Raw genomic sequence first — 72,089 nt, 5'->3', positions numbered from 1 at the left:
GTCCTTTACACAGTTTGTTGTGTGACATAATATGCACTCTCTAAGGTCAATTCAAGGAAATAATTATATTGATACTTATAAAAATAAATTCTGACCAAAAGAAATAACAATTTCACTAATTACATGCTGCAAACTACAGAAAACTTCCCATGGATGTAAGTAATTCTTAACAGCTGCAGGGGATAATTCGAGGACTCCCTAAACACAAACAAGGTATATTGTCCTTGTCTCATGATTGAAATCTGAATATCGATGTATATGACGGTTAGCCTACTGGAAAGTCTGGTCTTTTAGAGTGGAGAAAATTGATCAAGTTTATCATCATAAAAAGTATGCAAAGATTTAAAAGCCACGAACAATAAATATATGAGATCCCTCTGCAATTGGTACAGCATATCCCATGATTGTATTATCTTTATGTGTTCTTTAAAATTTTAATAATTTTCCTTCTTATCTTTTTTCCTGTGATTTACTCTTCATGAAATATTTGAGTTCTTTTGAACAGCAGGCGATTATATTTAACAGTCAAATCCAACATTGTCGCTAACCGACCACTTCATTTTTATATTTCAAAATGGACAATGCATGACTAGGCTAGGGACCAAAAGAAACCTGCAAATGCAGTTTGAGAATGATCTATCAGTGATAACAAACATAGGAGGCTTACATATATAATTTGAGAAATAGCGATTACAAACTTTCATCGCCAACATCCATGTTTTTCTGAGTAGTCGCAATATTAAAGGGGCATTACTGGAGACAAAAAAATATATATGAAAAGTGAGGACGGTCCAAACAGCACCTTTCAGACAATAACCATGACAAAGCACTGTAGCCACATTTAAAGATGGCAGCCTGCATTTTTCCTGGCCAGTACCAAAATAAAAAGGCACAACTAGTAACCAAAGATAATTTGCATTAGAAATTTAAGAGATGCCCATCCAGTCTTTCTCAAGAAATATCAATAACAAACTTTTATGGTCAAGATTTAAACCACCTGCCAGCAATTTCATCACCTGATGACGGTGGACTGAAAATACCGCCCTGCCAATAAAATCTTAATACAATTTGATAAAACGACGTCAAAATATGCACAAAAGTGAAATTGTCATTGAGACCCTAAAATATCAACAAAATAAAGATTTACACGCAGATCCCTAACAATGTAAGGAAAATAAGATCATGTGTACCGAAATGATAATCCTTTTCATTGACAACTGACGCGTAAATCTTGGTAAATCCAAGTAAATTATGTCACGTTCCCAATTGCGAGCATGGTATAGAAGATTGTACCACACACAAGTGAATAGCATCTTTTAATACAAATTCAGAGTGAGGAACAGCAGAGCCAAACAATGGATTAAACTGCATCATACAGGGAAAAATAACCACCAAACATACTGACGAGCTTCAATTCAAACACGTCCAAATTCATATACGTGATAATGGAACGAGTCCGTGAGTATCAAATCAACGGCGAAACGTAATCACTAGGATTGGGGAAGCATGGCTGTCACTATCTGGGTATGGAATATTCACAATAATGAAATCGGAAAGATCACGTTTATCTTACAGATTGATGAAAAGCTGTCCTTGTTTTGTTTTGATTTATAGAAATGATGGGGGTAAGTAGCTGATAAAGAAGAGTTTGTTGTGACCTTGATTTATTGTCCTTGTGACCTCGATTTATTGTCCTTGTGACCTTGATTTAATGTGCTACTGAGTATACGACGGATATGAACTTCAAATAATTTTTAAATACATTACATTATCAATATTTTGTCATTTTTATGCGACATATTTCAAATAATGATAGCTACACAATTTAACTTTAGTTATTTACCCACTCCAATCCAGAAACCTACTTATTTGTCAATATCAGTGTTTAACATGACTCTGTAAACACCATTGTTTTCAATAGCCTTTGTATGTGTGGGTTATTAGTAAGACAGATATCTAAAAATTATAACTAATACCATCAAGCATAATAATGCCAAGACATGTAGTCTTTACAATGCGGTTTTCAATACGCAATCTGTTTCTAATGATCAAATTAAGTTCATATGAAACAAAATCAAAAGTCAAAACTCTGTAAAGAAACCGCTGGTTGATATTTCTCTATATTGAAGTCAAGATCTTAAACAACAACTTGGAGAATTGATAAGTGGACGTTTTAGAGAAACGGAAGCGAGCCTACGCCATCCTGATTCCACACCATTATCATTATTTAGCTGGCCAGTAGTTTACATAAACACATTTCCGACTTGTTTATCTTTATGATTTGTGAACTATTGAACTATTCAACGTTAAACATGAAAACTAACAATTTAGGCAAAGATAAATGTCAAGATATTCCAAAATATTTCAACAAGGCAACAAGCCATATGCTCCTTTCGTGACTGCCCAGTGTTTGGTTATAGGCTGAATAGATTGAAAGATTTATCAGAAGAGACAATAAAGACATTTCCAAGTCGTCCTTCTATCTCATTTATACAATGTATGTTCTTGAAAGATAATTGTATAAAAAGAAATGTATTGACTATGTTGATCTGGAGGAAATACCCAATGCCTAACAAGGTCAGAAATTAAGGACATCATGATATTCTACATCATCCTTTAAAAATGGCTATTCTCGACAGGAATTTCCCTGTAGAAGCTGGTGTCTATCTCACTGAACATCATTCGGAAAGCCTGGCGCGTCTGTGTGAATAATGTTGCACAAGGACACAGCTTCAAAAGCTCAGGATAGCTCTTGATATCAGCTTCCCGAGAAATGAAACACAAACTGATTTGGGTAGGGTTCGAACCATACACCTCACCCAAGATTGCATAGTCTAATGTTCTACCTACCGATCTGTTGCCGCTCCCGGTCGATTAAAAATACATGATATTTTAATGGTAATTAGTATAACTCAGACAAATGTGCGTATTGCCAGTACAATATTGTCTTTGGCGTTTCCATTACATTGTGATTCCATTCTCACTACCTCCCAACTAAATAAGAAAACGGGACATAATCCTGGTTTTCGCTATAATATAGTGTTAAGTATTGTCGAGTAAGCAGAAGTCACTTACCCTCCCGGAACATCTGGTCTTATCATGTCCTTGTATATTTTGAAGGAGTTTCATGCCGGTGTTAATTTCGTGCATATTTTTTAACGTTATCGAATCTTTCTTACAATATAGATAGATATTATTAACGTGGATTGTTATTGATGGTACAGCGCTGTAATATCACCTGGTAGATCAGTGCTGATAGTCTGATTAACTGTTGTCATTAGAATAAAACTGAAGGACTGTTAATGCTGATGGATACACGCTGATAGTATTCAATAACGGTTTGTTACTAACACCTACATGAGGAAGACTAATCGTTAGTTATTGTAACATTGCTTTGGTATCAAAAATCCGAGGTTCACAAAGCTCGCGACTTCCAATGAAGCTCAAACTCAGCTGGGTTTTCCCGTCAGTCACGCTCAAACCCACCTGAGCTGCAGAAAAGAATTGTTGTCACAAGCCAAGCTCTTGCCTGTACTTTGATTGGAGAGGGAGATAGCATGCGGGGTAGAGCAGGGGATGGTGGTGGGGTGGGGTGAAGAGTTAACGGATTCCCCCCTTCCCCCCCCCCCCTCCCTTTTTTTTTTTTTTTTTTTGTGGTATTGAGTAAATAAGGAAGAAAAACAACTATTATCATATGTATGATGTTGGCGATAGAGATTTCTGAAGTAAAATCTCTATACAAATCATTTTGTTATTATTATTACTATTCACAAAAATAGCTGTCTTCAATCATACTTTAATGATTTGGTTTCAAAAGGTTTTTTCTTACATAACGAATGGAGTGTTCTGTTATGCGCATGCGTTTTGTTTTTGATGCATGTTTCGTTAAAAACTTGTGATATGTTTTGGGAACCTATTTAACCTTACGAACGTTATAAGACCTTCACTGACATAACACGGGTAGCTTAGTCTGTATTGTTCCGATGATAGTAAACATCAATTTTTAGATAGCTTTTGGGACCTTCCCCATATGTTAACGACATCGTCCGGTCATCGTATCTAAGGAAGTAGCGGACATTTTAATCCAATCCTCGCTTGGATACGTATAGCAACATCCCGGGATGTAACCTGTCAGACTCATTATCATTATTTCAATGAGAGTGCAACGCGACTCATCTAAATATAATTTTTTTTTCTTCTTGACAAAAAGACAAATATTATCCAAATAACAGAAATAACCATTTATTTACACAACCAAATTTAGCAGTAAAAATTACAGGGGAAAAACCAAGAGATCAACAAAAAAGTCATATCAACATAAACCCTACCTTGTTCTTCCAGATAAATGAAGTAAGTTCCTGTGTAATTAGCTCAATTATTTCCAGTTATTTTTTTCACCGGAGAAACAGTTTCTGGTAAAATAGGTCATCACTATTCACGTGTTTTACCTACCAAGCATTTACACGATCAAGATTGAGATTTTTTTCAAACGTTTCAGTGACTCGTGTTTAGTGCACGTGTATGTGAATTGTAGGATGTTTGCTATGTTTTCAGTTTTACTATTTTTATTGTATTCTATTTCTTGGACATCATTTTGGATATGAGAAGTACAGACTGTCTTCACGCCAGGTCAACGTCATCAGGTAAGTGCATTCTGTTGTTATGATAATATAGTTTCGTTTTCCTTCGGTCAATGTTGAAATGATAACCGGTCTGACAGGTTCATACTCTGGGTTGTCTGTACTAGTTTCCAAACAAGGCTTGAACTGAAATGCTGGATATTCATCTCCAAAACACGTAGGAAACGGATTTTTTATTATCTCAATATATGAACTTTTTAACCTGTTTTGTCAGCGTTAAACTTGCAATATTTCAGTCCACACTATTGCCATACAAGTTAAATAGCTAAACCGAGGTTGGTTGAGAGTTCATTTTTCTAACATTTACAGTTAAACCATTTTAACACATTTACATTAAATTCCCCAAATAAACAATTACTCGTCGTGCTGTAATGTAACATCGGCATGAATGTTCAATGCATATATTTACTATCAACGCCACTGTTATTGTGCCTTTTATTATACTTCAGTTAAATATGCTGTTTACTAAACATTTAACATTTACTGGCTAAATCTGCTGAAATGAAATTGTGTATGCGATGACTGAAAGGAAGCCAACTACACTAAGAGATCTATGTCAGAACTCACCCGCATGAGATTTTATCCAGGTTTTAGAAACACCTTACCAGAGACTGCACGACAATGACAAGATACATGTTCTTGTTAGCCGATAATTTTCATGTGTGAGAAATCAATTGACATCGTTTTAATATTTTGTGAAAATTTCTCAGCACATCTGAGTAATATATCGTTCACGGAACTGGACAGACATCTTATCAAAAGGTGAATCAACCTGAAGAACTGATTTTATCGTGATGGTTGAACAGGATGATACTGAGTTGTATATTACACGGAAAAAGTTACAAAGTTCTATACGGACTAAGACAGACTCTCAAAAATACAAATTTCCTGTTCCATTTTCTTAACGTTATGTCTACGTGTTCTTTTTATCTAAATCAAATCAAAAAATTTTAAATGATATCTCTGAGCGTAGGCTAGGTCAGCTGGGGTTAGAACTTAAGTCTGATAGTGGGCAGTCTCTGCTTTTTGGCCCGAACTTAATGTATTGAGCCTAGTATCGCGTTTATGATATCGAGTTATTGACGCTGAGCTTCAGTTTTTGTGTTAATGATATCGATCTATTGACGCTGAGCTTCAGTTTTTGTGTTTATGACATCGATCTATTGACGCTGTGATTGAGTTTTTGTGTTTATGATATCGAGTTATTGACGCTGAGCTTCAGTTTTTGTGTTAATGATATCGATCTATTGACGCTGAGCTCCAGTTTTTGTGTTTATGATATCGAGTTATTGACGCTGAGCTTCAGTTTTTGTGTTTATCATATCGAGTTATTGACGCTGAGCTTCAGTTTTTGTATTTATGATATCGATCTATTGACATGTGATTGAGTTTTTGTGTTTATAATATCGATCTATTGACGCTGTCATTGAGTTTTTGTGTTTATGATATCGATCTATTGACGCTGAGCTTCAGTTTTGGTGTTAATGATATCGAGTTATTGACGCTGAACTTCAGTTTTTGTGTTTATGATATCGATCTATTGACGCTGTGATTGGGTTTTTGTGTTTATTTCTGTGTTTATGATATCGATCTATTGACGCTGTGATTGAGTTTCTGTGTTTATGATATCGAGTTATTGACGCTAAGCTTCAGTTTTTGTGTTTATGATATCGATCTATTGACCTTAGTTTCTGTTTTTATGCTTATGATATCGAGTTATTGACTTGAGAGTTTTTTTGTGTTCATACTCCGAGCTAAGCTTGAGTAGGTCTTGTTTGTAATACCGAGTCTGATGACTTGGTATCGATGGTATCAACTGACAGATCGATACTGAAAGCATAACGTTATTGCTTGTTATGGTTGCCTTAGATAGCTTGGAACATCCGAAGGTCAATTCTGCAGGTCAATAGTAAAATTAGTGTTGATAACGCATGCTCAATCAGTGTATTTGAGGCGGGGTCCCCTTCAAGTAACAAGCGGTTTTCTCACTGAATCAATGACGGGGGATTTGTCGCATACCATCCGGGGCAGTCAGGGTGTCCTGTCCATGGACAAACCGTAACAGGACGATGCGTTTCCCAAGAATGACCCGCTGTCCCAAGATTGTCAACATCCTTCTCTCTCCCCTATCTCTATCTGTGTTTGCGAAGTCCGGCGCTCTGCATACTGAACAAATACGATTTCGATCTTCTGTTTATGTCATCATACTCAAACTTAATCATATAAATAATTGTCTGAATGGACATGCTTAGCTTCCTTGGGTTACCATGTTCCATGTTTTCAAGTTTTTTTTCTCTCACCAAAATAATGATATTCAGATTTACTTTGGTTATCTTATAAACCACGTATACAAGTTCAGACGTACAAACATCACCTGTTACATCTAAGAAGCTGGTACTATGTCAGTTTCTACTGTGTGGTGTCTTTCGATTAACACAAACGTTTGTGACTTTCTTTTGTCCTCAAATGTGAACTCATTTTTTTCTATACGTTTTTTTAAGTCACTTTAGGATATACAGCAGAAACATCTGTGGAAATCTCCAAACAGGTGAGATTTCTCCGACTAATGACAACTTTTCTTTTTTCAAAAATGTTTGTTCAAAAACGATTATCTTTCCGTATCAAAATTTTGTCGCTTCCTGTAGTGTTTCTTCTCGCTTCGTATTCAATATGTAAGGGCTGTTTACAAAATGACGCTTAATATGATCTATGCCAACAGCTAAAACCTGAAATTTCGACACAGGGTTTCGAGAGATGCAGGTTGATGAAGACTTTAGAAAAGTTTTATATGTCATCGTGATCTGCGAATTGGAAGTACTAGAACAAGTTCTATTGCCCTGTGAAATAATACGTGATCAATATTCGTTAGTATGTGTGAAGTTTTGGTCGTTGTTAACACGGTTCTCATTTAAAGAACGTGTCATTACTCTGATCGATCTAGATGAAGCAAAATACGCTTACCGTTCCGGAAGGGTTAGCGTCTTCTGCTTAATCGACGACACCTTCCGCCATATAAACTTGTTCAGTCCAAATAAGTAATGGCATGTTTCCAATCGAGAACTGAGAGTTTACCAAGAGGAATGCTAAGTAAATAGAGGTTCCCAAGAGAACTATTATGCCAGGTGTCATATATTCCCTCGAAATTGGAGAGAATCTATTAAATTGATGTTAAATCACCTGCGACTTGTACTTGTGAAGAAAGGGAAATTTGGCTGTCACCATAGAGTAATTGGAACCATCTCGCGTATCATAAATCCAAGTGGAAAGATGCCCTTGTTCGTTTCCTAGTACTTAAATATGGAGGTAAGCCTCTAATGTGTAGGTGCCTGTCATTCTTTGATTTCTAAATGTGGAGGGTATATTTGATAGGCATGTTCAATATGTTTCCTGTTATCTAAAGACGAAACGTCATCAATCTAAAAGTGAAACTGAAGGTCTTGGCAAGGTCACTTCTAGTTTCATTTGTTACGAGAAGCTCTTCGAAAAGTCAGCCTCGTATGAAGTCAAGAGGCAGGCACAATTTCCCCTTATGAATATTGCAAAAGTCAGCTCGGATATCATTTCACGAAACTCAACGATGACTTTATCTACCAGAACTACGACCATTTTTACGCTTATACACTCGATATATTTTATCATGTCTGCAGACATAACTTTCACAAAGTACTGCGTGTACCTTCATCTACCATTGATAGAAACACTCACAAAACCAGACAATGGAAGCATATTCCACATTCCATTAGTTTCGTTTCCGGTGTATACAGTATTATTATACGTTTGTAGAATTGATCTCATTGTACTGGCAGTCGTAGAAATATGCGTAAACAAATATTAGATCGGACGAATCGAAGAGATAGAAATAAAGCTTTATTTTTATATAGTCAACGAATACAATATAAACGAAGAAGGTCCGTACAAGTGTTTATATAGAAATTTCTTATCAGATCATAGCAATCGCACACTCGGACATAATTGTTATAGGTATTGGTGTCTCAGTCACAGAACAAATACTTAAAACACCTTACTTAAGCGGAATCTCAACCTCAACCGCCGGACTGGAACAGTGTTATTAGCGACTTTGGTAGAACATCGTTGTTTCAGAGGAGAGAAATGGTAAATAACCAAATTTTGGTAAACTGCAATAAGCATGCCATGCAGTACAGTCCTTACGTTTAATGCACACTAGGTATTCTTGTTGGGTTCAAGAGAAGGAATCAACCTTCTTATGAAAAGTCATAGAAATGAATTACCTAATACCCTTTCTAGAATTGACCTATCGCAATGTCACCCTGTAGTTAACATAAACATTTAGTTCCGCGTATGAAACAACATATTCACAGATCTTCAATATACAAAATACCTGTTCGTCAATTTCTCTTACCGTTTTTAATCTTGTGTGATGATATAACAATGTGTGTTTCACCGGTTGATGGCCCTAATGACGTTTTATGTATTGACGGGCCGTTAGAACTGTAAACATTATAATAATAATTCACACATGCATTCGATTGATAAACACAAAAACCAGAAAATATCCAAGGACAGGAAAAAGCTCAATCTAACAAAAGGACAACAAAATATGATAAAGGAATGTTTACTTTGAAAGATCAGGAAAATGAGACCAGATGTTGCAAAAGAGAAAGTGTCATCCATCATGTTATTCTTGTTCAAGGTAAGGACATTAATTTGGAGCCATGACCTGATTGATGATACCGAAACCAGAAAACACACTATACGGTATTAAAATTGCTGATCACAATCATAGGAAATTTATAGGATAATTTCAAGAATGACATTGTAATGGTGACCATAAAACTTGCCACAGTTTTGAATATGTCAATGCAATATCTTGTCAGTTAATCTGTTAGCAGTAGACAGCTACCACAATAACTATGTTACCATTAGCAAGCCGTGTAATAGGGAATCAAAAGCAATGCATATTAATGGAGAAAGCAGGTGTGTTACTGACATAAAAGTAAAGTTCAAGAATGATCAATCACAATTGCCATCTTACATCACAGTTTCATAGTAATCCTATGATCTTATTGGAAGTCAAGATCGAGAAAAGTGGTTCTGTAGAAAAAAAATATATATACGTGCATTTATTCTTTCAAATGCAATGAGTATATATAGATGGTAAGTCTTTACAAGTATTATAGAGAAAGGTGAAAAAAAAGCTTATCGAGATCTTCGAAAGATAACTTCAAACTCATAACAACAAAACATCACAACATATGCACTTAATCTCACTATAGTCTAGATTTTCTACGAATTGATCCTGCAGCGAGAGTGAAACTGTGCCCCAAGCCATAATTGAATGAGGCGACCAAAAGATCAAACTTTGTTATCGTCAGAGAGTTCACCTCTTCCTGATGTCTCTCTTCACAGTACCTCATTTTTGACCTGTAGGTTCAAGAGAGGAATGATATTGGTTTTCTTCCAAAGCAGCTATGGCATACTTCAATCTTTAAAATGTTTTTGATGTTATCGGAAGGGTGTCATTTCGCAGTGTCGAGGCTATGACATTTTAGTGGTCATGCCACAGTGTCCAGGTTATGACATTTCAATGTGATGGTACTCTCTGTTGTCAGTGTAACATGACCGAGTGTCGTGCTGTTGTGTCTAGGTTATGACATTTTAGTGTGATGTCATAATAAAAGTATCCCAGAAATCAGTATAACATGACCATATGTCGCGTTACTGTGTCCAGGCTATAACATTTCTATGGGATGGCACTACAAAATAGTCTCTGTTGTCAGTATAACATGACCGAGTGTCGTGTTGCTGTGTCCAGGCTATAACATTCCAATATGATGGCACTATAAAAGAATATCTGTTGTCAGTATAACATGACCGAGTACCGTGCTGCTGTGTCCAGGTTATGACATTTCTATGGGATGGCACTATAAAAGTGTCTCTGTTGTCCGTATAACATGGCCGAGTGTCGTGCTGTTGTGTCCTGGCTATAACATTTCAGTGTGATGGCACTATAAAAGTGTCTCTGTTGTCAGTATTACATGGCCGAGTGTAGTGCTGTTGTGTCCAGGTTATAACATTTCAAGGTGATGGCACTATAAAAGTGTCTCTGTTTACAGTATAACATGGCCGAGTGTAGTGCTGTTGTGTCAAGGCTATGACTTTTCAGTGTGATGGCACTATATAAGTGTCTCTATATTACCAGTGACTTGCTTGTCAGGCTGTAACATTTAGTGTGATGGCACTATATAAGTGTCTCTGTTGTCAGTATAACATGGCCGAGTGTCGTGCTGTTGTGTCCTGGCTATAACATTTCAGTGTGATGGCACTATAAAAGTGTCTCTGTTGTCAGTATAACATGACCAAATGTCGTGCTGCTATGTCCAGGCTATAACATTTCTATGTGATGGCACTATAAAAGTGTCTCTGTTTTCAGTATAACATGGCCGAGTGTAGTGCTGTTGTGTCAAGGCTATGACTTTTCAGTGTGATGGCACTATATAAGTGTCTCTGTTGTCAGTATAACATGGCCGAGTGTAGTGATGTTCTGTCAAGGCTATGACTTTTCAGTGTGATGGTACTATATAAGTGTCTCTATATTACCAGTTAAACATGGCCGAGTGTCGTGCTGCTGTGTCCAGGCTGTAACATTTCAGTGTGGTGACACTATAAAAGTGTCTCTGTTGTCAGTATAACATGGCCGAGTGTCGTGCTGCTGTGTCCAGGCTATAACATTTCAGTGTGATGGCACTATAAAAGTGTCTCTGTTGTCAGTATAACATGGCCGAGTGTCGTGCTGCGGTGTCCAGGCTATGATATTTCTATGTGATGGTACTATAAAAGTATCCCAGAAATCAGTTTAACATGACCGAATGTCGCGTTGCTGTGTCCAGGTTATGACATTTCTATGGAATGGCACTATAAAAGTGTCTCTGTTGTCAGTATAACATGGCCGAGTATCGTGCTGTTGTGTCCTGGCTATAACATTTCAGTGTGATGGCACTATTAAAGTGTCTCTGTTGTCAGTATAACATGGCCGAGTGTCGTGCTGCTGTGTCCAGGCTATAACATTTCAGTGTGATGGCACTATAAAAGTGTCTCTGTTGTCCGTATAACATGACCGAGTTTCGTGCTGCTGTGTCCAGGCTATAACATTTCAGTGTAATGGCACTATAAAAGTGTCTCTGTTGTCAGTATTACATGGCCGAGTGTAGTGCTGTTGTGTCCAGGCTATAACATTTCAAGGTGATAGCACTATAAAAGTGTCTCTGTTGTCAGTATAACATGGCCGAGTGTAGTGATGTTCTGTCAAGGCTATGACTTTTCAGTGTGATGGTACTAAATAAGTGTCTCTATTTTGCCAGTTAAACATGGTCGAGTGTCGTGCTGCTGTGTCCAGGCTATAACATTTCTATGTGATGGCACTATAAAAGTGTCTCTGTTGTCAGTATAACATGGCCGAGTGTCGTGCTGTTCTGTCAAGGCTATAACATTTCAGTGTAATGGCACTATAAAAGTGTCTCTGTTGTCAGACACCACAAAATGTCTCCGCTGTAATACTGTTGAATGATGATGATGAATGGCGCTGTCCACTGTCCAGGAAAAGGAGCGAAAGAGATGTTCGATGATTTAAATAATAGCCAGGCCAACATAAACTGGTTCTGAGTTAAATATCATATAAATGTTACTGTTTATATGTTATTATATAATATATATTACATATTATATTATATCGTTTGTATCATTCATCCGAATAGCTCGATAATGAGGATAGTTTGCCTTTGTATGATAAATACCTGTTGTTCCAGGACTGGCCTTCATCTTGACATTGACCTTGCCCTTGGTCTTGACCATCATGACAATTTAAGCAAAGTAGGACAGTATTAAACATTATGTCCTTCACATTTGACCTCTCGAATATATCACTTGTCTTTTTTCTATCTTCAACTACTAATAACTTTTTAAAGTTATATATTGTGACAAACGACTTCGTCTAAGTATCGAAAGGATGTGCAGATAACCTGCTACTAGTTGGTATATGGTTACGTGTATTTGACCTTTGAACTTTGAACTTTGACCATGAACTTGTGAATACGGTACCAATATCATAAGAAACGGGTAAAATTGAAATACCTTGGCACACAACTATTGAACATTACACAGGCCAGGAAACGAAACTTATTAACAATCAAAGAAATCTGTTTTCCTCACCTTCTTTTCAATAAAATGACGTGCTTTTCAGTTGTAGTGTTTAAATTCTAGCCATTCGTCAAATATTAATCGTATATTTGTAAACTTTTTTTCAGAAATGTTATCCCTGTCAAACTAGTATGCCAGTGATTTGTAAGAAAAACGTTGTTTTTCATTTTTCATTTAAAAGTTCTTGTAATCTCAAAACTTACTACGTCTTTTTCAAAAGACCGCGAAAATTTGAAACAAAATTGTGTCTGTATTCCTTTATCAATATTCTAACCTTGCAGTTGGAATAAAAAACATATTTTGCTTTCATATCAGAATATGTTATCAAAGTATATGACGCATGCAACGACTGAAACACAATTCTCTCACGCATTCTTATGAATTGGCGGTCGACGAACAAATTAAAAGTTATTGTTGCGATGTACATTAATTTGCCTTTGACATCAGTTATTGGGAAAACATGCATTACAAGAATGAATTGTATAAAGCATGAGACGTAAATCATGAAGATAGCTAGCTAACCGCAGGTCGAGGCTCCAGGGACCGTGTCTGACACCGGAAGTTGCGCGTGGCGGTGAATACAAAACCATTTCTCACCACCAAATCTGATAAATCAGAGGAAAATCTCGCGGCGGTAAAATACCCGGAACAACTACACCACAACAGAATGAAATCGGATTTATTTCACATGTGCATTCTGTTTGTGTCTTGTTGAAAATTATGGATGACCAAATGTTCTTAAATCACATGCCTTTCAAGGGCAATTAGGTTTCATTTTGTTCAGGAAACGCGCAACTCAGTTGCATCATCGTTGACGTTCACTGCGCTGCAGCATAATAATGATGGAGAAATTACATTATTTGTTAAAATATCGACAATTAAAAGCTAAGTGAAGCATGTAACTGGAGTTTGGGTAATTTTCTCCAATGGAACACATCCCTAACGAGATACTAACCAAGGTTCTGGGTTTTCAATCAGGTGCGCCGAAATCTGCTTTTAATTTTTTTGTCAATACGAATGAGGTGGACCGTCCCGTTACGTATGCCTTCGGTCTTTATTCCGCAAGCCTCATAAAACCTTTATCCCCTAATTGCGTCGACTATGAGCTATTTGAAGCACGTAATTGTTTAGTTGGGACAATAATTCGGCTAAATTTATTCGACCAATTTTGATTACATCTTGATTTGACATCATTCAACGAGCTCATAAAAGTACATTGTGTCTTTATTGTCTATGACAAATATGTTCCGCAAGTTAATTGTGATTACCTAATTCCAAATGTATTGCAACAGATTTTTATTATAGATATCATTCTGTGCCTGGAAAGGTGATCTGAGGTCTTTGTCGCTGTGGGCGCAGTAGATTTATTGAAGGAGATCGTGATTCAAGCTTCTGGAGACTAAGGTCTGTCAGAGGTTTGAACTTTAAAGTTGCGTCATTTCTCACTCCTTCCAGCCTCCCAGTTCATAACTCATCACCGTTATAGCCATTAGGTCACTCCATTCTAATAATGAGTAAAACTTAAACTTGAAAACTTTATCTTATTTGATTACCCATATTTCGCTCTTTAAATGGCAGCGCTGTTTCTGCCATAGTAGCGTAAAAACGATTCTTTCTGCGAGGGTGGGGTGTTTCTCGATGCAGCAAACGTTCCAAGAGCAATACGCTTATGAAAACTTTGGTCTCCGGAGTCGCATTGTGATTTTTGTAAAGAAAACTAACAATTCTTCCCCAACAAAGAACAATTAACGTGTTATTTTCTGTCGGCCTCGGCAGATGGTGCTAGCGAGAGCGTATTAAACTTTAGTAAAATGATGAAAAGTTTGTTCGCTGTTTTGCTGCAAAAGTCGGCTTTCCATCGTCTATCCAATTAGAAAGTCAAATTTTAATTAACTTGACGTAATCAGGAGATGATTATTTCATTCTTCACAATACAACTGATCAATTTGGTGGAAATAAAGATTTCATGAACAATTAGAATATGAATAAGGGACACGAAGCTGCAGTTAGAGGGTTGGCACGTGGGCAGGGATTCCTGCTTACGTTGGATGCACGTGTGTCGCCGACAAGAGAAACAGGAGTGTGTGTGCCGATTCACACCCAGATCAGTCTATTTTCTTTGTAATTAAGAACACTTACCAGCACAAGAGCGACCGCTGAGTAATTTGTATGTAATGTTACTTTAAGCCACAATCATGGGCATAAAGTCAGCCTTTAGAAAATTGCACGCGCATTCGCTATTCTGTCAGGACATAGAGTTATGTTTTTAAAGAATTGAAATCATTTTTTGGGTCCATTTGCAATCACCTGCCAGGGCCGGATACATATGAGGAGACAGATGCAGGACGGCTAACCGATCCACACCTAGATAAAACCCCTCCTCCACGATAGTTTATGACAGGAGAGCTGTACTGGTTTTGGACCCCTACGTTGACAAAAATGAAATAATGAAAGTGTCTGCTCGGTTTTAATTTGTTATTACGTGATCAGAACAAATCGTCGCACTTGCGTCGCTATCGAATGCATTCAAGAACCAACTCCTGTTTTTACAGTTTCCAAAAGGATAGCCCATGCCCCTGGCCAAATATCTAAATATGAATTATTCATGGTACTTGGATTGGAATGGCTTGTTATTGAATATAAAAGGTTTCAAGGAGAGACTGAGGTTTACTTAGGCTCCACTATGATATAATTATTCACATAATAAGCCCTGCTATACGATAGATTTCTGTGAGGCTTTCAGACTCTCTTTGTCAAACAGATGTTGAAATTTCAACTTTCGAGATGACTTTGAAAATGAATGTGCAGTAGCCCTCACTCCTGCGTCGCGGGGTTGTTCACGTAATAGGCCTGTTGTTGTACAATGATAAATCTAACTCATATTAACAGGGTTTTAAGTGCATTTCAAAAAATCTATCTACTTACACGTCTGTCTCATTCTCTTTTAAACGATTGCGCCCGCAGAAAAAATTCTGTTCAATCCGAATTAAGAACGTTGCGCAACGCCGCTATGAAAAATTTTCCTTTGTGTTGGTAATAAAAAAATCAACACAACTGTTACCAGACATTTCAATTAGCCCCCAGATATTTGAAAAGGAGATGAAATGACAAAAATAATCACTTTTGAAAACTTTTTTAAAGTTTTTGAAAGTTTCATGAAATTGCAATAGTATGCTCCCTTATGCGTCACGCTCGCCCCACAGTCAACCAGACGAACACCTGCTCTGAACGTCAGCATACTGAAAGGCAAATGTTTACGCTACAATTCTGCCAAATTTCGTCTTATTTCATCAAAAGACACTAAATATATGAAGTAAATAGCATTTGCATCAAGAAATCTGACGTTTTGGCGGTAAAACTTTAAAACTTTAGCCTTCCCGTCTTTCTTTGCGAGTAAAAATAACATAAACATCCGGTGCGGCAACTCCTGATTAACATTAGAATGAGGCTTTGTGTTCATTCATTGAAAAGGATGCATAACGCTTTGAGGCTTGTCGGCGTAGTCAAAGTATAGGGCTGGGGAGTGTTTATTACCTCAAAATGTCTCAAGGAAGGGATACATCATTATTTAAAATGGCCAGAATTATCTCTTTTGTTTATATATATCCGTTAAGTGAAGTAGACAAAGGAGACAATAGTGTTATCATAATATGTAGAAAAATCTGGTATGAAATTGCCGGTTACTATCCCGCTTATACAGTTTGTTCCGGCAATGATACTGCATCATATATCGTACCATTTCTGCTTAATTCTCAAAATTCGGAAGAGGCTGTTTAAGTAATTAAAATGTATAGCAAATGAAATAAGTATTTAATTATAAATTTTAAACAAAGAAAAACTTCAAACTAGAAGGCCTACTAAAAAAATCGGAAGAAAAATGTTTGAAATTATTTCTACATCATGACGACTTACCAATCACTTCTGAATGAATCTGGTGATTTAATACGTTCCTATCAATAGTGTAGAAATATATTTAACAAAATAAACTGTTAAATATTGAAAACAAATAACAAATTCACTGTATAATCATATATTGACTTTCATCTGGACACATCTGGAAACATATATGTTGCCGGTCAGCCGTGTTTTCGTGTCATTATTTCCTATGCGCGTTTGAGTGTATGCGACTACGAGAGCCATCTAGTGGATTCCGCGGCAACTGTCTACCCCATTCTACCGCTATCTTGTACCTTCATCTCCCCGTGTCATGTTGACAATATTGTATCCATATCGCTTTTTTTTCTTGGTGACATTTTATGAAAGTGTGTTTACAAAATATGGAAATATTTACTGACCTATACAGCGTTTAATAAAACTGGACCAACAGCAGAAGTTGGAGTGAGCAGTTTCTACATTAAAATCTGACATACTACGCCGTTCATTAACAGGGGGAACCGTCGACATGCGCTTTAAGTTTAGCCTTTAAATCAACCGGTATATTAAACTCATAGAAAATACATTATTTTCATCAAAAACACATTTAACTTGTTATCAAAGCGAGGTTTGTATAACTGCTTTAGAAATAGTGGGACATGCGGGTTTGATATGCCTCCAAGTGATGGCTACCGATCTACTCTATAGCCAGGCGGGAGCAACAATGACGATTTTATTTGGGATTTTATGATGCGAGAGGCATGCAGAAGAGACCCAGGAGTTATTGAAGGATAAAGCATTATCAGTTGTTACCATGTAGTATTGGAGGGTGTCTGCAATTCATAACCCTCTCCTAATGTCTGTCGTGATCGTTAAATAGACCTACGTTCTATTGTTTACAATACAAACGATCAACCCCCGAAATACTTTATCCGAGCAAATTAGCACCACAGTTGATGTAAAAATTATTCTATACCTCCCAACTTCTGCTCTCTGCTAACATAATGTTATTTGTGTGTGTAATGGTGTGTGTTTGTGATCGCCATCATTTTTTGTGTGATTACACTAGTAAACCTCCTCCCCTCCCATCTACATATGATCCTCGATTCTTTCCCGTCTTGGTCGATGCTGTATTTCCGTGAAGAATGTTCTGATTTAAAAGTGAAAAAAAAGTTTTGTGTAAACTTACAGAAAATTGAAGGTATCAGTGATCCAATGCTATAGAACGCAACAAATTGTGTCCTTTAATTCGCCGTCATTGTTGTAGAGCAGGTGTGTCGTGGCGATTAATTATGATAAATCACAGGTAAGGAGTTTTCCTATCAACATGTGACACCTAGATACCCAGGTAATCAAGAATACCCTCTATTTACACTACAAACCTGACAAAGCATTAATATTCCTCCCCTAATAGCCCGATCGCTCGCGTGGCCCCACGTACATTCTGAAATAATTACATACCTAGCGATATTTTTTACATTGATATATCAAAATACACATTACGTACCTGAAATTTCCTCTGTAACTTCATCTTGTTTACCTTGTACGTGTTCCAGATAACTTCCCGTCGACCTCGGGAGATAAGATACATTTGGCCCTGTTTCGCGGCGTAGACATGCTGCAATAAAATTTGAAAGTGAGATTACGTTTCTATTCGTTTTACTGCCTGCTATTGAAAACTCATTAAGCGGCTTACATTACGATTCATTGAACTGTCCTCCATATGAAAACTCATTCCCTTTTGTCTTTGACATTCAGTTTTTTTCATGAAAAGATATCAAAGGGATAAAAAAAATAAGGACCGAATCGGTTTTCTTGTGTTGTCATGGGCCTTTCACCTGGGACCATTGATTTGACAGGCTATTTGTTGGTCTGTTTGCTGAATAAGATAGGGGCATTGCTGTAAGATAATGCAGTATTACCACAGTGACGTAGCAATATTGCACACCCCATATTAGCCCGTGGGTCCCCCTTGTGCGGTCAATGTCAACACACCCGTAACTGGCTAACGCATAACGTTTTGTTGTCGTCACGTCTTGAAGGGAAATTGTTTTTTAAAAAAAATTGCACACATCGTATAACGGGCAAATCGTCCCCTTTATAAATATACGATCGCTGTAACACAAGGAGGAATCACCAACACCATAAACCATTAAGTCAAAATGTCACGCATTGCGATCTAAGAAGTCATCAAAATTTTAAAGAAAAGAAAAATGCTTTTGATTTTTTCTAAAGTTATCGGATGGTTATATCTCTGTCATAAAACTCGCTCTGACACATAATATAGAATGCCTCTTCATACGGATTCAAACGGTAAAAAAGCGTTTTACATTACATTTTTTTCTTTAAAGAATTAATTACAATTTATGATAGGAAAGACTTTTATCGTACAATAGAATTAGTATTCCTTCGTTTTAAATCAAATAATACACATTGTCAGAGGGGGCTTTGCAGTGTTAAAGGGAGTCGATATTTACATTTAACGGCAGCATATTTACATACAGGTTCAATTTTATGTCGGACACATGTTGGAGACGTTCGGCTATTTTGTCTTGAATCTATAATTAGAATTCTTCTAATTCTTTTTTAGTCGAAACGCTATGAAAAATTTAATCTTACTTAGGTTTTGGTATACTGTACAAGGGGTTTAGAGGTATGAACGAACTAATTCTTATTAAACGGCGAAAATAATCGAGAGACGAGGTCACTGGACCGTATCAATGCTCTCTTGTTAGCATCTAGTGTAATTGACTTCATTCAAGCTGAAATCATATTCCCGAATAAACACGATCACATAAAGAAAAGTGGTATTTTGTTTAATCTGTATATTAGCTGCAATAAGCAGATTGTGTAGAACCCTTCTGCGCTGTTATGCATTTAACATATGGAAAATTGACATGCTTCAACTGCTGAGTAATGGACCATGTAAATATACCCAGTCTGGTTTTGATTGCCTTTATACGTGTTAAAGTCGGGGGATTAAGGGACATTGACCAGGGGGATGGCACTGGTTTGTAGGGAGCTAACAGAGACCCTTCACAGGTGGTACAAGGGGCAGGTGACACGATCATGTCCCGTTGTACCTCCGTGTATCGACTATCAAGTCTTATTTGTTTATGTGCTACGGAGACTCCATCCCCGTACTGAAAACACGCTCTACCGAATTATCCCTTCTTTTCACGCTTAAAATCTCTAGCGTTATTCAGGTGAAGTGTAGCGAAAATTAATTAAACCTTTTAGGTCGTTTTCCATAATATGATAAGATGAAGATTGGAAATAAAATTATGATGTAGTAATCGGGGGTCATAGTCTTCTAAAGACCACCACTTGTATCCACTGGAGCATGAGACTGATTGAGAACTAAATACAAAGTGAGGTGGTAGCCGCGTTTTGTCTAGATCTCCCATGGCTGGGACACGCTCTGCTAAGTCATCGAACATCACCTTTATGACTCTGACACGAGACTGGAACTAGCCAGTAATGAGAGCCGGAGACAGGGTACAACAGAAACGGATTCACACCGGTGTTGTTCCGTTTTAGCCGGTTCAAAACGAGTTTTGAGAAATCGGAGGGAGCGACGATCGCCTTTTCATAAATGAAGAGTGTAGTATTTGTCAACGCCGCTGGAAAATATAGGGTAGAAATTCAATGAATTATTAGAGTTTGTGTTTTTGTGTTTTGCTTTCTGCTTTCTGCACTATAATGTAGACAATTTTGCCCTCTTATTTGAATCAACGCTGGTATTTGAATTCCCTAAAAATAGCTCACGATGCTCCAGAAACTTATGCTAATTTTTATTTTTATTATTATTATTATTTTTTTTTTTTTTATGTGAAAACAACATAAACATTACTCACGCAATTGTTTCCGGAACTTGTATGTCATTATATCCGACTCCAATTTCACCAATTAGATTTAACATGCATTCTGTCGTGGCTACGCTTGTATGAAAAGCGTCTGAAACGCTAGCTCTGCCAAGCGATTGCGAGAGCGTGAGTTTTTTTTTTTTTTTTTTTAGTTTCAATCCCTGTTTAAAAAGTCGTAACTTCTGGTGGTCTCACCAAGCTTTGGTATCTGTCAAAAAGTACTCCATGAAATAAAATACAGGAAAAGAATAACAAACGGGTCAGCTGATTGGCTAAAGTGAACGTTTAACTATGAAATATGTTTTTTTGATATTATATTATATAGTGTTGTTTGGAATGTTGTTTTGCAGCAGTGCACTGCTGAAACAAACACTTCGTGCTTATCACTCATACAAATGATTTATATAAAAAAAAAATAGGTAGACATCACAAATCCGCAGAATAAACAATTGATATAGAATATTGATTCGGGCGATTGTCATTTCTTAAACATTGTCAATATTCCTAATTCCTAGTATTTCATTAATGATTTAAACATATAGTTTAATGATGTACCGATATGTCCATATTGTTTTATATAGTAATGATATATGTGTATTGTTTAACGGGGTACCGATAGATATGGGCTGGTTAAATGACGATATATTTTGTGAAAATGATGTACCAAAATTGTTAATGAGGTTACAATATGTCAGTATTGTTTAATGAGGCACCGATATGTCAGTATTGTTTAATGAGGAACCGATATGTCTGTATTGTTTAATGAGGAACCGATATGTCTGTATTGTTTAACGAGGTAGCGATATGTCTGTATTGTTTAACAAAGAACCGATATTGTTTAATGAGGTATCGATATGTCTGTATTGTTTAATGAGGCACCGATATGCCTGTATTGTTTAATGAGGAACCGATATGTCTGTATTGTTTAATGAGGACCCGATATGTCTGTATTGTTTAACAGGGAATCGATATGTCTGTATTGCTTAATGAGGAATCGATATGTCTGTATTGCTTAATGAGGAATCGATATGTCTGTATTGCTTAATGAGGAATCGATATGTCTGTATTGCTTAATGAGGAATCGATATGTCTGTATTGTTTAATGAGGAGCGGATATGTTTGTATTGTCTAATGAGGTGGCGATATGTGTATTGATTAACAAAGAACCGATATGTCTGTATTGTTTAACGAGGTACCGATATGTCTGTATTGTTTAATGAGGTACCGATATGTCTGTATTGTTTAATGAGGTACCGATATGTCTGTATTGTTTAATGAGGTACCGATATGTCTGTATTGTTTAATGAGGTACCGATATGTCTGTATTGTTTAATGAGTTTATTTTGGTGTTACGTTTACGTATGTTATTATTTCAGGATTTCGTGGTCACGTGAATACAACGTTATTTATTAATTACTGGACCTAATTATCAATTATATGTCTTAATGGTGGTCATTAGGAATACTTTTCATGAAATCATTTTTTCATTATCTTGTTTTTTTTTTTTTCTTTGGATGTAAATATATGTACGGTCAGTTTCTCTGTTACCGTATTTCAATACAAAAGGTTTTGCCATTACAGTACACCTAACATTCAGCCTCGAACTGAACAATTCCCGTTTCTTTTTAGTAGCCATAGACATTTGATACGGAAGAAATAGGTTCCATCGTTACACTGTTACCCCCAGCGTTTTTTAATTCCCTAATATTAATACAACCGCTGAGAATCATAAAGATTTGCTCGAGTGTGAAAACGATGACCGGTATTTGTTTAGCGGAGATCTGACTGCACTTAATCGACCGATCAAATCTGCCTCTTCTCAATGTTTGATCAAAACTAATCCGAAGATTGAAATATGAAACACGATTTCTGATTGGCTCAATAAGCAGACTATGTGGTTTGAAGAATTCCAATTGCTCACTTGAAAATATTTAGACACTAGCTATCAATAAAATAAAATAATATCTTACATTATTGTTAATATGTTATTATCTCCTCAAAACAATAAGACAAGATCATTCAACCGTCATCAAAGCGAATTATTTATCAAGTGTAACTCTCGGAATTAAAACTAATACACATATTCAGAGAATAACAGTAATGTGTATCCATCTAAATGATTATTCTATATCGTGTTATCCACCTGAGTGAGATATATCTAAGATTTATAATTCATACTGAAAATATTTTGGAGCCTGAAATCTGTTTCAATCTTTAAGCATTTAACTACATAGATGCGCATCAGGATAAGTTTGTGACACACGTGACAGTTATAGTACTAGGTCGGGCCTATCTTCATTTCTTATTATCAATATTTCATATTAACATTTTAAATATTCCCTTCACTACCGAGTTTTAAAGTCTCTGCTTTAGTTAAGTTAAATATTAGTATCGGTGTGTATCCAAAGAAACCAATTGTAATTTTAAATTAAGGTGACAGAAGGTAACTTCATCTATGCTCTCATAACTGCCACTATACATAAGCAGCTCTACATGCGAAGTCAAGAAAAACATCATCAGATATATGGAATTTGTGAAATTTACTGAATTATGAGCCTAGTGCACCTCCCTATTTTAATTTTTTTAGTTTTCTTTCATCATTTGAGATTTTCCTCAGTAGCTTTTCAGGTTTTACATTTAGGCTCTAAGCATCACTGACGAGACCTAGAAGGACAAAACAGCTGTATGATGTAGTTTCATTCATTTTTTGGCTCTATTGTTTCTTATACAAATTTGTATTAAATGATGCTAGTCACTTGTGTGTCTTTCGTACAATCTTCCACATATACTTGGAACTCGAACCATTTGGAAATTTTTGAAGTTGATTGTAAATGTGAGAAGTTGGAACACGATTAAAAAAAACAGCAATATGACAATATTTTCAATTGCACACCCTTTGAAACATAGATGTAATACTATAATGAATGAAAGTTCACTCTGGAAGTCGAACACTAGTCCACCGACACAGGGTGTATACGCTGTGTTATGGCGATTGGCAAAGAAGTCAGATGTACTCGACCGGTATCGCAAATAGTACATACGACCCTTGTACATTAGGTTATTCCGCCCAATGTCCTTTTCTATTTCTATAATTGTATTCAAATTGTAGGTCATCTAATTCAGTACAATGTGTATAGACGTTGTTCAATGCAAGCGACCCCTTTAAAAAGACAATCACGCATTTTTTTCTTGGTAAAAACCGCAAGCTACAAATCATGCTTCCTCGCCGCTCACACGAGCCTCGCTTCGGTTGCATCTGTATGATAGATTCGATTTTGAGGAATTATTTTCTTGTATTTCTTTAGTTTCACGGTATAGGTGACAAATGGTCTGTCGGTACCAGCATTGTTCACAACTTGCCCGTACGTTCTTCCTCGACCCCAAACGATCGGGTCTGAAACCGTCATCCAATATGGCCGCAGCGGCGCACGCGACAATGGACACGCGAGTCCCTGTCAACACTTGTCTGTTAACGCCAACATAACTCCTGGACGAGAAATCAAACGAAGGACTGGCAACAAAGGTTACGATTAGGTTAGTGTCTGAATGACACATAAGACTGACCCATGACCTTTATAGTAAACGGGGTACCGTGTGTGTGCGCGCGGGGCACCACTGGTCTACCCGGTCATTAAGGCGCCATAACCAGGATCCGTCCTGGGTAGTCCACGGTCGCCTTTCCGGGACCACTGGTGACTCTGACGTTCTATTACAGTTAGAGGGACGAGACGGGATGTCTTATCAAATCTTACATCCTTTTGACATATTATTTTTGTAATTTCGCTCATATCTCATTACTTCTTAAAAACATTAATTTCGTTTTGCAGAAAAAATCTTGAAAATCTATCAAGAAAATATTTATTTCCTGCCAACATGACCAATTCCCCCTTATATATACCCCTAACGCTGGTCTTGGAAATATGCTGCACTGTCAGAATTAAAAGGAATCACTTTGTAAATGTTTACAGAGACAAGTGACCGTAGAAATTGGTCAATGTTAAATCACTATAAAATTGATGACCCCTACTGGGGTTTTGAATGACCATGCGGGAAATAAAGAGGTTTCATTGCTTCAGTTTATTAATTTGTCTCAGATAGGAAACGTTTATAGTGTAAAGCTAACTTATAATTGTCTTTTTATGAAGTATTTATATCATTTGTTTCAATAGGCTGAAGCTAGCCAAACCAGATGTGTTAAATGCCGAACATGATATAACGATCGCTCGATGATGATTTAGGAGAGAATTGTGATGAATTCCTCGCATAAATTTGACAGACTAAAAAAACAACGAGTAAGAAGATACCCTCAACATATGCTCAATAGACGAATAACGAGAAAACACGGTTCAGCTTTCAAAATTGATACGCGAGTGTTCTGTCTGTGGACCCTGGCTTTGTAGCTGAGGTAAAGTCCAAGTGTCGCTTTCCTGATACTTTCATGATAATATAATCAAATTAAAATTGCGATTCAGCAATAGGGCGCCATGTACAATGTACATGATTCATTCGGTGAATGCGAGTCGCCTCCCTTGAACGGTGTTCTTGAAATATACTAATTTGTAGTAAGATGTGAGTTACGTATATTAATGATAGTTAAGCACCAACGTGACTTGGTTAGATAGTTATATAAACTTTGTGTTTGTAATCACCTGATTTATCTTTTACTTGATATTTAAACGAAAATTTATTTGTCGATATTTTACATGGAAAGTTGTTAAGCTTTCTTCTATTATCGTTGGGTTATGCGAGTCGACAAGAAAGTGCATCAGTGTGTACTAAATAGTCTCAGTTCCTATTCAAATGTACCGATGATAAATGAATTGAAGTTTATAAGGTGTCTCCATGCGTACTACAGACAATACAAGTGTAGTGTCTCCATGTTACTACAGACAATTAAAGTGTAATATCTCCATGTGTAATACAGACAATAAAAGTGTAGTGTCACCATGTCTATTACAGACAATACAATTGTAGTGTCTCCATGTGTAATACAGACAAAAAAGTGTAGTGTCACCATGTCTATTACAGACAATACAATTGTAGTGTCTCCATGTGTACTACAGACAATAAAAGTGTAGTGTCTCCATGTGTACTACAGACAATATAATTGTAGTGTCTCCATGTGTACTGCAGACAGTAAAAGTGTAGTGTCTCCATGTGTACTGCAGACAGTAAAAGTGTAGTGTCTCCATGTGCATTACAGACAATATAATTGTAGTGTCTCCATGTGTACTACAGACAATAAAGTGTAGTGTCTCCATGTGTACTACAGACAATAAAGTGTAGTGTCTCCATGTGCATTACAGACAATGCAGATGTAGTGTCTCCATGTGTACTACAGACAATAAAAGTGTAGTGTCTCCATGTGTACTACAGACAATAAAAGTGTTGTGTCTCCATGTGTACTGCAGACAATAAAAGTGTAGTGTCTCCATGTGTACTACAGACAATAAAGTGTAGTGTCTCCATGTGTACTACAGACAATAAAAGTGTAGTGTCTCCATGTGTACTACAGACAATAAAAGTGTAGTGTCACCATGTGTATTACAGACAATACAATTGTAGTGTCTCCATGTGTATCATAGACAATAAAAGTGTAGTGTCTCCATGTGTAGTGTCTACAGACAATACAAGTGTAGTGTAGTGTCTCCATGTGTATCATAGACAATAAAAGTGTAGTGTCTCCATGTGTACTACAGACAATAAAAGTGTAGTGTCCCCATGTGTACTACAGACAATTCAGATGTAGTGTCTCCATGTGTATCATAGACAATAAAAGTGTAGTGTCTCCATGTGTACTACAGACAATACAGATATAGTGTCTCCATGTGTATCATAGACAATAAAAGTGAAGTGTCTCCATGTGTACTACAGACAATACAGATGTAGTGTCTCCATGTGTATTATAGACAATACAAGTGCGGTGTCTCCTTTTGTACTACTTACATTACAGATGTTTCCAGGTGTTATACTGACAAAACAGGTGTGGTGTCTCTGTAAAATGGACAATAAGGGGTAGTGTCCAATTCTTTATTGAAAAGATAAGCTGTTTTCATCCACCATATACTTTGGGAAGAAACCGGATAGTCCGGTCGGACAGGTGACCTCCTACATCTTGTAAGATGTAAACCAATCTTTAAACTTACATTAATTACTCTTGTTGGTTTGGATGGAAACGAGCGAGGGGTCTGTCTGTGGGAGGGACCAGGAGTACACGCAGGAATCTCTCATGTTCGGGCAAGGGACCCACATACCTCTTCAAGTCCATCCCGAGAATCGAACCCCGGACGCCTAAGTGAAAGACGAGTGCGTTACCACTGCGCCACCTGACCACCCAGTTCAAGGAATCAAACGCTGGGTGTCTTGGAGAAATCGAAATATTTCTTGAACCCTTTCAAAGCAATAAAGGTGAGAGATATGAATACTTTTAACTCAGAAGTTACCATTTATTTTTAAATGATAAAATGGAGGGTGACATATGTTTCCACTGAATGAGTCATGCTACTTTCCAATGCTTTCCTAGAATTCCAAAATATATCGCAGGGAATAAAATCATTATGTTTCATTACCTGATTAAGTGTACCTATGAATGAAAAGTGTGACGGAGAGCATAACAGTATGACGGAGAGCATAGCAGTATGACAAAGAGCATAACAGTATGACGGAGAGCATAGCAGTATGACAAAGAGCATAACAGTATGACGGAGAGCATAGCAGTATGACAAAGAGCATAACAGTATGACGGAGAGCATAGCAGTATGACAAAGAACATAACAGTATGACGGACAGCATAACAGTATGACGGACAGCATAACAGTATGACGGAGAGCATGGCAGTATGGCAGACAGCATAACAGTATGACGGACAGCATAACAGTATGACGGACAGCATAACAGTATGACTGACAACATAACAGTATGGCAGAGAGCATAACAGTATGACGGAGAGCATAACAGTATGACGGACAGCATAACAGTATGACTGACAGCATAACAGTATGGCAGAGAGCATAACAGTATGACGGAGAGCATAACAGTATGACGGAGAGTGGAAAGTTTGATGGAGAGCATAACAGTATGATGGAGAGCATAACAGTATGGCAAAGAGCATAACAGTATGACGGAGAGTGGAAAGTATGACGGAGAGCATAACAGTATGACGGACAGCATAGCAGTATGACAGAGAACATAACAGTATGGCAGAGAGCATAACAGTATGACGGAGAGCATAACAGTATGACGGACAGCATAACAGTATGACTGACAGCATAACAGTATGGCAGACAGCATAAAAATATGACGGACAGCATAACAGTATGGCAGACAGCATAAAAGTATGGCAGAGAGCATAACAGTATGGCAGAGAGCATAACAGTATGATGGGGAGCATAAAAGCATGACGGACAGCATAACAGTATGACTGACAGCATAACAGTATAGCAGACAGCATAAAAGTATGGCAGAGAGCAAAACAGTATGGCAGAGAGCATAACACTATGATAGGGAGCATAAAAGTATGACGGACAGGATAACAGTATGACGGACAGCATAACAGTATGGCAGAGAGCTTAACAGTATGGCAGACAGCATAACAGTATGACAGAGAGCATAACAGCCAACTGGTCAGTTGTCGTAACGATATTTTCGTGGGCTTATTTTTGTGTACATATGGTTTCGTGAATAAATATAACTGTATAAATCTATTTATTCTAACCTCAACATTTCATGGACAATAAATTGGTGAATAAACAGTACCCACGAAAGTAATGAAAATAAATCCTCCACGAAAATTTATGATTTTACAGTACTGGCACCGATATACGTATTTTGTAGAATTCCAGTGTCTCATTTCCGAAGATAGAATGTCTTCTTTCCTGTATGTTTCTTAAATATGCTACTGTAATAAGGAATTGCAGTAATATATATAAATATCTGTTTCACAACATTACTCAAGGAAAATTTCGACCTCATATTTTATTCTGTGAAGAAAATATGGATATATCAAAAGGTTTTTGTCGCTATCTGACTTTGTGTTGGAAAACCAGGTTATGTGTAAGATATCAAAGTATAGAATGAATTTCTCTTCTGAGCTCGTGAATTCTTGGGTAAATAATTTAAGAACAGAATGATTGGTTATTCATTACACAGAAAAAAGGTGAAAAAAGTGACGCATTCATAAAGTAGAAAAATATCTTTATCATTAGAAAGAGCATATCAAATATTAAATATTTTCTGTACGCATTTATGTATGAAAAATATTGCCCTGTTTTTTTAATGGATTTAATTAACACTATAAATAAGAATTAGCAAATACTTAGGAACCTTGTTTTTTTGTAAATAGTCAATATTATTGCATCACAATATTCGAAATGTATACACGTGTGTGTTGTACGATCTCAAACGTTTATCTTGTATCCTGGTAGTAAGTTGACGTGATCATTCAAATTGATGATATTTATAAAGTATATGTTTCAAACATTATATATAAATTACAAATATTGATGAATCCAGAGAGCAGTAAGTTAATCCAGATCTGAAGATCTAGCTGATTATTAAACTGTATGCTACTATCAAGGATCACTGGAGAGAATATCGTTTCAAATAGATATTTACTTCATTATGTCGAAATGTGTTCATTTAGGCATGTTCTCGAGTTCGTTGGAAATTATCAGCAATCATGAATTTTATTGAAATATGGGGCAAGTGTATTTCCACATGTAGATTTTAATTCTTGTATCACTTTTTTCTCAGTCGTCTCCTAGGTTTTTAGATTTAAGCCCTTAGCGTTAATGACGAGTCCTAGCATGATAAAACAGCTGTATGGTGGAGTCTTATTCGGTCTTGTTGTTCCTTTTTCTAAATTTGTATTTAAACTTTGCTATTCACTTGTGTGTCTTTTGTACAATAGATATCAAGTGAACAATAGCTTACATATCATAGGTGATTGATTGTGATAGAATTATATGAAATCCTCTGAAATAAGTACAGCTATGTCTACATCATTTTGTGTCACGAGATGTACATTGAAAGCCCAGGATTAGTACGAAACGTTTAACCAGAATCATGATCCGATTTTTTACGCTGCACTTTCGACCCTGTTTTTTAACAAATAATGTTCAATGTAAATTTTCACAAAAAAAAAAAAAAATCAATAACCTCTTGGATTCTAGTGTAAGTAAAATTTCATCTAAAACAAAGAATTATCTCGGTATTTGTTTTATATTACAGATAAATGTATCATTTTCTGATGTATAAAACTGACATTTGTAAACAAAAAAAATGCAGTGACAACATATCTGATATTAAATCTATATGTATAAATAGCTGAATATCGAGTGTGTGTGAGACAACACGATCACAGGAGATATTGATATCAGACAGATATACAAATATATTTGTGGTATGTCTGGCTGAATTGAGAAAAGGTTAAATGTACCTTATTGTAGCGCATTTTAGGAATGGCTAAATATGTCAAAACCTATCGTAGGAATTGCCTGCTCTCTGGTGTAATGATAGCCTTTCTTTCTATTTCGATAACATGTCATCATATTTGATCAAGGCGAGTGTTAATTAGCCCGAAATGTGAGGGTGAGGTTAAAGGTCACGCCACAAACATTGGAACCAAGAACTTCACAAACCCCAATATTTACTTAGAACGATGACATCGATATCTCCATAGGGGGACCCGTGGCACCTTCCGCGACCAAATCAACTGCTAATAACGAACCACACAGTACCCGCATGTAGCACATCAGTACAGCTACGCCGGACATCACTGAGCACATTTTTTCACGCGCGTTCTATGTCGATTTAGAGAAGACGAGTCGATGATGTACACGTGCCGCGCGAGCGTATGGAAGTCGTCAGGTGATCAATCTCGCTCTCTTATTAAAATTCAAAAGCCATCTTGAGAAACATAATGTGTGTCTTGCCCGCGTTTAATGTCGAGCTTGTCATATACATATGATTCAAATGAATGTCTTCCTCGTGGTGTTTCAGACCGTTATTGCCATTTGTGTTGTCGTGTTATCGCCGGAAATAGACCGTGTATTGTTTTGTAATGGGTATGCAAAGGTCGTATATGAAAGCTCAAGCATATTTCAACCCGCTTGTAATAATCGCGAGCAATTTAGTATTTCCGATCACTGTCAACATTGTCGTGTGTTAGCCTGTAATATGTTAACAGTCAGATAATCGCCGATTCATTCATCTAATTAACGGCTGCTTTAAAACAAAGAATGTTGTTTTCAGTCGCTAAGCCACGTGTCATATCGAAACATATTAAGCTAACCCACTGGTCTTATTAAATTTCACGAAGTTTTATTTGAAGAACATTTGAACCCTATCTGGACTTCCCATTGCTAGGGAACACGACGAACGGAGATCAGTGACAAGCTAGGATCAAATTAAGCCTTGAAATCTTAAACATTTCCTTCCAAAGCTACAACCACAAGAACAAGATATATTACTCAAGGTAAGATTAATGGAAGGTTTCGTGAAATGTCAATCTTTTCTGATCACCTTTTTAAAAGAGTTCATTCGATCTGTTTCAGTCAGGCGCTTGCACGACAAAGAGGTTGATCTAGATGGATCATGCGCTCAAACCATTCCAAAGAGTTCGCGCCGAAACCCTGCAGACGGCATGTGAAGAAGATCCCATGTTTTAAAACAATCTTAGTCATCCCCGGACTCGCTTACAGAGTACTGTACCCCAAATAGCGACAGATAGCGTGCTCTGTGAGCTCTGTCACTGGGAGGAATACGCATACCTAGAATAGTATTGAGGTGAGGAGAAGAAAGGTAGAACCATAAGCAGGTGCTTGTTTGTAAGATGTTGTACAGCAGGTGAGAGGAAGTTTATGTCCTGGCTCCCGGGAGAGTGTTGTAATACGTCCGAGGTCTAAGGCTATTTGTTATTGCGTTAGTACAGTACTGACACCTATTATGGTACAAATTCGCCTTAATCCTTCCGTCAACAAACAAACACAAATATCAAGCTTACTAACATTCTCACAAGAACTTCATGTGAATAACAAATCGCCAGCATTAGGATGTTGATATAAATGTAGAAATAGCATCAGACCATGTTAATACGCCTTATGTATGTATGTATGTATGTATGTATGTATGCCTATTGACGCACTAAGCAGTTGCTCTGGAGGACTCGAATACTGTCCAGCAGATTTTGCGATAAGTTACTTTTTTTTTTTTGGGGGGGGGGTTGATTATAATAAGTATCTCGTTAAAAAACCACATGTCTTCAAAATAATTCTAATTGTGCGTACTTTGATAACCACAGTGGTGTAGCTATGCGAATTATCGAAGATGTAAATTATATATGTAATATTCCATAAAACAGAAAACGATTGTTAAATAAATTAGTAAACGAGATAAGATTCATTTTTTTTCTTTTATACGAGCTGTTAATGCTGTTTGAATCTCCTCAAGGAATCACAGAGTGTCATTCAAAGTCTAGAAAAGGCATCTGATACAGTATTGAAATGTCATGTTGTGTGAGACAATAAAATCACAATAAACTACACGTTTATGTCTTCTGTTTCAAATTACGGGGATCACTCAGTATGGGTCGGTTAGTTTAAAGTCCGTTGAACTTCCCTGTGATAAGATAGAAGGCTTATATTTCCTTGTGATAATAACATTAACAGGAATTTTAACTTCAAATCAAACAAATATCAATAGAAAAGAGAAAATAAACTCTGTGAAATGTTTAAACTGTAAGACATATCTGTCAGGGTAATATTGATTCTATTTCCATAAATCCTTTCGACAATTAGCACGAATTTAATTCACGTGATTAATTTGTGTAATTAACGTATTATTTTCTGTCAGCAAATTAAAAGCCCTCCAAGATATCATAATTTTTCTGTTGTGTTCTTTTCAATAACTTATGTACCTAACACTGCCATCTTTTAACCCAATCATATAAGGAGAGTTTTTGCTTGTTAACTTTGTCTGTTTTTATCTGTGAAAAACTAAAATAAATTGAAGAAAAAAATAATGATAGCTTACCTTAATATAAACAACTAAAAACAAGTGTAAGTTGTCACAAGCGGATGTTCTGTAACAGAATGTAGTCTCGTGTACTGGAATATAGAAAGTAATGTCAAATATATCGTGAGGCTGAGTAGATTATCTATACTTCAACCAATAGACAGTTATAGGGAAACAGAGAACTAGTTTGATGTCTCTACATACTCTTATATATATAATACATAATTGAAGGATTCGAAATTTTTTAATTTTTTCCCGATATTTCATTTTTTCAGTTTGTTTAGTTACACACTAGTCCTGTGGTAAGGCCGGCCGGGGTCAGTCAACACAAGATACAGAAGCCTAAATGATTGTATCTGTTTTTATCAGTCTTTTATTCACAAAAGTCAAGAAAATTAATATAACTTAACTCCTATTTTTTAGCAATTATTTTTGAACATTTACAATAAAAACCTGTTGATAAAATCCCGTTCATTGATATAAGGAAACATTTGTATAAGTCCTTGGTAGTACACAATAAAACTGCTATATAATGAGGTATATGTCCTTTAACTTTGTGATAACGCCCTTGTCAACACAAACCACCTCTTTGTAATGCCAGTTACTTTTGTAGAGTAAAATCTCGATAAAAAACCCCTGATTCACGTAAAATAAACCTTGGTTATAATTACTAAAATCCTTCTTGTTTATATATAATTAACACGTGTCTTTTATGTAATAAAAGTATTGATGATGTCACTCTTTAGAAACATAAAAAAATATCCTCGTTAAAATACGCCAATGTTCATCTCTAAACATTAATACTTACCTATATATTTCAATAAACAATTGATAACAACAAAACAGAGGTAAAAATTACAGTATACCGAACAGAGTTCGAATATCTGACATAAAGGAATTGATGACACAATGTTTGATGTCTTAAACATGTCTTATTTATATTATATTATATTTATTTATTTATTTTCATATAACCGTTCTTTCATTCGTCTATATACATTATTTTTATTTCTACTGATAAAACTTCTGTTTTGAATATCTGCATGTATTCCGAACTTTAAGTTTAAATCACAAAATATCGCAAATGACTTGTTCTAAACATTGTTCAAATGTAGCACAAAACGCCTTCTTGACGACAACTTTATATTAGGGGTATATTCTCCGAAGTGTATGCTTGATATTCCGAACTCTAACTGGCACTCCGTCATCTTATACTTGATTTTCTATATCTTTTCCTCTCTGCTTAGCTCAATCTTTCTGTTCCTGGTTTCCTCATTTTCTCTGGTCAGTCCGTCTCTCTTGACCAGTCAATGTGTCCTGACCAGATATCCTTGATGGGCGCGGAAATGTGTTGTCAATCCGCTTGTAGATGTACAACTCTAGAATACATGACTGAATTAGAATTAATACAATCAGCAGAAGTGAAAACTAAGGAGCTATTTACTTGAAAATTTTATTAAGTCGAGACTGAAATGAATTAAAAGCAAAAAAAAGATGCACTACAGCCTTTATGCTGTCTATCAGCAATGATACAAGTTTCACAACCGATTGAAAATAAACAAATTGATTGGCAGTTATTTAAATGAACGTGGCAACATAATAGTTTATGCTTTTTTAAAAAAAATATTTAACATCATAAGTAAAAATCAAAAGACACCGTTTACAAAACGTATAACACAACTTTTCAACAAAAGAACATCAAATACATGTATACAGAAGATTTACATAGTTTATCCTAAATGTTGCCCATAATCAATTGTATCACCTACAAATAACAATAGTAAAACGTGGATTAGCAACGAAACATATTGAGAATTATCTTACACATTAAAATGCTTGGTTGGAGCCGGGTGAGGATGGAGGGATGATGTAAATTATTCATCGTGAGAAAATCTATGCGTTTTTATTTCTTTGTTTTGACCCCGTGATATCTAGAGAGTGTTTGATTGGCTCATTATTACATTAATTTAATTAGTCAGAGAAAACTTTCCTTATCAATACAAATTAACATGATACACAGGTAAAATTTAAGTGATTCAACGCAAAACAGAATAATCTTGGTGCAACATAAATATATTTATCGCCGATAACTTTTCTTTATGCTGCCCATCAACATATTCAAAATCTTCACGGATGGTTCGTTTTGGTTATGAAGAAATAACAGAGATTGTTTCCGATAACTGCCATGAGCACAGCAAGAAAATAGTTTAAGAAAATATATAGAAAAATACTTCAAATTACAGGTAAAAACCAGCAGTTGATGTCTAAAAACACCACAAGGACACCATATTGTTCACTACAATGTAGAGACCCAACGCCATCTACAGCATATGTACTCATAAGGCTTAGTATTGCTGTTGATTTCGATCCATATTGATACAGTATGTAATAATTGATTGTTGATTATCTTGAATTTAGATCATGATTATCTCCAGTTGTGTACTAAATCATTAAAAACTATGTCAGGTGCAACATTTACAGTTTTTTTTTTCAAAACGGTTTATAACGAAAATTTTACGTAAAATGATGAAGTTTTCACAGTACGAAATTTTGCCTAATTAATACTTTATGATATTTGTGTCAGGGAATCCCTTGATCAGATTACAGCCAACCCCTTGGAGTAACAAATAAATAAAGAAAACAACTAGTGAACACTTTAATAAAGATTTGATTCCAGAACATTTTTATGTGAAAAATAAATCCTTGTGACATTGTCAGATGACACATAACATCAGGTATGTGATCTAAATTATATGATAGGCATAATTTCTATAATGTTTTACTCCAGTTTCAGCTAAGTAACTAGGTATACTAGATACGTATATAAAAACAACTTTGATCAACAGTATGATAAATTGATTGCTCACAAATTTGAATTAAGTTATTCGATGGTATTGAAGTTCTTGTAAGGGTAGAATACACCAAAACAATACTCTATTGTATGTTAACTGCCTTTAAAACGATGTAAGTAATGTTTTCCCTATCACTCCTTTTGATGTAGGTAAGTAGGTATTAAAAACTAATGATTGTTCGTCTACCGCACAAAACCTTATCATTACTTACATATATCTCTGAACGTGTTGAAGTCACGTGATATATGAAAGACAGTCAAGAGGCTAATACTTTAATCTAATCGTAGTGGTTCATCTGTTATTTTGAATAACGACCGTCCATTTTTATCCGCGTGTGTCTAAGATTTCATTCAGCCAAAACGTTAAATGATTTAACAAAACAAAAGAATTTGTGGTCATCAAAAGTGAAAATTGTTTTTATTTATGTATCTAAGCAATATGATCTAAATAAGTTTATATTTGACTTCTGAATATTACTCACATGTAGTATATCAAAAGTAGAAAAGTGAACCAATCGTAAATTGTAAAATAAAGATATGCTACAATCTCCACAAATGCTAAAACGCTGTCCTTGGTATAGGTACACATAGACGGAATGTAAAACATTAGCGACAAAAGGGGAAATGAAGACATTTCCTAAAAAACGAGGACAAATGTACATCAGCATCAACACATGTCCACCACAGTATCAGCAAAAGTTGATGAAATTGATCCAACATCAACACTAGAGAACGAAATTTCCACATAAATAGAAAAGAACAAATTTTCCGAATTAAAACTCGAAAATAGATTATCTTACTCGAGTACACAAATTTTAATTTAAGTCATAAATGTAAAATTCCCAAACTAACATTCAAGAACAACATAAATTTACAACTTGAGGAAATCTTCCACAAAAGCATTTGAGAACACAATATCCACATTAACAGTAAAAAAGTAATTTCCCATAACAACACAAGTGAACAGATTTTTCACATTTCACTCGAACAGGACTCTCCATCATCGCTCAAGAATGAATTTTCACCAGTAAGACACAAGAATAAATTTTCCACAACACCAAAAATTTTTTACAGCAACATGCTAGAAAAAAGCTTACATATTCAGAGACAAGAGCAGTTTTATCAGTATAACATTTCAGAACATACCAAATACATTACCTGTCAAGAAACATTTTCCACAATAGTACCCATGAGCGGATTCAACACTCAAGAACAAAACTCCACATTCGCACGTGAGAAAACATTTCCGATATTAATAAAAAGGGAAAAATTTTCCTCGTTAACTCACAAATATTTTCCACATCAATATCCAAGTACAAATTTTTCACAATACCATCACTCAAGAATAAAATTTCAGCAATATTAATATAATATCATTACAGCAGATAATGATAAGTACCGCCAGAAAATGTTAATGATATATTTCTAATGATGATGACGTAACAGCGTCTCCGCGATATCAATTTCTTATCTTTTGTTTGTATAAAAGACACAAGCATTACAAAGCCGTTGGTCTTTGTTTTACCTCTCTGGTAGAAGCAACAATAATTTCAGTTAAATTCAGTTAAACCGAAAGGTGTTTTAACTTTAAACATACTAAATGAAACAGTGACATCTTAATATAATCATTTAAATGTTGCATTGCTTTTATTTTATTAATAGGAATATGAAAGAGATAACTTAAAATTCTAATCAGATGCACGTTACAGTGTCTGCCAAAACTGCGTAAAAACCAACTGTCTGATAAAACATGTTCTGTCTGGTCAAATATCCTGAAGTTTTGGTGATGGAAAGAAAGAAAATATGACATTTTTATGGGGTTTTTTCCGGCTCTGGTAAACATTTAAAACATTTCACATATACACTGTAACTACTGAAGCAAGGAAAATGAAACAGCGCCTTACAAAAATTCTCTAACATATAGTAACAGAAGCACTTTGTTTCTAAAACACCTCGGAAGCCAGTCACTATTTTAACAAATCTTCATGGTTTTAGAAAGAAAATTTTACACTTTGTTTTATAGATATAAAGAATAAGTCATAATCAACATGTTTATCTTATATATATTTTTGGTTCCTTTAATTATTTGTCAATTTCTTACTTTTAAACGGACATATACGATGATGAAACTCATCATATTCCATATGGTTTCTTTTTACATTAAGGAAATGATAATTATTCATTTATGAATGGAATAATGTATTCAAGCATATTAATTTTGATACAAAACAATACTATTTATTACTGATATATATTTGTAGATGGTAATTTTGAATTTGTTTCGAACTCTCAACATCTAAAAGATATTTTACCGTTAATTCATCAGAAAATTTCTTCATAAGACATCTACAACGATCAGATACAGAATGGTTGAGATCTTTTGTACCTTCATAGCATACCAACCAAACATCCTCACACTAATACTATCACATCTGCCTGGTTTATCAGATATCAAACTCATGTCTCTATAGGAATGCTAATTATTATAAACAAATAAACATCTCTACTTTTCATTTTGCCTACTAGTTCTGTTAAGGTAAGTGTTAGAACAACACCTACTACTGGAAAGTATAGTTCGCACGTGTATATTGACTTTTACATTTAAATGGCTTAAGTAGTTTCTACTAGACAAGAAAACAGAATGTAAATGCTTTATCTCCTGTGAGGCAATAAATAGCCAAATATTTGTGAGAGCATATTTTGGATAGGGTTCTGGAAGTAAGTGATAAATTATATATTTGGTATGTTTAGCTATCCCTGTATGAAATGCCACTTGAATAAAGCCTAAAACGGTGTATCACCTATCCGCCCGATAACCTCATGCCACCTCGGACTCTCGAGGACTCTAGCCGACCTCGGTCAAAGTAGATCTGTCGATGTGACCACTTTAACACTGACAGCTTTTAATGTGATAACATTAGGCACTTTGTTTAAGAAAACTACAAACCATTATAAAGTATGAGTTTGACATATTGTTACACAACGAAAAGCATTTTTTCTGATATCAAAACAAGTACAAATGGTTAAAAAAGACAACAAAAAACGAAAACAGAAAAATCTAACAAACAAAACAAAAAATAAGTTTTTTATCAACTTATTTTCATTGATAATTAATTAAATGAAGCTACGTTTTTATTAAAACAGTGATGCATACATATGTCATTCAATGAAGATAAAAACGATTCTAAGTTAATAAATGTATTTATATATATATTTTTTTTAATATATAGATGTAAAATAATACTTTAAGAAATTAATCAACTTGGCAGTTTGGTTTTCACTTACTAGCATCTGGTTAGGTAATACGACATGTAACCGAATAAGTTGAAATAACTTTATTTCCTTAATGTAAGTTATAAATATTCAAAATCATGAACTCTTTTCTTTTAGAAAAAAATTGCACAATATTCGGTATATGAATCATCTACGTTTAAGGCCAATCTTTCAGGTCAAAATAAACCAAAAAGGATTTACAATGGGTTTCCAACGGTAGAAAGTTTGTGTTAGTCATATCTAAAAGATAAGTAAAACCAACAGTGTGTTGGTTCAATTTTAAAATGTTAATACTCAGTGAATGCTGTGGCAGTTTTAGCCGTGTCCAAATCAAGTGTTATCGCTAGGTTCTTTCAGACTAGCTTTAGGATACAATACTATACTGTACGGTGATTGATGGTTGTCCCCGCCGCCCCGGACAAATTCTCTTATATCCAGGATCGGTACATTTGTCGTTTGATAAGACTCAAAACTCTATTTACAAAATTACATTTCACTTACCAATGGAAAATTGCATAAAACGTTATACATATAATATGAAGAGTGTAGAAGCATATTTCTGACAATCGAACACTTTAAAACTGTATGTTAATAATCTTAAATTATTAACATTGTATAACATTTGATGTTGAATATTGATCACGTGATTATTTGGAAGCAACATAAATTAGTTAAGCGCAGGTGAAATGATCGATTCTCAAATCTAAATAACAGACTGAATTATTCAAAATCTACCAAGATCAGAGTTGCTGATTATCAGTACTTGTTACAATTCGTGATCGGAGAAAAAGGTCAGATCAGGTGTGCTGTACTAGGCGAAGATGGAATGTCTCTGACGGGGTACTCGTCTAAAGGTGAGTTTCATATTCGTTCACTTTAAACATGACTTCAAGCACCTGTTCATACAGAGTTTACATTCTTCTCACTTCCATAGCAGTTATTCGTTGAGATATACAGCGAAATGGCATCGTCAGTTCTTTAGATAACGGTAAATAACAAGTTGATCGGATGGCGTGTGCCTCTTCTGAGAATGAACCTCCACGCTAAATGTCACCGAGGAGAAGTATATGCGATCTGCCCACTACCCTCTCTATCTGCATTTCACAAGTATCATCGACACCGAAGCACAATTGACAGGTGAGTTCAAAGGTTATATAATCTAAGTGTCTGAGTAAAACGACTTGACGCTTACTACTGCAATAATACCTAAAACATGCTCAGTCACTATCTTGTTCGTTGAATGTCAATTTGACCTAGAAAATGTGACTCAAAACCAGTATGAAGACGTCTAGATTTCGATGATGTGTGTAGTTTGAACGATCCACCATCCAGAGTGATTCTATGGAATGATGACCCTCCATCATGTGACCAGCATGCACTAGGGTCTGTGGCCTCATGCGAGTGACAGTGATGAATTCGTAAATAGTAATATACCGACTGTTAAGCAATATCTTTGATTATTCCAGGTCATTAATTGAAGATGGAAGGACATAACACATACTACCCGCAGCAAATGTATACAAGGGACAATTATGGAGTTATGGTGACCATTCCTGGAACATATCCCAACACCCAACCTCCTGCATGTGTCTACCAAAGGAATTCACACGATGGCTCCTATGGGGGCCAGACTATGACAGTAGTTGAATCGGGGCTACATGGAGAAACCCCTAATAATATAAACCATCAACTATCCCCACAAGGGATGCCGGTGAATGTTCAAGGACATGCTCAACAGACCAACCCTACTCCGGCTCATATGCACAATTCGCATTTAATCAACTCACCTTCCCTTCAAACATCTGCCAGTCTGCCTCCACCTGCACACACCCAAACGGTTCCACCCCCTGTGTCCTCCATGTCCGGTCCCGGTGGTGACAGTTCCCCCGATACAATCAACAATAACAACAACCAACAACAATCACAACTTCAGTTTCCGTGGATGAAAACAACAAAATCTCATGCCCATCAGTGGAAAGCGCAGTGGCCAGGTAAGAGATTTATTTAAATTCGTAATCTTAAGTCTTAGATTTACTTTTATTTCTGCAGATCAAATGGTTACCTTATACGTAATCTGAAATCAAAGAATCTCAAAATTCGTTTCTGTTAAAATTATATATTGAATTATTCAGTATATCTACAAATGTATATAAATACCTACCTACATCACTCTGTACATATCCAAGCGGAATATTCCAAATATGGATGGAAATTATGAATCATAAAGTAAAACTGTTAAAAAACTAAACAATCCTTGAAATAGTATCTATCGTGCACGGGTTTGAAATTTGTTCGTTCTCCGCAGAACATTTATTTTCGTACATCCCTTGTTCTTTCATGACATCCCACGCAAGACAGCATCTACGAGTGCCTAGCTTACGTATAAACACTTTATTTATACGTGGTGCCTTGTACAAATAATAAATTATTGCAATTACGCTTTTGCAATTTTATCGTCTTCTGTAATTTATCCGGAATTGATAGCTTTCTCATCTCAAATAAAAATTTATCAGAAAATGAAAATTAGAAGGACTTGCAATTCCGGTAGCCCAGCTAAACTCACTGATACAGAAGGAGCTATCAGGACGGAGTCGTGATAAATAATGACTTCGCTAGACGTGGAATGCTTTCATCTTGTTTCATTACCATTAATCCACATTTGAAAAATTACACTTAACGGGAAGAGAAGGTAGGAGAAAGTCGTCGATATATTGTATGTACGTACTGTTCTGTCTGGTAGATCACGTGTGCCGCAGTTACAGGCGATGTTGATGATGCACGGGTACAATGATATTGTCCATTGGGACAATTTATTTTATTTCCATGGTAACAAGTGTACTATAGATTGCCAAGTATCTTTTTTACATATATGGTATATTTTTATCCATATGAAACATTTGCTGATAAATAAACATTAACGATATACATTATAATATGACTTTTATTAGAACTAATGCTAGATGAATGTTCAGTGAAATGTCTTCCTGGTAACCATTTAAAGATATGTCTTGTCTCTTAAAACTGTGTTGTCTTTTAATAGGGTACAATTCATTCGATAATTTTGAATTACATCAAAAATATGTTACACAAAAAATGATGTTATTCTTTATTTGAAGAATACACTTCTGATATAAAAAATGGTATTTTTTATTAAAACTTTTAACGAGTTCATTACAAGTAAAAAACAAAAAACAAACACACACTCACACATTTTACAATTAACAAACAGTAGCAAGGTCTACTCTGGGCATTTAAGGCAAATTACAGATAATAGGATTATATATAATTGATATTTGTTTTCTATGCAACGTCATTAAACAATCGAAATAAATCATTTTTTAAAATTTTTACGTGAACGTTATGATGAGTATAATATTGTTTGGTCTCACCTTTCTGCTGTAACATAATACTAAAGGAGTTTTATCAATATTCGCCATATTTTCAATGTTACCAAATGACGCATATAAATGTGGAACTGTTTTATCTTCTTGTTCCATTTGAACGTCTTAAATCAGGCACTTTTTACATGCACATATGTAAGAAAAAAAAACAGGAAAAATAAGACAAGATCAACTCTTTTTTTATCTTTTCGACATTATTCTTATATCGTATAATAATCGGATTTTACCATTCCGTAATATTATCTTTTGTTTTCGAATATTGAAAAGGCTTGGTCGTATAAATAGTAATTATTGGATAATGTCTATATCAAGTACAGAAATCTGAGGATCATTACATGCTTAATTTTTAGATTCTAAATGTTGTTGCAAATAACAGGAGAATTTAAATAAAACGATTAACAAAGCGTTTAGAGAAATATCATATCATGATTAACTTTTGATAAGATTTGACTTTTTTCTAGGTAGGAAATCAACGAAAAACTAGCTTAGATTACATATCGACAAGTTTGAAAAATTCGTTGAAGAACAATTTCTGTATTTATAGAAATGCTGTCACGTGATACCAATGTCGTTTTTGTGACGTCACACAAATATCTATGGAACGCTTATTTTCACAAAGATGAGTAAGAAATCATCATACGAAATACTAGATCATTTGCTAAGCAACAAATGTTTAAATATGCATTAGGTTAAACAACTGAAACAAAATCATTTTGAAAACATTTCAATCAAATGCTGAACTTATTTTTCTTCTCTATGATGTCAAATTGTGCATTAAAGGATTATTTTCACAATATGTTTACAATCAAAGTTATTCATTACACGAAAGTGAACGTTGAAATAGTGTATAGGCATTGAATATACTGTCCATTAAACGAAACCGTTTTCTAAACTTACAATTTATCAAAATTTAGCATGATAAATCAGTAGAATTTTCAAAACCTGATTAAAACATTTCATATTTCATAAAAAATCCTATCAGTAGATTTATGAAATAGAGTGTGTACATTTATTTAAAAACATCACAGCAATACAATTTATGAACCAAACAATACGATACCTGTAAATTTAAAAAAAAAAAAAAAAAAAAAAACATACCAGTATAGCTGTAAAATATGACATGATCATTGTTATCTGTTTAGATGTAATATACCTGCTCATTTGTATCAAAATTGTTTTATCAGTAATCATACTAGTGCATTAGTATTAGTAAAATACCATACCAGCACATATATATAAGATATCATACCAGCACATATATATATAAGATATCATACCAGCACATTTTTGAAATATTACACCAATATATAAAACAGCATACCAGAACATATTTAAAATATCATACCAGCACATATTTAAAATATTATACCAGCACATCTATTAAATATCAAACCAGCTTATATATAAAATATCATACCAGCTTATATATAAAATATTATACCAGCACATCTATTAAATATCAAACCAGCTTATATATAAAATATCATACCAGCTTATATATAAAATATCATACCAGCTTATATATAAAATATCATACCAGCTTATATATAAAATATCATACTTGCTCATATATAAAATATCATACTTGCACATATATGAAATATTATACCAGCATATTCATAAAACATTTCAGCACACGGTTGCCTTGTTATGCAAGGAATATACTCATTTAAGGTTATTTTGCAATCACAAATTTAATGTTACCTATTTTAGATAATAAAATGACGTTACACACTCAATGCAAATGTTTGTTTTCTACAATATTTAATTGAATTATCGATCAGGTGATAAAAGAGTCTTAAATTCGGTTCCATTTCTGAAATATGATTTATGAAACTCGTCACGATTTTATTTTTCATTTTAGTCACCACATGCTCTTAAAGATTAAAAATAAAATATAAAATATCATAGAAGTCTATTTGTAAAACAGTTTACCTATTTATTCATAAACTTTTATACAGAGTATTTATGAAAATTATGCAAATGTATTTTACAATTTACAAAAACACAATATATATTGATATATAAAATGTTATACCAGTACCAGTTCTACTAAATAATTATATTTTATCAAAAAAACAAAAACAATAAAAATATATAAGTTTATTTATAAAGCATTTTGCCAGTAATTGCAGCAGAACATATGTAAGACCATAACACATATATAAATACATTGATAACATCCATCAAAAAATTCAAATATTGCTGACTTGAAATAAAGTACAGGTTCATTCCTCAATCTATTAAATTATACCAGTATGTTCGTTTAGGAAAATGTCAATTGTATGGTTATCAACATTTTACATTTTTATGAAATGCATACCAGAATGGCTGTTTAGAACAGTGATTAAGATACTCTTACTAATAAATATATGATATGAGGAAACAAATTATTCAAGGTAACATTATTATCGTTAAACAAATAAGTTTATGTGACAGAACATTAGCGATAACTACAGCACATGTATGATGATATATCACTTAATAAATGATTACTGTTTAAAGTGTATGATTTATGATATTTGGTTTTCTTATCGTTGGCTGTTCCTTTTTTTTAATTGTTCTCCCTGATTGATATCTCGAATTAACAATTTATCGTTATAATGACGATTTTGCGTATATATCGATTATATGATATACCCTGGACCATTTTTCATTGGATGTTTCAGCCAGAAATGGAATGCGATGTCATAACATGGACCTTGATATGTCATGAATGGAAAATGACGCTGATTTTATCCACTACATTTTTATTTTAAAACGTGCTAAAATATAACTTTTCTGAGTTAGGTGATACGATATATCGTTATTTTTATGAGATTCTATGAAAATCGAAATTTGTTTGCTCGCCAAGGTTTCCAGAAACAAATTTCTACGTCTCGTTTCAGAAAATTTCAAATGAAACTAAAGTTCATTTTAGATCCCATATGCATTACTATTACCCCATGTGATATATGTTTTAATAACTTTAACAGTAAGTCCAACATGTAATGAAGTATAAACGATCAGCATTCTATCGTAACAAGACATAACTTTCTGGTGTTTTTTTTAAGTGTTTTTGGTCGATATAGGATTCTATACCTTATCAATATATTACTTATTGGATAATAATTATGGATCACAGATAATAGGCGATATGTAAGCAATACTATTACCTTCACTCAAAATCGATGCGAGTGGATATAAACCTAGGAAGGACTTACATTGTACAAAAAAGACAAGACAAGATATTTTAAAGAACATCTTCTAAATCATCAATGAGAATTGATCGTCAAAGTGAAAAGTATTCTACTTCTTTTTGCTATATTAAGCTGGACGTCTTTGATGCTAGTTAGTTTGCCTGTCGGTTTAGTTGTTGTATACCCGTTCTCGTTTACAAAAGTGACATTACTCACAAAGATTTACATGGCGGTGTCGCCAATGAAACAGATGACCCTTCCGGAACAGCTGGTCTTTTTTCCTCTTGTACTTTTACAAGAGTATCCGTGCAATTGCCCTAGTTTCATTGAATTTGAGTTTGGATTATTATGACTATGTTCACATATTTGTATTTAACGTACCTCCAGGTGATGTCATCTAATAAAATCTGTGAAAGACACAACACCACCACTGAGAACTTGTATGCGTATAACCGAAAACCTGGGTGTTTTTTTTATATCATAAATCCTTACGTATTGTAAGTTAAATATTGTCATAACACCATCTACCTGTCAATTGTAGGTACTGCTTTAATTCTTTATTATAGCATCAATGTGTGTATCTGAGGAATGTTTGTGTTTTGTAAAATTGAGGTCAGTTCCACTTAACGTTTATGGAAATATTATGGTCAGGGATCCTTGTATGTGATGAAATTGAGAAGACCGGATTAGTACAATAGATATATAATATATATTCTGGATTTGCAGTGCTGAGTGACACTTAATATGACTACCATTGAGTAGGATTATCGTTCAATGTGTGGGATGACATGATTGAGTTATAACTTGCAATTATTATCAAAGCACCTGTTATCAGTAAATCAATACATGATTTTATAACAGCTGTTTATGATAATAAATCCATGTTGTTTATGATCACAAATAAACCAGTATATGAAGGTTTAGACCGTCAGAAAGATTATTCATAATGATCAATGTCTGTAATGATCAGTATGTGTGTATGATGACATCTGTTACATGATTTATCAGTTTCTAGTTGATTATGAAATATATTTATCGGGATTTATCTCTTTAGCACTTTGGATATATATAAGTATCATCAGAACCTTCGAAATATAAGAATTGAACTAAACTCTACACTCCATATTCAAAATCTATTAACACTAAACACCAAATATTGAAAATTAATCTTAACACTTAATATTTAATAAATATATCGCATGATCAATCTGGTATGAGACATGGTATCAAGTTTCTACAAGAGGTGTTGAACAGGCTTGATTAGTTCTTAAACATCTAAAGCAGGGTTTTTCCTGCTCGGATCACCTGGTGCGTCTTCTCACTTTATTTTGAAAATTTAGATATATTCATGATGACAGCCTTATTTTCATAATTTTCAGGGGGTTTTCTCCATTATGACTTTTTAGGATGGCAACCGTGTATTTTGAAATTCACAGCATTTCTGAAAACTGTTGTCATGGTTAAATGCAGTCGTGATTTTTTAAAATCTTCAATACTTTCCTTAGATACTTTAGCAAAACGATTAAGTATGTATTTCTGTTGGACGAATGGTATTTGTCTTCAAGTTATCAGGATTTGTATCATCACAGTTAATACAATATGTTGTAAACATGGATTGTTAGTTCATGTTGTTTCTCCTACAGTTTTGGTGTATCAACAATTCCTCTTTATGCCTTCATTCAACTATCAAATTACGTTTTATCTTTGATAGTTAATTTTCTCAAGTAATTTGTATATGATACCTGAAGCCTGAATGTATATCATTAACACTAATTGACTGTATCTAACTTTTATGTCTGTTTACAAACGTTGGTTTTATTATCTACATGTACATGTTTCTTTCTCAAACAGTCCTCTTAGAATTATTTCAATTCAATTTCCGACACTGTTTTGAAGATTTAACGATTTTATAACATTTCTAAACACACCAAAAAACAAATTTCACTTTCGTTTGCAAGACCAATACTTAGACCTGTGTACTTATAGCTTACACAATATGAGCTGAATTCATTAACTATGCTCTGACCCTCTTGACCACACAGAAGTCTGTAGTGATTAAGTGATACTTCTTAGAGTCGAGTAATTAGAATTCTGTACAGGAAAGTGTGGAATGCCTCAGAGATGACTGGTTTTAAATCAAGGCCTTAATATTCTATATAGGATAGTGTGAACTGCCTAAGTGATGATTGATTTTAAATCAAGGCCTTAAAATTCTATATAGGAAAGCGTGAACTGCCTAAGTGATGATTTATGTTAATCGAGGTATTGAAATTTGATATGGAAAAGTGTGAACTGCCAAGGTGATAATTTGTTCTTAATATCGAGACATTATATCTGTGTGAAACCAAATCCGCAAGTTAAATGTTTGTGTTATGTTGACGGCCAACATTCATGATAGATATATGAATGGGTTTCCTAAAAAATCCATGAAAACATAGGGCAAACTACAACTGATCAAAACAATTAATGTATGTGTTGCACATTCTCTCTCGTTCCCTTCGCTGTCATCTGTCGCGTTTAATAGCATTTCTAAGTAAGACTCTGACTGCTTGCTACTAAAACACTGTATCAATTGCAAATGCTACACTGTTCTGTATTTTGAGTCCGTATATAGCTCTACAAAACAAAGGATATACGCTACAAATACTATTTTTAATTCATTCCAGATGTAATAACATGCGTTTCTATGGTGTTGGGTCATATTTGAGACAATGCTATGTGCAAGCGTCAAAGCGAAAATCTAATTTAGCAGCGGTCTATACCGAGGACTGCTAACCCCTGTACCCTGTACCTGTCAAACTTGTCTAATAAATCACTCGCTTTAATTCTATTTCTGTGGCACTGTCTATCAGAACATTATTCCCAAATCAAAAGTCCCTTGCTTCCCTCGCCGTAACCAGGATACATTCTATGAACTGCTCGGAGGCTTGCTGGTTCTATGGCAATGGTGATTTATCAACTATCTGATATAACCGCTTGTATGATATAGACGACCTCCAATACTGGGTCTGTCAACCCCCTTAACAACGTCCATCTCCGTGAGCTTCTTTTCATATTCAAATGTAATATCTGATCTGGCCAGATTAACATCCTACACATGCGCACAATGTTGTTTAAAGCTTCTAACTGTTACTTTCTAATCAAACTATTACTACATTAATTTGTTTTATAGTGCGATAAATATACGATACTTATAACAAAGATTGTTTTATCATTAATTTGCTGCATTTAACCTGATGTATCCTTTAAGGACATCATAGGATACTTGTGTGGAATTTGATGAAAATGATACAACCATAAAGTCAATGTCTGTACATGCATTGCATCTTGTGTAAGATGGTACAAGTATATATACTGTGCAAAATTTTCTCAATTCATTCAACGAAAACTATTTATTTATCAGCGAAAAGCAACAATGGTGGTGAAGTCTTTGAGATAACTTTATAGCTATGTGTAAATAGCAATCCTTGTATGTATAAATTAAAGCACAGAGCAAGGTACACAGAGAATAATACAAACAAAAAATCCATTCGAAGCAGCAAGTCATAGATATTTTACTTAACACGTAATTCTCTTTGGTAGTGTTACACGATTTTCTATGCAATCATTATGTGTTCTTTTAAGTTTATTGGTATTCGATTTCCAGTTTTATTCACAAACTGACAATCATTTTGAGTTGCGAACTGTTAATTGAAACCATGGTGAAAATATTAATGTAAGCTTACTGTTAACACAGTGCCTTATGTCACCAATACCATAACAGGAAGTATTGTACAACCCTGCACAAAATAAAAACGAATGCATTAATTAAAGTTAGAAACGTTTTTCATTAAAAGCATTCATGGTATTATGATAACAAATGGGGTTAACTACTTACGTGTTCTTTGTAGAAAGGTTACACGTTAAAGCAACTCAATATATACAAGTCTATTCTATGTATGGAATTTTAAATTTTGAATTTACTGGATTTCAGACTCTCATTCGTACCAAGGTTCCAAGGAACGTGAAATGAATAAGAAAGGGAACAAAGAATAAGCTCAAAAGACTCAGATGTTTTATACAGCCAGTTATACTGTAGCATCTTACTGACAAAATGTAATGATCGATTTACCCAAGTGTATTTGAAATGATATATCAGTAAAAATTTGTCTTGAGTTAAAAACTATTTTTTGTATTTAAAGGCGCTATTCTCTTGTGTGTCTTTTCTTTTTATTTCCCTAAAACAGTGTATCATGGGATATTTTCACGTGAATTCAATAACACGAAACACCATCCTAGTATTTTCATTTATACATGTCATAAGCCATCACATAATTTAAACTCAGGTTTAAGTTTTGTTCTAGGTGTTACTTCACATCTTAATCTTATCGCTGTATTTTTTAATCTTCCTAAGAATACCGATCTCGCTAGGTGCGCGCCCCCTAGTGAGCAAGTGAAGAGGCAAAGTGATGTGATAATGAAGCGTTTATCTGCTGATCGGAATGCCTTTGATCAGACCAGTGAAACACGAGATGTACACTAGTATCGTGTTTAGGAGGTTACCCGGGGTTGTTTGGCTAAAATTACCCACTTCTCACCCAGGACAGTAGAAATATTGCAGAAAAATTTAGACAAGTGTGTTTGTCCCGTGATATATCTACCCGCGATCGACAATGATGTGTTTGTCTATGTCGTTTTTGTGGAAAGTAACTTCCTATTGATAGAACCTTTTTGTCTCAATATATCCTCTCGTCGATTTAACTCGTCTCTGAAATTTCTCATTTTTTTTCGTTTATCTCACATGTCATCAAAGTAGAGGTCTCTTGATATCTTTCGTTATTTGTTGATTTTGTAATTTTTGTAATACCTTTAATCTATGCCTACGAGTATTGTAAAATGAATTTTAAATATCTACGCTTAAGAAGTCGCTAAACTTGCGCATCATTGCAACTCGGGATAAGTCTCCTTTTTGCGATTTTCCCTTCGTAACAAAGCTTTTCGTGGCCTGCCCTTGGTAACGAAGCTTTTTATCGTCTTCCCTTGATTACAAAGCCTTTTTATCATTTCTTGATTACAAAGCCTTTTTATCATCTCTTGATTACAAAGCCTTTTTATCATCTCTTGATTACAAAGCAGTTTTACGATCTTCACTTTATTATTAAGCTTTTTATGATCTTCACTTTGTAACAAACCTTTTATCATGATTTGCCGTTGGTAACAAATCTTTTTATAATCTTCCGATGGTAGTGAAGCTTTTTATGATCTTCCCTTGGTAACAAAGCTTTTTATGATCTTCCCTTGGTAACAAAGCTTATATAAAATCTTCCCTTGGTAACAAAGCTTTTTTTATGATCTTCCCTTGGTAACAAAGCTTTTTATGATCTTCCCTTGGTAACAAAGCTTTTTATGATCTTCCCTTGGTAACAAAGCTTTTTATGATCTTCCCTTGGTAACAAAGCTTTTTATGATCTTCACTTGGTAACAAAGCTTTTTATGATCTTCCCTTGGTAACAAAGCTTTTATAAAATCTTCCCTTGGTAACAAAGCTTTTTATGATCTTCCCTTGGTAACAAAGCTTTTTTTATGATCTTCCCTTGGTAACAAAGCTTTTTATGATCTTCCCTTGGTAACAAAGCTTATATAAAATCTTCCCTTGGTAACAAAGCTTTTTATGATCTTCCCTTGGTAACAAAGCTTTTTTTATGATCTTCCCTTGGTAACAAAGCTTTTTTTATGATCTTTCCTGGGTAACAAAGCTTTTATAAAATCTCCACTTGTTAATAAAGCTTTTTATGATCTTTACTTGTTACCAACGCTTTTTATAATCTTCCCTAGGTAACCAAGGTTTTTATTATCTTCCCTAGGTGACCAAACTTTTATGATCTTCACTTGTTAACAAAGCTTTTTACAATCTTCCCTTGGTAACCAAGCTTTTTATGATCTTCACTTGTTAACAACGCTTTTTATAATCTTCCCTGGGTAACCTAGCTTTGTGACTTTCCTTTGATTTCGAAGCTTTTTAAAATCATCCTTTGCCAACAGAAATGTTACGATTTTCCCTTGGCAACAAAGCTTGTTCATAATCTTCCTACCGAAGCAATCCGTAGAAAACCAAAGCTAAGACAGTGAATGGGAAATCTTATCCAACCAAATATTTACAAAGCCATATTACTTACTATATATCATTTGTTTAAAAGTTATGTGACCCAAAACTTTTAAATCAAAAGGGTGATATGCTGATAATATTGATTGCATTGTAAATATACAATTTTTTTTTTCTAATAACAAATAGTTTTAGATTTAGGAAATGATATTTTCTGTACTTAATCTTATTTCAGTTTGTCTGACGTTTAAATTTGGCCTGAACGGAAGAGAAAATGATCACAAATACTACAAGTATCGTAATCTTGTCAAAATCCCAGCATTAATTCCAAAATGTTTCATTTCAATTGATAATTTTTTGTGTTGGTTACCAACAGAAATATTTTAAACCGTCCACATCCAAAAGGATTCGATGAAGGCTTGAACTATCGGTCGTCTCCTTCCTACTCGTATTTATTTATTTTGTTATAGTTACTAGGTGTAAGCTATCTATCTATGGAGTGTTTGAGAATTGACATGTGTTCTGCTTGATGAATGACTCATTAATGGTTCAATACCATTGCACTAAAACCAAAAACCAAGTCTTGGTCATTATAGTATACTATATTTTAATCCGAGCCAACTATTTTGAGCTGGTCTGTTCACGCTAGCAATCCGCAAAACAAAGATGCATTTTAATTAGAATTCTGCACAGTTTATATTTGTCGGTGATCTGATATAAATCATAAACATAAGACTTAAAACTTTGTACTTGTCTCCCAAAAATTATCAATACCATTATGTAGAAAGGCTTACATTGGAAATCGGTTTAAAAGAAGCGTATATGTAGAACTATCAACGTTATGTAGAAAGGCTCACATTGGAAATCATTTCAAAGGAAGTGTGTACGTAGAACTATCAACGTTATGTAGAAAGGCTTACATTGGAAACCATTTCAAAGGAAGCGTGTACGTAGATCTATCAACGTTATGTAGAAAGGTTTACATTGGAAACCATTTCAAAGGAAGCGTGTACGTAGATCTATCAACGTTATGTAGAAAGGCTTACATTGGAAACCATTTCAAAGGAAGCGTGTACGTAGATCTATCAATAACATTATGTAGAAAGGCTTACATTGGAATCCATTTCAAAGGAAGCCTGTATGTAGAACTATCGACGTTATGTAGAAAGGCTTACACTGGAAATCATTTCAAAGGAAGCGTGTACGTAGAACTATCAACGTTATGTAGAAAGGCTTACACTGGAAATCATTTCAAAGGAAGCGTGTACGTAGAACTATCAACGTTATGTAGAAAGGTTTACATTGGAAATCATTTCAAAGGAGGCATGTACGTAGAACTATCAACGTTATGTAGAAAGGCTTACATTTGAAATCATTTCAAAGGAAGTGTGTACGTAGATCTATCAACGTTATGTAGAAAGGCTTACACTAGAAATCATTACAAAGGAAGAGTGTATGTAGATGGAAAATTATCTCAATTTACCAACATGCCTTTGTTAATTGTTATCTATCAATAGACAAGTTTCTATATGTTTATCCACAGCTATGTTGGAATGGGGAAGTCACTATGTACTACATGCAGGCATATTGTTTATCGCTTTAGGGGGTAGTCCTACTTAAATATTTACAATATTTACATCGCTTCTCTTGTTCAGTATTTCACTTGCTGATTTCTTGGCATCCTCTTTAAATAGAGTCTTCATTTTTGATATGATGTCTAAACTTAAAACAAAACTTTTCTCTTAAACTCATAGATGTTCCATCTATCTTTCGAAAATGCGTCTTTAGATCAAATACAGCGGATGTAACATAAACTACTTCGGTTTATTGTTGATAAACAGAAACAAAGATTGCTTTATATTTCAAGAATTTCATTTCAAAAGGCCAGTTTTCATTTCCTGTAGCAAACATCCCATGTTGAATAAAACTGAATGAGCTTTTTTAGTAAAGATTTGGTTACAAAGCCAGCTTTTACTTCTTGTATCAAACATTCCATGTTGAATCAAACTTAATGAGGTTTTATTTAGTTATGATTTGGTTATAGAAATATTTTTAGAATTTTGATTTTATACATTATGTGACATCATTGTAACCTGTACCGTCTAGACAGCCAAAGACAGCAGTGTGTGGCGATACGTGGTTGCTGTGATGTGCCTCAGCTTGGACATTTTTTGGTCGTGTATTGATTAGTTTACGTCTACCCATTACTCATCCCACCATACTGGAGTGTATTACCTCACCTTCCCATTAAAACCGCATGTAGTGGCTCAGCTTGTATAAACACACTTCATTTTCTAGCTTTAGTGACAAGAGAAATATTTAGCATCAAAGTCAACCTTTTTTCTTTACTAAAATGGTCGTCTTTATAGCCCGGGCTTTAAAAGCCTTGTATACATCTACACTGCAGTACATGAACTATTTCATTTCAAAGTAATTCGGCCCTCTGAGTACAATGTTGACAACGACTGCAGTCGTGGAAGCACGCGTTTATGGAGTCTTAATCCACGGGCGTAAAGAAGGCAGTTCACCTGTCTACACGATATTTACCTGTCCGTAATCCGATGAAACATAACTAAAACAGCCTAGGAACAGTATAAGCCCCCTTGAGATGGACAATACTTGGTCAGATCAGATCTTGCGAGTATTTATCATCGTACGCGATGTAATTAATGTGTAGTGGGCTAACAGTGGCTATTAATCGTGTTACGGTCGGCTCCTGTTTTACTACTACAATGTAGGGCCGCCCAAGAATCTGCAGTGACAGGAAAATCACTCCAGATGTGACTCCGCGACCGATACTTTGATCAATGGCTGATTATGTAGTTCCTTAACTCTGTAAAGAATGTGTCGAGTGACTTAGATTAATAGACAAACAAATCACCATCCACTTTGTAATGTTAATACAGTCACTTTGAGAACTTGTCCTTTCCACTTTAAGAGTTTACTCTTAGAAATATATTTTACCTCTTCAATGTACGTAACCTGTCTTGTCTCTAAGTTGTAACAAGTATCTTAGAGATTCAAAAGAGCTCTGTTTAAACCAAGGCATTGAAACAACGGTAAAGGAAATGTTGCGATGGATAACATAGATTTCTAAATTTACAGATAAAATTGATAGGTTTGAAGGAAGAAGGAAGTATGGAAGTTTTTCATATTGATTTCTATTTTTTTGAGAAGGAGATCGAGATTTATTGTTTGATTTGTGTTTGATTTTAAAACAAATGACGTATACAGTCACTTAAGTGACCTTAGTGTTGTCATCATGCATGGCCAGTGACTTCCTCGTTTTAGCAATCACTGAGAACATGAAAATCGTCTTTATCATTTTATCTCAAAAATCAATCAGCTTTCATCTTCACTCCCGCCAATTCATGGAATATTTCGTCATTTTCTATTCTGACGTCATAGTTTATTTGATTAATGTTTCACCATTTGTTATTTTGACGTCATAGTAAGTTCAATGAATCGTTATTTTTTTAATGACGTCATAGTTTATCTAATGCTTCATCATTTGATATTCTAACGTCATATGACTTATAATCAATTAAAATAGCCAGTTGTGACTAACTAATTTTAAAAGATCACCTTAATCTGATAGTTCCATCGATGCTTTTATTACTATCACTTAAACAGTCATTTGAGAATTGTTGTTACAGATTTAAGGTATCAATGAGCTCATGGCATAAAAAGTTGATAGGAAGGTATGAGTATGGTTGTTTTGGAATCTGATACGTTAATTTAAAATTTAGGAATATCAAGTGTCGCTGTTTGAAGAGTTTTTCTAGAGAGGCATTCGTAATAACACAATTACTCTAGTAAGTTACCAAATTAGCAAATAACTGCACGAAGCCATAACGGTAACAGTTAGAAGCGGTTTTCAATTCTGATTTCGTTGATATTTGGGATAAACTTGAATTGAATTATAATTCTTTTTTAATATTTCTCTGGCTACAAAAAAGGTATACCAAAGTGAAAAGTTATTATTCCATGAAGCAACAACATGGAGACTTAATCAGTCTAAAAATACAATACTAGAGTCATTTCAACTTAAATCAATCTATGTATCATCTTTTATTTAAAGGAGGGGGAATGAAAACAGATAAGCATGAAAATTAAAACTGGATTAAAAGATGCAACTTACGTGATGAAAAAAACACCTAAGGGTTTTCTTTTCCTAGTTACTGGTGCAATAGTCGGTATTTGACAGCGTAAAGTATTCCAGTCCAGTACTTAATCAGGGAGATATATTGTTCTGTTTTTAACTTGTTTACCAGGCGTTTAACACTGCCTGCTAATGTAACAGTAAGCACCGACCTTTGACCGTAAACTGTAGACACGGCTGTTAAGTGATGTTTGACTTGTTCTAATGGTTAAGTAAGGCATGCCCTTCTGCATTAACAGCAACCTGAATAAATGCTTAATGTACAATTCCAATGGAAGTGAATGTGTTGTTGGCCTTAGAGGTGTGAGTGAATTAATGGTGACGATGCAGAGCTGCTATTTTGATTAGAAAAGGTGTTTTCAAATGATGTAAGTGATACTTAAAAGGATTGTCCGGAAATGTATATATTTGTCTGCTTTAGATACTGTTTTATGAACTTCTTGAAAGGTCATTCAGAAGATTAACAAATATTCCCATAATGAAAGTTGTGAATATCTGTTTCATTGGTACGAAACTACGACCTGTAAAATGTTAATGACTCTTTTCTTCAAATTTCGTTAGGATGTTATCATAGTTTATACGAGTTTTTCCTGACGTGTGTCAAGCCACATTGTTAATTAATCCAAAGCTCCGGATGTCCTCCCTGATACGAAACTAAACGCCTAGCTTTTCGTATCTCGTGTGCTAGGTTATGTCATGGCGTCCGATGCATCCATTTTTACCAACGTTACTTTCCCACAAACATCGAATAGTCTTTGTATGTCAACCAGCCGGAATGCAAACACTCAGAAACCTTTCTAATAGATTAAATCTTGAGACTAGTAAATCCTTTATGCAGATTGTTGAAGCTCTCGTGTTTATTTTGTCCATTGCGGTTTGTTCATTGTTTAGTCTCTGTAAAAATTTCGGGTCAGAGGTCTTGTATAATATAGATAGTACTGAGCTTTAACGATACTTGTGATACAGGAATGCTGTACTGTACAAGTAGAAATTGAACAGTACAGCTAACTTTGAAGTCGTATCACAAGAGTATCCGAAATACATTATTTGACGTCTGTGATGATCCGGTTTACTTGTGTTATGGAAACGTGTATCTTTTCTGAGTCATCTAAAACTACTGCAGAATCAAACGAGACACGTAGGTCACAGGTGAAAATGTATAGGCTTAGGGAGAAAAGTTCAATCTAAACTATGAATAATTCTAAAAGTTTTCTAATTTTAAATTATTTATAAAATAGTACATAAAAAGATATTTTGTCAATGGGATATTAGCATAAATGTTTGGTAAGAAAAACAAAACTGTTTCAACTGTTTACCTGGGCACCCTTTGACAGTAAGTATGTCAGATTAGACGATGAATCAGATGGACGCCTTGTTACATAACATCATTGTGTCGGAATAAGTAAGAGGCCATGATATCCGCTGAGTTAAATAAGACAAATTCCGTTATACTTACCCATCCTAACAGAAATGTAAAATTATATAGATAAAAGTATATTTGTCATTGTTTTCTAGGAGAAGTTTTTGATGTTAGCGCAAGACCATAGTGTTTTATGTAATCGCGCCACGATGTTTACGACATGGTGTTTTATAATAATCAGATTACGATGTTCATATCATTATAGGTCGTGTTAACTTTTTTAATTTTTACTGTCGTTTTATCACTATATTTTGATTATATAACTAAGTCACAGGTTTATGTTAATCGATCACGGTGTTATCAATATTACAAGGGCATTGGCATTATATAGCTAGGGCATTGTGTTGATATCGCTATGTCACACTGTCTCACTTGGTAGAGATTTTTAAATACCTAGGTCATGGTGCTTCTATAACTAAGCCATGGTGTCTTTAACTAGGTCATCGTGTTTCAGTAACTATTTCATAATGTTTCTGTAACTAGGTCATTGTGTTTATAACTTAGTCATAATATTTCTATAACTAGGTCATTGTGCTTCTATAACTTGGTCATCGTGTTTCTGTAACTAGGTCATGGTGTCTTAAACTATGTCATAGTGTGTCTTTAACTAGGTCATCGTGTTTCAGTATCTAGATCATAATGTTTCTATAACTAGGTCATTGTGTCTATAACTAAGTCATAGTATTTCTGTAACTAGGTCATTGTGCCTGTAACTAGGTCATAATGTTTCTATAATAGATAATTGTCATTCTATAACTAGTTCGTGTTTTTCTATAATCAAGTCGTAGTATTTCAAAAACCGAGTCATGGTGTTTCTTTAACTAAGTCATGTTTTTCTATAACTATGTTATTACTATAGAACTGAATCATCATGATGATGTTATGTCATCCCTTTTCTGTTTTTCACATCATGTGCGCTGTTAGAATTGTCATTAACTCTGTCCCTGATAATTTGACAATACCCTGTGTAATTGTTGTTTACAGATATAGTAGAATTTGACAATACCCTGTGCAGTCGTTGTTTATAGATATAGGACAATGTATCTTGCCTAAGACCAATTGTATACAGTAGTCGGAAGCAGGTATCTGCTTATTCTCAGAAAACCATAATGACAGACGAGGACAAGGACAGAGGGGAAGAAGAAAGGGTCCTACTCTATAAGAATTTAGATATGTCAGTTGTATATTGGAAGTCAGTCTAAATTTCCTTATATGTAATCCGTAATGCTTACTTAGACATAACTCCTGGACCGAAACAGAACATAAATTAGGTCAGGTCTTGAGGTAAATCAGAACATAGGTAAAGTTGAGATATAGTGTGAATCAGAACAAAGGTAAAGTCAGGTATTGAGGTAAATCAGAACATAGGTAAAGTTGAGATATGGTGTGAATCAGAACAAAGGTAAAGTCAGGTCTTGAGGTAAATCAGAACACAGGTAAAGTTTGGATATGGGGTAAATCAGAACACAGGTAAAGTTTGGATATGGGCTAAATCAGAACATAGGTAAAGTTTGGATATGGGCTAAATCAGAACACAGGTAAAGTCAGGCCTTGGGGTAAATCAGAACACAGGTAAAGTTGAGATATTGAGGTAAATCAGAACACAGGTAAAGTTTGGATATGGGCTAAATCAGAACATAGGTAAAGTTTGGATATGGGGTAAATCAGAACACAGGTAAAGTCAGGCCTTGGGGTAAATCAGAACACAGGTAAAGTTTGGATATGGGGTAAATCAGAACAAAGGTAAAGTCAGGTATTGAGGTAAATCAGAACAAAGGTAAAGTTGAGATATGGTGAGAATCAGAACAAAGGTAAAGTCAGACGTAGGGGTAAATCAGAACATAGGTAAAGTCAGACATAGGGGTAAATCAAACAAAGCTTGCGGTAAATCTTAAAAACAGTAAAATCAGGCCTTGAGGTAAATCAGAACACAGGTAAAGTCAGAACTTCAGGTATATCAGAACAAAGGTAAAGTTAGAATTTGGAGTAACTCAGAATATGTATAAAAGTCAGAAATTGGAGTAACTCAGAACATGCATAAAAGTCAGAAAATGGAGTAACTCAGAACATAGGTAAATATCAGAACTTGGAGTAAATTAAAGCAAATGTAAATTCATGCCTTTAGGTAAATCAGAACATAGGTAAAGGTAAGAACATAAATTATAACATTGGTAAAGTAAGGGTTAAAAGGACACGAAAAGTATCAAATGAGCCAGAAATGGACCACTTTCTGTTGCACAATAGCATTACACATGAGTATCTACCTTAGCACACTCGAAGATCGGAAGTAAATGTACCTATTCTCTGTTAACTGATAAACACTAAACAAGCGGAGAGGTGTGACACGGATATTTTGCTCCGTGTTTGGTTTTGTGTGTTATACATGTCTCAAACTTGGAACACGCACACAGCCGCCACTTTTAAAGATGTCGGGACAAATATCCCGGTTTGAGGAGCTTGTTTGATTTAAAGGACCTCTTGAAAGGGGTGAAGTGGTCACAGGGAATCTAAAGATATGTTAGAACGGGACAGTCTATTAAGATTAATTGTTATTTTAATATATATAAAGAGTTAAATCAGGACTTCCACATGAAACCAGTTGTCTTGAATCGAGTGGGATGGTCACTTCGTTATGTTACAAGAGTAAAACATGTTAAAACATTCATCCCGCGAAAACATATAGAATGTGTAGTTTGAAATGCTACAAAGTTCTGGACATGAGAGTCGTTGATCGCTTAGGGTCAAAGGTTAAGAACTCATTTATTAAGTTATATGTGTAATGAACAATTGTTATCGAAACTTTTGTTTTACCCAGTGATGACAGATTTTAACTTAATTGTCACACACTGTGTATGAACATGTACTCACACTTAACCACTAACTACACTGCTGTATATAAACATGTTCTGCCCCTTAACCACAAACTATTAAGCTGTATATTAACATGTACCCTCACTTAACCACACACTACAACACTGTATATAACATGTACCCTCACGTAACCACAAACTATACCGCTGTATATTAACTTGTACCCTCACTTAACCACACACTACAACACTGTATATTAACATGTACCCTAACTTAACCACAAACTACACCGCTGTATATTAGCATGTACCCTAACTTAACCACTAACTATATCGCTGTATATGAACATGTTCTGTTCCTTAACCACAAACTACACCGCTGTATATGAACATGTACCCTAACTTAACCACTAACTACACCGCTGTATATGAACATCTCCTCACACTTAACCACACACTACAACACTGTATATTAACATGTACCCTAACTTAACCACAAACTACACCGCTGTATATTAGCATGTACCCTAACTTAACCACTAACTATATCGCTGTATATGAACATGTTCTGTTCCTTAACCACAAACTACACCGCTGTATATGAACATGTACCCTAACTTAACCACTAACTACACCGCTGAATATGAACATCTCCTCACACTTAACCACACACTACAACACTGTATATAACATGTACCCTCACTTAACCACAAACTATACCGCTGTATATTAACTTGTACCCTCACTTACCACAAACTACACCGCTGTATATGAACATGTACTCTCACTTTACCACAAACCACACAGCTGTATATTAACAGGTCCTCTCCCTAAACCACGCGCTACACCGCTGTATATGAACATGTACCCTCACTTAACCACTAACTACACTGCTGTATATGAACATGTACCCTCACTTACCACAAACTACAAAGCTGTATATGAACATGTTCTCTCACTTAACCACAAACTACATCGCTGTATATGAACATGTTCTCTCACTTAACCACAAACTACACCGCTGTATATGAACATGTACTCTCACTTTACCACAAACCACACAGCTGTATATTAACAGGTCCTCTCCCTAAACCACACACTACACCGCTGTATATGAACATGTACCCTCACTTAACCACAAATTACACCACTGTATATGAACATGTACCCTCACTTAACCACAAATTACACCACTGTATATTAACTTGTACCCTCACTTAACCACACACTGCTGTAGAACCACTGTTTGTTTTCTTTGACACACCTTAACATGGTGTCATTGACGTGAAATATTAAAACAAAAATAAGATAGGAAACGTTGTGCAAACTAATCCTCAGGATATTTAAACATGGGATTTAAACGTAAAAATATTGAAATATATATAATTCTGTCACTCTTCAATATTGAAGACAAGCCTGTTATTTTTGCTGTGAAAGTAAACAAAAGATCTGGAACTCTCAAAGAGTACGGGTATGTAAATCTGTTAAGTTGTAAGCGGTGTCCGACTAAGGAGTGGAAGACATGCGAGATTGTTGTGTTACTGTGAAGTCGATGTCTAGAGTTATTGTGACGGGATAGCAATACTTAGTTAAATAATACCACGTTATATAATTATGGAATTCTTTCCCTATATCCTGTCTCTGATTACGTATCCTGGATTCTATTGGGATTTGCTGATTCGGTAACTTGGTGCAGACTAGTCCCCACTTCTTTGGCGTGCAAACAAAAACCAAAATGTTATGCAAAAGAATTTGCTTTATTCAATCGAATTATTGTAAAATGAATCAGTCCAGCCTGTATGGACACATTCCGAAAAATGAACTTCTGGTCGATTGACACCTCATCTCGATCCTTTAACACCAAATCAGAGAAGTGTTATTATCGTGGCAGTTTGGATATTACGACATTCCTCCGAAAGAATCCTGGCGTTCCGAAGATGCTCAGACACGCGCAATTTTTACAAATAAAAAAAAATAAGATTATTCAAAGATAATGTTAGGGCTTGCAAGAGGTCCAAGGACACTCATGTTGTTGCAAACTACTCCTGGTGTTATCTGTGATTCCAATGCATTAATTCCTTGAGAATCAAACATTTGTCCGTGACATATATGTACTCACGAATGTGACTCATGTGTTCACGAGAGTTATTTTTAGTTTCGTGAATTAACGAGATAATCTATCTTTTTTTTCACTGAAAGATCATTTTCCCTATTAAACTAAGATAATAACGAGAGAAACTAATTCGTCCATGAGACTCAAGTGTTCACAAGAGAGTCTACTCATTTTCATTAAAGGGAATTACAGATTGTGAGATAACCTTACTATGTCCATGAGAACCGTGTCTTCCTTGAAAATACCATTTCGTATACCTAGATGCTGATGATGTTCTCTACTAACTGAACTTTCCTAAACCACATTGTATGATTACATTTATTTCCTAATTAATGAGTCAGTAATGCTTTAAAGAAACCCCATACATTCCCAGCAAGAAGGTACCATTTTTCGAAATATCGAAGCTCACTCACGATGTAATAGTTGTTTTCAAAAGACCCATGGTATTGTTACAAAAACCCATTACATTTCCAAAAAGCTCATGTATGTACTGTCCTTTGGACGGTGTTTCCAAGAGATCTGTAGTGTAACAAGGACAGAAACTGATGTTTACCAAGGTGCTTTGGTGAGTAATTAACATATACTCAGGGTCCATTTGTGTTTCAATATTTTACTGTGAATACAATATATACAATACAGTTTGGCAGTTTTATACTCAGATTTACACTAAACTGTAATTGGGAAGCCCGCAAAACTATTTGATAATATGAAAAGTCATATTTCATAAATCTTTTCCCCAAAAGTAGCCTGGAGTTAGCCAATAGGAACTTTAGCAAGGCTTAGGATGACTTGTCCCCCTGGAAGCCTTCTCAGGGGAGGAAACAGTGCAGTAAAAACTAAACACGTTACCTGTCGCCTTAAAACACACCTGCATGGATTCCAGATTATCGATTAGGACGATGTTTTGACAGGCCATGAGAAACAAATCAAATAAAGAGATTTTGATTTTTGTTCTACTCGCTATCCAAAAGCTAATAATTGGTACTACCCGATCAATGGCTAACCCCGCGCATGTGGAGGGGGATAAATTCTACCCACTCGGGTCACATGGCCTAAAAAGGTCCGTGGCTTCGGGATCTCGGACATAGTTTCGGGGAGATTATCCTTAATCTGTACAATGTCACGAAAAAAATGGGAGATTTTTTACGTGGGAAGTCGAATTATATAGAATTTCAAATGCGCATATCACATAAAATCAATAGTTTTATTTATATGATATGAAAACTTGTTAAAAGCTACAGCTGTGTCATATATTAGAGATGAGGTTATCTTACATAATTTACATATATATTATATATATAGTTTCAGATGAAATAGATAATATATGTATATTTATTGCGAAATAATGTTACATATCATGTGTTTTGTTCTATATCCAATTCAAACACTTTTGATACATTGATACAAAAATACAGTTATATAGTCTTCAGAAATGTAAATCTTTATCAAACTCGTTAAATATGAAAATTCATATATCATTTGATACCAAATATATAAATATGAAACTCGTCAGGAAATGCGAATGTCATATCAAATTATAAAAATAGTTTGATAAACTGATTATACCATGGACACGACTGTTAAATTGTATTTTCACGTTACACAATATTCATTAGAGATATCACTCTATAAAGCATATAAATTACCATCCGGTTGGGATGTTCATTACTGCCGAGACAATCGCCTGACGTCATTCTATGACGTCATAATTGTATCATGATGACATGGAAGCATTACACTACTATTACATTGTGATCAGTCGTTTACGTTATCAATTTTATATGACTTATTTTTTTAGAATATTAATGAATAATCCGGTTGGGATGTTCCTCACTGCCGAGACAATCGCTTGACGTCATTCTATGACGTCATAATTGTATCATGATGACATGGAAGCATTACACTACTATTACATTGTGATCAGTCGTTTACGTTATCAATTTTATGTGACTTATTTTTTTTTTTAGAATATTAATGAATAACTTAATGATATCTACAATATCAGGCTTAAGATTATAGTTATATATTTGAGAAAGGACGTTGATGATGTCGATATAACCTGTGCCCAGTCCTATTGCTTTTCCTGGCAGCAATAAATCATGTATATACTAAAATCATATTTCCTTATCACTATTAAATAGTGGACGATATTTACATACCATAATTAGCATGTCAATTATATCAACATATTACAATTAGCGGGTTAATGGATTTAACATATCATTAAAAGACTTTTAACATATAACTATGAGATTTAACGATGTTTACATCTTAATGGCATACTTTTAATTACATTTTCATGTCAATGTACAGATTGAAATATTTAATATGTGATATTTTTTGGGTACTTACAGCGGAAATATACAAGCCTGTTAACTATACAAGGACGTCAAAAAGAATGGCATGAGATTAATGCTGGTATTTATTTTACTAACCAAATTAAACTGTACCTGGATATAAAATGTACACAGGCCAGAGATGTGTAAATATAGCCTGGTGTTGTTTTATTCTGGTAGAGAGCGTTCTTACTCCTGGTCGATATACCCCTGACAGGTTCTGTCTGTCCGGGATTATCTCCCCTGACACACTCCCCATGCCATGTCACCCTCAGATTAAACAACTCTCCGACAGGGGATTACAAGGCTTTTCGTCACTTCCCCTTGTCAGAGGAGAAAATCAAGACTAAAAAAAGATTAGATTAATATATATTTATGTTCACCACTTTACCTGTTAATGTTGTTTATCAAAATAATTTTGTCTTTTTTTTTGTTTTTTGTTTTTTGTTTTTTTTTTTTTTTTATAATTGTCTATAAGTACAGTCTGGTTTTTCTCCGTCGATCATAATACTTTAAAAACATCAACAGACATATATAGGATAGATAAACATTACATATTACATATAACAATCCTTTGTATGATACACAATGTAAGGATGGGATTTACAAAGAGAAGACAAGTCCAGTGATATACCAGCTATTTCAGTATTTCCTTGTATGCGTACAAGTTGTGATCTAGTTACCTGCCGAGACAAGTAAATATTTGGCGTCTATTGGATTTGGTAGCTGGCTGCATCCGAGCCAGAGTATAACAAACGCTTACTCAGTTTTAATATAAATACGACGAGTCAATGAATTACATTCTTTGGTTGTCGTCCATCGAGGGTGTTTCGGTTACTCTAGTGTTGTTATGAGGATTAAAATGTTGAAATACACTGTTTTCTCATGTCCTGGTGGTTAGAAAGGAAACATTTCATTTCCTGTCAATTGATTAAATATTTCAGATATCCTGATTACGTGAAATATTACAAATATTTCTAGAAATATTTACTTTGAAAGAGTGTCAATGTTGTTTTGATAATGATATAAAAATGTAATGAAATGTTAGACCATTATAGAATTGACCTTCCTTTTCTTATCTGTTTCCTCTTCTCCCGCCTTCTTTCCTTTTCTTTCATACTTAGACAGTCAATATGTGGTATTTGATATGTTTAAAAATCTGTCATCACGTGTTGTCTGTAGTCTTTGTGTATTGTAATGTTAGGAGAAGGCCTTGTAAGTTGTCCGAACTTTTGCCCAATCCCTTTGAAGAAATGTAAATACAATATGTTTGAATGAATGAAAAAAAAAGGAATAACGACACTTATTATGAATTGCTCAGTATCTGTGTCAATTTTCGATAAAGATTTTCGCGAAAGTTCTCAAAAATTAACAAACTCATTTACACAATGTATGTTCAATCCCTTCTTATGACTATTTTTGTCAAATTATTAACAATTATGAGATGACAGAACTATATAAATGTTGGATCGCAGGTGCCCCTTTCCGTACCCCATCATACTGTAGGCACATTCCAATGACGTCATCAGTTTCGATGACAAGATTGACAACAAGTGATCGTCATGAAAACAGTCGAACTTTTCAGCAGTTTCATATGCTGATGCCGTCTTTGTTTACACTTAAGTTTTGAAGGTTTATTATCAAATAGCAATTTGAAAAGGTGATTATGACAGACTCGGATGTAATCAGCACCAAAAAATGCCGAATCCGGTTGAGAATAGACCCAAAAGAGCGTTTTCCGGAGAAGCTGTATGACGTTGTAAGTGATGGTCACCTCATTCACTGGAGTGGAACTGGTACTGAAATCTATGTTAGCGAGAAGGAATACGAAGAAAAAGTAATGACTATGTATCCAGGGTTCGTACAGATTCCCCAGTTTCCAAATTTACGACGTCTCTTTCGAGAATATGGGTTTGACTGGAGAATAAAGGAAACGAACGGTGTTGAAATATTTCAATTTGCCCATCCATCCTTTGTGTACGGACACAGACATTTATTGTCAGATATACAGACCCGGCGGAAGTCATATGTAGGTAAAATCAAGTTCTTCTCTGATATCTCAGACGAATTACCATTCGAGGGAGACGACACTCCCGGGGAAATACAATATAGAACTAGGTCGAAATACAAAAAGAAGAAACACCAAGAGACAAATCCATCGACGTGTGCAGACTTCAGTTTCTCGAATGAAGATGAAAGTCGCCAATCGATTTCAAATGAATGTATAGACGATAAAGCTGATGATATGACGACTGTTGATAATGACGATAAATGTCTAGAGAAAGATCTTGATCAGATCCAGTCCGTCCCATCACAATCAACCAATTCCAGACACAGCGCTTTGTCCAGACAGATCATGTCTTTATTCATTAAGAACGAATTCACATTTGATGACTTCTGTACCTGGGTAAAACTTAACCAGACAAACCTGACTGGTCATATAGACTCTAATGTCAACTGTAACCAGGGAAACTTTGAAGAATCTGGATCAGCATCACGCTTATCTCCGTGTCATCAGTGCGCTTGTTGTCTATTCTACAACAACAGATATGAAGTTTTAGACAAACCGTGTGTAGTGGTAGTGCTGGACAGTGATGATGACTTTGAATAGAAAAAATCTAAAACATAAAAAATTCTCTTTACACTTTGATGTTGTTTTAATAAGTTGAATAACGATTCCGTGTTTCTAAATGATGTCTACGATAATTGTTGCAGAACGATATTTTTTATTTATTAATTGCCATTGACAAATTTGCTTGTATATTTTTATACAAAAAGCACCTTATGATCTTAAAGTTCTTTAATGTATTCAATAGTAAGTAGTTTTGATGTTATACATTGATTCGGTTCTGTGATACGTTGCTTCTCTCTCTAAAAAATATTTCTTTTCATCTTACTTTTCATCAGATCAGGAAATATGTATACCATATATTATGGAAATGTTGGATGAATGTTGATTAATAAATTATATATAAATTGGAGTTCGACGTATCTGTCACTATCTGGTACCTATTGATAGCTTATTATCACGATCACTTGTACTTTTCGATAATCTGAGCACATGATCAACGAGTAGACCTAAATGAATGGTTTCATATTTTTAATCCTGAAGTTTTCGTAATGTGTAAGCTAATACTTTTATATATACCAGAAGTTAGTATCTAGTTCATTGGTGGTCTTGCTAAACAAATACTGTACGGCTAAGATTTCTAGTTTCTAAAAAAAGAAGATAATACACTTTAGAGACGGCCATTTGCATTGTAGTTTCTTTATTTTCTTAGTACCATATGTAAAGATTAAAAAAAAATCTGCTTTAGTTATATCCAAGTTAAATAAAAATCCTTTTTACCTGCACTGGTACTAATGTTAAATTTTATCAAGATATCAGTTTTGATGTATAGTTATATGAGAAGTTTCCGAGTTCGTGACACACGCCAATGTTAACTAATGTACAGTTGGTACAACCGTCCTCCCCTATCCCCACCTCACACCCCATCCCCATACCACACCCCACTCCTGCCCAAAAAATTTTCACAGACCAATAGTACTGGTATGACCGCCTATAGGAACCTATAGCTTTGTAGAAGGATTATCTTCAATCTGACAGAATTAAATGTTGATATAAGAGCATGTATTTGATAAGAGAAATTGGTCATTCTAAAACTTTCAATCATCAGTAATCACTATTTGAATTTGTGTCAAATACAGTAAAATAAAAAGTGATAGACAGAGGGTGTATCGTTATCAAGTACTGAACTCTCTGTTACAAGTATAATCTTAGCAACATTTACGGTACAAACAACCAGGACCAAAGTCAATAACATTACAACGAAAAGTGTCGGTCAGCCAGTTGGCTGTTATCTGTCACAACACCTACCGGACACGAGAACGGTCACTTTGATAAACATATAGGAGGAGTCCTTGGTCACCACTGTTTAGGCGATCGGTTGTTTGGACTCGTGTTGACAGATACTCGGAGACTGGCTAGCTCTACCAGAGTAGCCTCCCCTTGATCGCGGGTCTCCAGTTTTACCCGTGTTAGAATTTTATCTGCCTCTGTAGTTTAAACAGGACACTTTGGTTTGATATCTGTCCGAAATAGAAATTCCAGATAAAGATGCTGTGAAATTCATAAATGTATACCTATGTTGAAGATCAGGATATGGAGTATTCATTGATGTGTTTGGTTAAAAGATATGAAAAAATGTAAATTGCCTGGAGACGAAATTAAAAAAAAATGTAAATTTTCACTTCTGTGTCATACGATGAACAGATGATTACTGACAAAGTGGAAACACAAAGTGGAAACAAGTTGTAATTACAGACAGGAGTAATTGTGGACGGTGTGAAGATTTTCGATAGATGACAGTATCAGTGTCACAAATTTTAACATATTTCGTCATTTCTGTAAACACTTTTCAAAAAAGCACGGCCTTAGTTTAACTTATGGGACACTATGTCTGGCCAATACAAATTCTACAGTACATAGTAAACCTTTAGGTATGATATAGTATACTATTAAGTAAAAGACATTATTAGACAATAAACTGGCTGTTATAACGAGGCAGCAGATAAAGACAAGTGGTTGTTATAGACAGGTCACTGTTATAGGCAAGTATTAGAGAGAGAAAATGTTTCTGTGCACAGGTGGTTGTTATAGACAGGTCACTTTTACAGGCAAGTATTAGACAGTTAAAATGTTTCAGTGCACAGGTGGTTGTTATAGACAGGCAGTAGATATGGATGATAATTGTGTATGGAAAGGTGGTTGCCGTTTTAGAGAGGTTATAGATCTTTTAGTGAACAGGTGATGATCGGACTGTTGTCATAGAAATCGATATGTAGATGGTAGGGGTTTTAGGTGTTCACTTGTTTAACAGTTAGATCCATCTAATTTTGACTAAATATCAACATTGACTTGATAAACCCAATAAAGAACGCATCTGTAACGCTTGGTATTTTTAGCTGAACACTGGTAACTGATGGACAAGGCTATCTCAATGTTCATAATACAAATTAGCTAGAGACTGAGGTTACGACCAGAAGGCGGGCAAGTCTGACAAGTTGGTACCCCGAACACTAATCTCTGGATCATACCACCAAACGACACAGCTAACGACGGATCTATGTGTCCACTGTCACTGATAACGCACGTGTCGCCATTCTTGTATCATATCATTCAAATCGGAAATGCTACAACACTTTGAAGTTTTCCACCTGAGCGAATTTACGAAACGATGTTGCTGTTTGAAACCACGAATTAAAGTTTCATGTTTTTTCAAACGGTTATTTTTTTTTTAATTCGTATTCATCTTTACAAGCACAGGAAATGGAAAATATACCTTCCTGTGTTGTTTTTTTTTTTTTTTTTTAGTTTAAAAGGCATCATATGAAATTCTTACTTACACTGAACATACCTAAAACTGTTCAATACTGGTGTGCAGTTATTTGCGAGGTCTTGTACATACGATATCATGAAAACAAACAAATTGACAAAGAAAATATATATATATATATATATATATATATATATATATATATATATATATGATTAATTACATACATTTAAATAGTTATTACATTTTTAGCTTCAGGGTTATCTGTGGAAGTCATCTACAAACTAACATCACAAATTTGCCTGTTATTCGGTGCACTCGCACAAATAAGATTTTTGCGTACAGCGTTTTTCGTGAACTGCTTTGGTCCAAAATCAATTGTGATGTCACATATATCGCGGACATTGACATTAAGTCGTGAAATGAAAAAGGCACAACAAATGGCTGCAGCCGTCTAAATTTGTCATCACATTTTATTTTCTTTAAAACCTGACTAATATTTTTGAGTACTGTGAAAAAGTATCATGACTTTGTTTCCATTTGATAAGAGATGTTACCGATAAAACTCGTCTCGAAATTGTCATTTTTACTCGCCAAGGTTCGCTAAAATAGCATTTATAAAATTTCGCGTGAAATGAAAAACTCATTAAAGATCCTTTATATATAATTGGGCGTCATCAACATGACATACTGTTTATTATAAAATCTTACAATGTACGTAAAAAATATATCTATATCTAGAATAAAACCGTGGTGTATAATATACAGTTTATAAGAATACTGATTATCTAAATATAATCACGGTCCTTCGTCTTAACAAGTATGGGAATGTCGTCTCAAAACAGCTGAACACTGGCAGTTAGTTTGTATAAGAAATAAGAACAATTCCTTTTTATATACAACTGAAGAAATATTTGAAATTTTCCATTTAGACAAATTATCAGCAGTTAGACGGACATTGTACAGTGAACCTGCACCACTTTGAAATCGATGGTGTGGCCTTACTCTGGCATTTCAATACTGTTATATACACTGACTAAAAGTTGAGACTAAGTGTCATGTGTTGTTGGTGACACATCGTTCTGTTGTCTATTTATCCGTGTCTCCATTTTTACATCTTGAACTATTCAAACCATAACTGATTACGGGAATAAGTTGTAATGGAGAAGATGACCCATTTATTATTTAGAACATATTATTGTTGGATATAGTTTTAACGTCCTGGAGATTCAGTGGAGTTTTAACATAATATACACAATTGTAAACGCCATTCATATAGAATCAATAAATTACTACCAAATTACTTGTATTTTTCGCAAGCTTGGTCTTAATGTCATAACTGGCTCAAATGTCTATAAGTCTTTAAACAGTTCATAAACCCAAAACCAATTTTCAATATGATATTATTAGAAAACTATTTTAACCAGATTATAAGTATTTCACTATTTATAGTTTCAGTACATAATTGAAACCAATAAATATATCAGGGCGTATTGCTGATTTTTAACTTTATTTTTGTACTCGACAGGTGCCCAGTTTCCTATTGAGGACGATAACAAACGGACACGCACAGCCTACACACGGGGTCAGCTGCTAGAGCTTGAAAAAGAATTCCATTTCAACAAGTATATTTCGAGACCAAGGCGGATAGAACTGGCCGCCATGTTGAATTTGACGGAGAGACATATAAAAATCTGGTTCCAAAATCGTCGGATGAAATGGAAAAAAGACGAAGCTAAACGACGACCCAGACCGTTACCTTCAGATTCGTCGTCAACAAAGTCGGAATCACAAAACTCTCCTCCGGATTCCCCAACTCTCACAGACTTATCTCCCATCACAACTAGTAAAAATGGCGGTCGGTCACCAAACGATGAGAGTGCTGAAAGTGTTCAAATAATTACAAAAAAGGCATTATCAGAAAACGGTGTGTCAACACATTTGAAAAAGGAAGACTCTTCATGATAAAAATTGTACAATATCATGTATATATATATATTTTTAGATCATGCAACATGCCTTTTTTATATAACGTGGCGTCGTGTAAGGTTAAGGTCATTTCAGGAGAGAAAGATCCATGATTGTGTACAAATGGCTTGGTGTAGCTATGGAATTCCGTGTTGTCAGACTTTTCTGGTTCAGCCAATTGTCAAGCAAACATAGAGAAATTTGCCTTTAACCTCGACTACACTTCATTGCTTTGGAAATTCATCATCATGAATTTGAGTTTGAAATTCAAAGTGTGCGGAATTAAAATGATTTCATTACACGCAGCGAACTGAATGAGAAAAATCTGGTACATATCTGACATTCCAGTATGACGTGTTTTAAAAATTTTGGGAAAAAAATTGGAAATATTAATTTTATAACATGGACGTTCCAAATAGATGGTTTTTAGTACTTCACGCTTGAATGTGAGGGCATTCATTAACATGTATCATGTTCCTTTTGGCTCGAGTTGATTTCTGGAAATGTTATATAAATATGCATGTGTTGCATCGCAAATACCTTTTAAACAGTAAAATCTACGATGGTAGATTATTTCGAATAGTGCTAGTTT

General features: G+C 34.9%; 1 protein-coding gene across 1 annotated transcript; it reads left to right on the top strand.

The window, feature by feature from the left end:
• The first annotated feature begins 40,170 nt into the window (after positions 1-40,170).
• On the top strand, positions 40,171-71,494 carry LOC132545618 (pancreas/duodenum homeobox protein 1-like). Its single transcript, XM_060209314.1, has 2 exons — positions 40,171-40,681; positions 71,058-71,494. Exons 1-2 carry the CDS (start codon positions 40,171-40,173, stop codon positions 71,492-71,494), a joined length of 948 nt encoding a protein of 315 aa, XP_060065297.1.
• Positions 71,495-72,089: the final 595 nt, after the last annotated feature.

This window comes from Ylistrum balloti, unplaced genomic scaffold (genome assembly GCF_031769215.1).
Source record: "Ylistrum balloti isolate Yb309-2 unplaced genomic scaffold, AGI_CSIRO_Ybal_v1 Utg369850, whole genome shotgun sequence".
NCBI lineage: Eukaryota > Metazoa > Mollusca > Bivalvia > Pectinida > Pectinidae > Ylistrum > Ylistrum balloti.
This window is presented reverse-complemented; position numbering and strand designations above follow the sequence as displayed.

What these genes read in the sequence shown, in the direction of transcription:
- LOC132545618 (XM_060209314.1), top strand. Translation starts at nt 40,171, where the DNA reads ATGGAAGGACATAACACATACTACCCGCAGCAAATGTATACAAGGGAC. An exon ending in GTGGAAAGCGCAGTGGCCAG is followed by an intron (nt 40,682 to 71,057) that starts GTAAGAGATTTA and finishes TGTACTCGACAG; the next exon opens with GTGCCCAGTTTCCTATTGAG.